This window comes from Nycticebus coucang, chromosome 15, assembly GCF_027406575.1.
Source record: "Nycticebus coucang isolate mNycCou1 chromosome 15, mNycCou1.pri, whole genome shotgun sequence".
Classification (NCBI taxonomy): domain Eukaryota; kingdom Metazoa; phylum Chordata; class Mammalia; order Primates; family Lorisidae; genus Nycticebus; species Nycticebus coucang.
The window spans coordinates 8,136,126-8,208,214 of NC_069794.1; the positions used below are offsets into that span (position 1 = coordinate 8,136,126).

Genomic DNA, 72,089 nt, shown 5'->3' on the forward strand with positions numbered 1-72,089 from the left:
CACTGACTGGCTAGCTGTTCATCACAAGGCTTTCTGAAAAACTGAGCCAGACTCTGTCAATCTGTAACAAAATGACCTGCTAGGCACTATACGCATACAGCTTCTTACATCCTGGATAATTAAAATGCTTTTTACTCCAGACATGTCAATTAACATTGATTTTTGCTCTGAAAGCATTACTAAGTCTTACAACGCCTGAGAAGGGTGTATGTTAGGGTCATAGAAAATGCAATGTATAACAATTCATTAATTGCCTTCCATTTTAATGGGGAAAAAATGGTTAGAAATAAGGCCAATTCAAATCATCTTAGGGAAAATAATCATCCCTTCACTGCTGATCTTGGAAAGGATGAAAACAAAGAAATTCATGAAATCAGAATTTGCTTGAATCTGTTCACTTACTGAAAAATTCCTCCAAATACAGTATTTCTTTTCTCGATACACATCTACACAACCACTCAATCCAAATAATCACTCACAATCAAAGAGTTGTGAAAATAAACCAAGTTTCGGGGCTCAAGCTAAGTATATGTGGAGGGAAAAATGATGTTTAATAAGGACTTCCACAAGGGCGAAATAGTGAGAACAAAGTATTTTCCATTAGAAACTCAGTTCTAAGTGTGTAGATATTATTGATCCTAAGAGGCTTTTTTATTCCCTTTTTAATGGAGTTGCCTTAGGAAGGAATAGAAATGTCATCAATGAATATTGTAATACTTTATTAAAGGTTTTTTTTTTTAAGACATTATCCTTCAAAGGTATTGAGAAAAATAAATAAATAAAGGTATTAATCTGGGTAAATTCTGGTGGAGGAGGAGAGAGGATCTGTGAAGGGAGCTGAGGGCCATGGGCGGGGTCTGCTGAGAGCCTGGGAAAGTGTGTAGTGAAAGTCAGCAGTCGTGGTGATCAGGGGATGTTTGTGTCACAACATTAATTTTTTTTCTTTTCTTTCTTTCTTTCTTTCTTTCTTTCTTTCTTTCTTTCTTTCTTTCTTTCTTTCTTTCTTTCTTTCTTTCTTTCTTTCTTTCTTTCTTTCTTCCTTTCTTTCCTTTCTTTCCTTTCTTTCCTTTCTTTCCTTTCTTTCCTTTCTTTCCTTTCTTTCCTTTCTTTCCTTTCTTTCCTTTCTTTCCTTTCTTTCCTTTCTTTCTTTCTTTCTTTCTTTCTTTCTTTCTTTCTTTCTTTCTTTCTTTCTTTCAGTTTCTGGCTGGGGCCGGGTTTGAACCCACAACCTCCAGCATACGGTGCCGGCACCCTACTCCTTTGAGCCACAGGCGCTGCCCCACAACATCAATTTTTTTTTTTTTATTGTTGGGGATTCATTGAGGGTACAATAAGCCAGGTTACACTGATTGCAATTGTTAGGTAAAGTCCCTCTTACAATCATGTCTTGCCCCCATAAAGTGTGACACACACCAAGGCCCCACCCCCCTCCCTCTGTCCCTCTTTCTGCTTCCCCCCCACATCATTTTTTTTATTTGAAAAATCTCTTCCATAGCTATCTGATCTGACTAAATATTATAAGCAGAATAGCGCAGGCATCGTTTTGCCGCCCTGCTTTGTAAGTAAGTGTTCCCAGAATACAAGCTCTATAAGGAAAGCAACCATCTCTGTCTCGTTGCCTGTGATGTCTCCTCTCCAGGTCACAGAAAGTATCAATGAAAGTTGTGGAATTAATGCAGATGTACTTCTTTCTTTCTGCTCTAAGATGAAAAAGTCTTAGTGACGAAGCCTCCTGTAAAAATCGTCTCTGTCTATGCCAATACCCTGTATAAGGGATGAATAATTGATGGGTCATCATCTACAATAGCGATGCAACTTCGTCTCCACTTAATAGATCTTAAATGAGAAGAGCCAGATCTTCTGTCCAGGTGATGTTTAGATAAAGAAAAATGAATTAATTTCTAATAGTCCATAAAAGAAAAAAAAAAAAAAGTCACTGTCTGCAGAGTTTCTACTTTTGCCTAAAGGCATACTTGGCTCTAAAATCATGACCATTATGCTCTGTTTAGGAATTGTCAGGTTGGCAAATGTGTAGTGAGTCATTTTTTTCAGTGGTGCCACCGGAATGATTTATTTCCCCCAGAGTATGATGATCACACTCTTAATTTACAGGACCTTAGCTTTGCCAACCCATTTTATTCCCTCAATTCCAGTTGGCAGAGAAGAGACTAAGCAAGCTTTTATTATTATTATTATTAATATTAAATAATAGCTGTGTACATTAATGACATCATGGGCACCATACACTGGTTTTATAAACAGTTTGACACATTTTCATCACACTGGTTAACATAGCCTTCCTGGCATTTTCTTAGTTATTGTATTAAGACAATTATATTCTACATTTACTGAGTTTCACATGTACCCTTGTAAGATGCACCACAGGTGTAATGCCACCAATCACCCTCCCTCTGCCCATCCTCCCTCCTCCCTACCCTCCCTCTCCCCTTCCCCCTATTCTTAGGTTATAACTGGGTTATAGCTTTCATATAAAAGCTATAAATTAGTTTCATAGTAGGTCTAAATACATTAGATACTTTTTCTTCCATTCTTGAGATACTTTACTAAGAAGAATATGTTCCAGCTCCATCCATGTAAATATGAAAGAGGTAAAGTCTCCATCTTTCTTTAAGGCTGCATAATATTCCATGTTATACATATACTACAATTTATTAATCCATAAGTGGATCGATGGGCACTTGGGCTTCTTCCATGACATAGCAATTGTGAATTGGGCTGCAATAAACATTCTGGTGCAAATATCTTTGTTATAGTGTGATTTTTGGTCTTCAGGGTATACACCGAGTAGAGGAATTATAGGATTGAATGGCAGATCTATTTTTAGATCTCTAAGTGTTCTCCAAACATCTTTCCAAAAGGAATGTATTAATTTGCATTCCCACCAGCAGTGTAGAAGTGTTCCCTTTTCTCCACGCCAACTTCTCTGGTCTTGGGATTTTGTGATATGGGCTCATCTTACTGGAGTTAGATGGTATCTCAAGGTAGTTTTTATTTGCATTTCTCTAATGTTAAAGATGATGATCATTTCTCATATGCCTGTAGGCTGTGTGCCTGTCTTCTTCAGAGAAGTTTCTCTTCAAGTCCCTTGCCCAGCCTGTGATGGGATCACTTGTTCTCTTCTTCTTATACGTTTGAGTTCTCTGTGGATTCTGGTTATTAAACCTTTGTCGGAGACATAACCTGCAAATATCTTCTCCCATTCTGAGGGCTGTTTGCTTGCTTTACTTACTGTGTTCTTGGCTGTTCAGAAGCTTTTTAGTTTGAGCAGGTCCCAGTAGTGTATTTTTGAAGCTGCTTCAATTGCCCAGGGGGTCCTCCTCATAAAATACTCGCCCAGACCTATTTCTTCAAGGGTTTTCCCTGCACTCTCTTCTAGTATTTTTATAGTTTCATGTCTTAAGTTTAAATATTTAATCCAGTGACAGTCTATCTTAGTTAATGGTGAAAGGTGTGGGTCCAGTTTCAGTCTTCTACAGGTTGCCAGCCAATTCACCCAGCACCATTTATTAAATAGGGAATCTTTTCTCCACTGGATGTTTTTAATTGGCTTGTCAAAGATCAAATAATGGTAAGTAGCTGGGTTCATCTCTTGGTTCTCTATTCTGTTCCAGACATCTACTTCTCTGTTTTTGTGCCAGCACCATGCTGTTTTGATCACTATTGATTTATAGTATGGTCTGAGGTCTGGTAGTGTAATTTCTCCTGCTTTGTTTTTATTTCTGAGTAATGTCTTGGATATTGAAGGTTTTTTCTGATTCCATATAGAACGAAGTATAATTTTTTCAAGATTTTTAAACTATGACAGTGGAGCTTTAATAGGGATTGCATTAATATTGTGTATTGCTTTGGGTAGTATGGACATTTTAACAATGTTGATTCTTCCCAGCCATGACCATGGTATGTTTTTCCATTTGTTAAGGTTTTTAGCTATTACTTTTCTTAGAGTTTCATGGTTGTCTTTATAGCGATCTTTCACGTCCTTTGTTAGATAAACTCCCAAATATTTCATCTTCTTTGGCACTACTGTGAATGGAATAGAGTCCTTAACTGTTTTTTCAGCTTGACTATTGTTGGTATATATAAAGGCTACCGATTTATGAATGTTGATTTTGTAACTTGAGACACTGCTATATTCCTTGATCACTTCTAAGAGTTTTGTAGTAGAATCCCTGGTGTTTTCCAGATATACCATCATATCATCTGCGAAGAGCAAAAGTTTGATCTCTTCTGACCGTATATGGATACCCTTGATCGCCTTTTCTTCCCGAATTGCGATGGCTAAAACTTCCATTACAATGTTAAAGAGTACCGGAGACATTGGGCAACCTTGTCTGGTTCCTGATCTGAGTGGAAATGATTTCAATTTAACTCCATTCAATATGATATTGGCTGTGGCTTTGCTGTAGATGGCCTCTATTAGTTTAAGAAATGTCCCTTCTATACCAATTTTCTTTTTTATTTTTATTTTTATAATATCAGCTTTATTACCTTTGCTTATTCTTAAAAGTTAATTAACCAATGGGAATATTCCAATCATTTGTGTATTAGTCAAGTTTGTTTGTTTTTGTTTTTTTAGGTACAAGTGACAGAAAACCCAATGCAAACTGACTCAGGAAAAAAAAAATGGTGGGGAGAGGAGATTTATTATTCACAAATCCAGAAGGAGTTCTGGGACTCAGCAAATCAGTTAATCAGAGGGCTGAAAGATATCACCAAAGTTTTCTATTTATCAGTTCAGTGTCCCTCTACAGGACTGCTTCCGCTCTGTGGCAGTCCCCTGAAGCTCTGGGTTCAGAACCACCTTTACAAGCTGCAATCTTTGCCTTCCTACCAGAGCCCACCATGGTCCTGGAACTAAGCTTCAACCAGGGTCACAGGCACAGTCCTTTCACGTGGCTGTGGCAGTGGTGCACACTGAATGGTCACACAGATCCTGGATATATACAGACTCTCCAAGACTTAGAGTAGAGGTAGGCTGATGTCTCAGAGGAAAAATTGAGGTTCTGTTATACCAATTTTCTTAAGTGTTCTGATCATGAAGGTATGCTGGATATTATCAAAAGCTTTTTCTGCATCAATTGAGAGTATCAATTGGTCTTTGTTTTTTAATTTGTTTATGTGATGAATTATACTTATAGAATTATGTATATTAAACCAGCCTTGAGACCCTGGGATAAAACCGACTTGGTCATGATGTATAGTTTGTTTGATGTCAGGATCTTGTTGGATTCTGTTAGGATCTTGTTGCTGGATTCTGTTAAGATCTTGTTGAATATTTTTGCATCTATATTCATTAGTGAGATTGATCTATAATATTTTTTTCTTGTTGGGTCTTTTTCTGGTTTGGGGATCAGGGTGATGTTTGCTTCATAGAACATGTTGGGTAGTCTTCCTTCTTTTTCTACATTTTGGAACAGGTTGAATAACATAGGAACTATTTCCTCTTTAAAGGTTTGGTAGAATTCTGACGTGAAGCCTACTGGTCCCAGGGTTTTCTTCTTAGGGAGGTTTTGTATGGTTGATGCTATTTCAGAACTTGATATTGGCCTGTTCAACATTTCCACTTGATTCTGGCTAAGACTTGGAAGGTGACTTGCTTCCAAGTATTGGTCAATTTCCTTCAGATTTTCATATTTCTGAGAATAAAGTTTCTTGTAATATTCATTAAGGAATTTTTGAATTTCTGAAGAGTCTGTTGTTATTTTGTCTTTGTCGTTTCTGATTGATGAAATTAGATATTTTACTCTTTTTTTTCCTGAGTCAAAAAAAAGAGTTAGGTTTTAGGTTATCCAAAAGTTTATCTATTTTATTGACCTTTTCAAAAAACCACGTTTTTGATTTATTAATCTGTTGTATAATTCTTTTGTTCTCAATTTCATTTAATTTTGTTCTAATTTTGGTTATTTCTTTTCTTCCACTGGGTTTGTTTTCCAGTTTCTTGAGATCTCCCCTTAAGTTGTTAACTTCCTCTCTTTCCGTTCTCTTGAAGAAGGCTTGCAGTGCTATAAATTTCCCTCTTAGGACTGCTTTTATGGTATCCCAGAGATTCTGATAATTTGTGTCTTCATTATAATTTTGTTCCAAAAATTTGGCAATTTCCTCCTTGATCTCATCTCTGACCCAGTTATCATTCAGCATAAGAATATTTAACTTCCATGTTTTTGTATGAGTATGCAGGTTCCTGTTGTTACTGAGTTCAACTTTTCTTCCATGGTGGTCTGAGAGGATGTAAGGAATAATTTCTATCCCTTTAAATTTACTGAGTTTAGACTTGTGACCTAAGATGTGATCAATTTTGAAGTATGTTCTGTGAGCTGATGAGAAGTATGTATATTCAGTTTTGTTGGGATTAAATGTTCTGTAGATGTCTGCTAAATCCAAATGTTGGACGGTTAGGTTTAAATCTAAAATTTCTTTGCTCAGCTACCTATTGGAGTATCTATCCAACACTGCCAAAGGAGTGTAAATATCCGACTATTATGGAGCTGGAGGAAATCAAGTTGCTCATGTCTGTTAGAGTTTCTCTTATAAATTGAAGTGCATTCTGGTTGGGTGCATAAATATTCATAATTGAAATCTCATCATATTGAGTATTACCCTTAAAAAATAAGAAGTGACCATTCTTATCCTTCCTTACTTTTGCTGGTTTAAAGCCTATTGTGTCTATAAATAGAATTGCAACACCTGCTTTTTCCTGATTACCATTTGCCTGAAATATGGACAATCATCCTTTCACCCTGAGTCAATATTTATCTTTTAAGGTAAGATATGACTCTTGTAAGCAGCAAAAATCTGGCCTGAGTTTTTGTATTCATTCAGCTAACCTGTGCTTCTTTAGAGTACAGTTTATGCCATTCACATTAATGGAAAATATTGATAAGTCTGGTAAAATTTTGGGTATCGAGTTTTTCAAAAATCCAGTGGACACTTAATCCTTTAATCCTTCCATGTGGACGTTGGAGTTTGATCAAAAGTTTCTTAGTGAGTTTACCTTTGTGGTAGAGGATTGGGCTGGTCAATATGGAGGATAGGTCTGAGAATATCCTGAAGAGCTGGTTTAGTTATGGCAAATTTCTTCAACATATGAATGTCATTAAAGTATTTAATTTCTCCATCGTAAATGAAACTCAGTTTAGCTGGATACAGGATCTGGGGATGAAAGTTATTTTGTTTTAGGAGATTAAAAGTTGATGACCATCCTCTTCTGGCTTGAAAAGTTTCAACAAAGAGATCTGTAGTCATTCTAATATTCTTCCCTTTGTAGGTAATGAATTTCTCATGTCTGGCTGCTTTCAGAATTTTCTCTTCCATATTAACACTAGTGAAGTTAATTATGATAAGCCTGGAGGATGTCTTATTGGGATTGACTCATGCTGGGGTTCTGAAACTGTCTGCTATCTGAATTTCAGAATCTCTTGGCATGTCTGGAAAATTCTCTTTCATAATTTCATGGAGAAGGGCCTCTGTGCCTTGCGAGGCCACTTCATCACTTTCAGGGATTCCAATGAGGCAGATATTAGCCTTCTTCTAATTAACCCAGAGGTCTCTGAGAGAATGATCTGTTTTTGCTTTCCATTTTTCTTCCTCTTTGAGAGTTTGGGAGCATTCAAGTCTTTGTCTTCAATGTCAGAAATCCTTTCTTCTGCTTGCTTCACTCTGTTACTGAGATATTCTACTGTATTTTGCAGATCTTTGAGGGCTGCAAATTCTTGCTTCAGTGCATCAAAATCTTTGGTGGTTTTGTCTTTAAATTCATTAAATTCTTGAGACAACTTTTCAATTTCTCCTCGAATATCTAATTCTGACTTTTGAATTGCTCTTCAAATTTCTACTTCCAAATTTTCCTCCATTCTATTTATCCTGTTTCCAATCCAAATTCTGAATTCGATTTCTGACATCTCAGTCAGCTTTTTGTGAATGGGATCTTCAGTTACATCTGCCATATCTTTCCTCGTGGGGGTTGATCTATTCTGGTTATTCATGTTACCAGAATTTTTATGCTGATTCCACCCCATGATTATTTTAGAGCATTTTACTTTTCTAATGGAGCTTTGTTGAGGGCCTGTACAGTGCTACAGCCTGAGAAACTGGGGAACTATTTGCTTTGGTGGGGCTAAAAGTGGTTCTCTCTTGTTTTCAGCTGGTCTCTGTTCAACCGTAGTGAAACAGTTATTCTGGGTTGATGTCTCAGCTGTGGAGAAATACCAGCAATTAAGTCACCCCACTCCCACAGGCAACAATTGGAAAAGAAAAATCAAACCTTCCTACAACCACACACCCAGGGCACCACTTGAATAGTCCTCGGGCAATTGGCTCAGTTCAAAAGGTCCAAATCAATTGTCTCAGTCAGCACCTGTCTCAGGTATGAGAGTTTCAAAGGTCTCCGGGAACTGGTACACAGGGGTCTGGTGACAACTCAAATATGACTTGGTCCAGTGCTCCATGAAGTCAGGAGGACCCACCCAGCAAATAGTGTAGTCAGGGAAGGTTGATGCTTCCTTCCCCACATTGTACTTCTGTCACACCCGGTCACTGATAGCCCCGCCGGGCTGTGATTTAGTTGCCTCCCTTGAGCAGATACTCCAGGGGTTTGCACCTGCCTGAATCATAAAAATCTGAATCTGCTCAGCCAGACCACTGGTCTCTGCCTCTATCCAGCAAGGCATGTTGAGGCCTAACAACCTCGGGCGCTTGATGGAGGCTGGGAGGTGTTCACTCAGTTCCAGCCCCACCCCTTATGGATGTTCTTGACAGAACAGAACAACTTTGTGGGAATTTGTTTCTGTCCCTGCTAAACTCCTCTGCAGAAGAAAAGCTGTTTTGAGTTCCCAGAACCTGTGCCTCAGTCCCCGTCTTTACTCCTGCAGGTTTGTATTCATAGCACGGTTAGCTGTCAGCTCTAGCCTCCTTCCTTCCTTTATCTACAGGCTGATGATCCCCCTGAGGGCTGGGTGCATCTTAGGCTCAGTAAAACAGTCCTCTGGTTCAGCCCCACCCTGGGAATTTCCTGGCTCTGCACGTGCATCTTCTAGTCCTCGCACTCCACCCAGGTCAGTACCACCACAGGCAAACACTTTACTCACGAGGCCTGTGTTTCAGTCCCAGATCTGTTCCATGGTGGTTGCTATCTGAGAAGATGCCTGGCCTCCTCTGGTTGCCCAGGGAGACAGGGTTTGTGGCTTCGGAATATCTGAGGGTGGGCCATATCATTGCCCAAAATGGCTGCTCTCTGCACCTCAGGGCACTGCTGCTTTGGTGTGGTTCCCTCTCAGCCGACTGTCGTCTCCTCACTTCTGTGCTGCAGATTTGGCACTGATCAGCTGCAGTCAAGGCTCTGTCCACACCCCTCAAGAAATCACCCAATAATCTGGACTCCCAGGGGACAGGCCTCCAGACCTCAGAGTGAGAGTTGAGGGGAGTGCCGGAACTCAGAATTGTGGGTTGAAACACCAAACTCATTGAGAGCAAATGAGCAAATAAACAGATAAAAAGGCTACCAGACACACAATCCCACAGATGCACAATCAGAAACACATAGACATACAGATAACAACAACAACAAAAAAACTACAATAAAAATAATGATAATCATAAAATAATTGAGAAAAAAGGATAAAAAACATATAAACAAAATGAACAAACAAACAAATAACCCTCTATAAATCTGATGTTATAACTCTCAGAAACTATAGGAAGGGAAGAAAAGGAAGACTGAAGGGAGAAAAAATGTGGTGTTCATAAAGAAGTTAAAAAAGAAGAAAGAAAAAATTAAAAATAGAAAAAATAAAAATATATAAAAAATAATAAACATTAACGATAGTTCCTCCAAGAAAATGATGAAAAAAAAAGGCACCAACCACAAAAATATTGTTCTTGTATATATGTTGAAATATACATCTATATATATGACCTAGGGATCACCTTTTGTAGGAATATATTTATAATGCAATATACTTTCTGGACACCAGGTGGCAATGTGAGTGGTTCCCAGGCTTATACCTGATTCACAGTTTATACTGTTACCGCAGTAATTACCCTACCAGACCAATCACTATTTTGGAGTTTCTGTAAAAAATTTTTTACGTAATTGTTGTGCAACCTCAGCTGCTCTGTTCCAGATAGCACTCCTATCCTATCTCCCAACTCAGGGCAGGAGTTCATGCTTCACAAGTCTTTCCACTCTGCTCCCGCAACTCCTGCAAACTGGCAACTGCAATCAGCTGTGGGGGAGGATGCTTGCCCCAGCTGCAGCACGCAAAAACCTTATACTCAGTTTTGTGGCTCAGAGTGTCACTTCTGAGTTTGGAATTTTGAGTTCAGCCACCTGCACGTTCGCCACACAGCCTGAACTGCCAGCCCGCACCAATATTCCCCACCAGGAATGGTCCAGTCTATTTAATCTCTCCTGTTGTTCTGGGGGAAGGTGCCCACCATTTTGGACAATTCAAAATGTCTGTTTCCTGGGCGGGATCTCTTCCTTTCAATTTTCCATCAGGTTGCATAGTTCCTTGTGATTCTGAGTGGCTCCCCTTTTGGGTGCCAAACTCTGCTCAGGAATAAATTTTTGTCAGTTGGGTTTTGCCAGGAATTGCAAACTGCCGTCCTTCGTGAGAGAAGAGCCTGCCATCCAGCACGGCCAAGTAGGGAAAATCTCTACAACAGAGTCTGTGATTTTAAATTACACCTCATATACAGCAATCCACCAATTCGCTGCGCATCTCCAGCTGTCTGTCCACACCGATAATCCACACAGGGAAAAGGTCCAGACCCCACTTCCTCTCACCTGGTGACTTGGGAGATGTGGGCTACACATCCGTCATGTCTGCAATCATGCTCCGCCTCCTGCAAGCTTTTCAATAAATAATAGACCTTTGCTTTCCAAACATGCAGTTGCCAATCTTTAAACTGCCCTTCTGCTGTTCTAGACGCCTCACTGTTGTGTCTCTTTGAAACTCAAGTTTCTCACTAGTAATCAACTCACAGAAAACACCTTCACCCAATGTCCAATAAACAAAATAATTTAATCGACACGGAAATACCTACTTTTGCATATGAAACACAGTACACAAGAGAATGCAAATGATATGCCATAGCAGCAAACTTTCATAACAGCCCCTTTTTCCTCTACTTGAATGTTTTTCATTTTACAACTTCCCCCATAGCTTTTCATTGCCCATTACTCTTCCTGAATTTCTATACCCAGTCCAAGTCTCTCCTTTTTTATTTTCTTTTTCCCACATCTATTCCCCTTCAAGTTCTTTATAACGTTCCTCGATTTAGTTTCTCCACCTGGACCTATCTTGTTTCTTCATCCTCCTAATATTACATCTTAAAAAACCCAAGATACAGACTGGAAAACACAAGGAGGAGTTCAATGAAGAATCTGTTCTTATTCATGAAACTTCACCCCGTCCTGGTAAGAGCCAGCCTGGGCCAGGGTCTTCTAATATTTGTATATATATGATACCATGTAATCATCATAACAATGATAAGAGGAAGGTTTTATTACTATCAGCAATGTCATCATCAAAATTGTAGAGATGTGAAAATTAAGGTACAGCAGTTAAGGGCCTTGCCCAGACATGCAACTTGAAAAGGTGAATTTTGAATCTCGGGAGTCTGCCCATGGCAAGCACATTCCCACCCACTCTCTGGATCTAAGTGGGAGGATGAGCTCAAGGGGCTACTCACTGGGACATCCCAGGCTTCCGATACACAGAAAACACCCACAGCGAATTTGTGGAGTGCGGTGAGCATGCATACCCACTTCCCTTGTTTCTGTAAGGTAAAAGAGATTACAGAGATGGAAATCCTCTGTGCAAAAATAATTCTTAGCTTCTGACAATATTTCATATCATGGTTAAATAAGTTCTGGAAAAATAGTGGAACCAATATAAGGTTGAAAAAGAAGAAAATGAATATAAACGCTGAGAATGCACTCCATAAATGTCTCTGAGATTGGGGTCTTTTTTGTTTGACTTTTTTTATCAGTATTTTAATTTATTTATTTTTCTTCAGATTTATAAAGGGAGAATTGACAAATAAAATTGTGTATATTTATGATTTATTAAAGTATGTGATGTTTCCACATGTTTACCTTTGAAAAGATTAACCTATCTAATTAATGTTTCTATCTCATGACATACAATTTTCTTGTGGTGACAACTGTTTAAGATTTTACTGTCTTAGTGATGTTGAAGTACATGATACACTATTATTATTAGGGTCACGGTGCTGTACAACAGATATCTGGAATTTGTTCATCTAGTGTAACAGGATATGTCCTTTGACCCATATCTCCCCTCTCCCCCCACCCGACAGCCCTGGAACCTTCTATTTGAATCCTGCTGTCACATGTCCAGCTTTGTTAGATGTCACAGATAAGCAATATCAGGCAGCATTTATGTGTCTGGACTAGGTTTATTTCACTTATTATAGCTCTCTGTAGACTAAGGCAGATTCCCAAATGGCAGAATTTCCTTCTTACGGTCAAATAATTACTCCATTATTCTTTTAGGGGTATATCCAAATATTCACAGCTCAGCCCAATCTCAATAAGCTTTTTTCCTAGGTTTATGTTTCCATCTAGTAGTTTTCCAGTTACATTCTTGCAATTGAGTCATTAATCCATTTCAGGCCTTCCTCCATTTTTTACTATGTGTAGTAAGGTGAGAGTCCCATTCATTCCTTTACACCTCAATATCATGTTTCCCCACCACCTGATTGAAGAGTCTGTTCTTTCCCCAGTGTGTGTTTTTGATACTTTTGCTGAAGATCAATTGACCATAAATGCAGAGATTTATTCCTGGACTCTCTATTCAGTTCCACACACACAGACGGTGCCAAAAAAGTGCGAACACCATTTTAAAAATATATTAAAACTGTCATCCTCAGTACTTACTGATAATATGGGTCAGATGGTCTATTGCATCTTGTACCTCTCGTAATTGCAGAAGTCAAAAGTGACGTTTGCATTACAAGTTTAATACCGAGTTTTCTTTTCATAAACTGTGTGCATGTATTTTGGCAACCTCTGTACATAGGTACATGTTTTCATGCCAATACCATGCTGTAGGATAGCTTTGTAGTATAACTAAGGTAGTGTGATGCCTCCAGCTTTGTTCTTTTTGCTTGAGTATTTTAGATCTTTTGTAGTTTCATCCAAATTAAGTTTTTTATATTTTTGTGAAAAGTATCATTGGGATTTCAATAGGAATAGTATTTAATCTGTAGATCGCTTTGGATCGCATAGTTTTTCTAACAATGTTAATTCTTTCAATCCGTGAGCAGAGAATAGCTTTCCATTTCTTTGTGCCTTCTTCCCCTTCCTTCATCAATGTCTTAGTTTTCAGTGTATAGATGTTTCACTCCATTGGTTAAATTTGTCTCTAAGACTGTTTGTTGATGCCAGTGTACATGGGATTTTGTAAAATTTACTTGGAGGTATTTCATTGTTATTGTGTCCTACTGGAAACTAATGTCGTATTGTTTAGAATATAAACAAAATAAGCCTCCTTTTCTCCTTCTTTGAAACACCAAGCATTGATTCTTTGGCTCATAGAGCCTCAACTAATATGTGCAAACTGAACTAGTTTTTTAAGGAGACGGCAAATAAAATGTACACCTGTTGGCAGTCTTATTATCCCTTGTTCGCTTACATTATTAAACAGTCTGTTTACACTAGAGCTTTCCTAGGAGTTCGCCCAGTGTTGATTCAACCAAAAGCAATAGTTGGACAGTTTATTCAAATGACTACTTTGGGAGTAGGGAAACGTTGATTGAATGGACTGTGCTTTTAATTGCTGATTTGACAAATAAAAAGAAAAATTAAGATGTAGCCCTGTGAAGACAACTTATTTAGCAAAATCTTTAACAAAAACAATGTGTGAAACAGCAGTATTATTAAGCTTTCTTCGAAACAAATTATACATTTTATTTTACAGTGTAAGTAATGATAACCAAAATAAATAAAGCAAACCCATTAAAAAAAAGGCTACATGAATAGGGAAAATATTTTCCAACTAATGCGGACAAAACTTTGCCTCACAAATTCTATAACCCAGCTGTAGCTTCTTACCAAATAGTAGCTAGAAAACATTCTGATAAAAGCAAACTGTGAACTCAGACAGCAAGGGCCGCACAGCACCACCAACCACTAACAGCACATTTCAAAAGCAGATGATAATTATTCTTTCCTCACAAGCCTAGCAAAGGTATTGCTGATGTGCTACAACTTCTGAAGTGGGAACCAAATTAATCTTTATTAATCCTGGCCTCTGTGATTGCATCATGTCTGGTCTGCGGGCCTGATGGGCAGCCCTCTTTCCTCTTTCTCTGGCAACTAGAAGTGTGAAAATAAACTTTACACTTAAAAAAAAAATAAAAACTGTTGAGTTTAAGAAAATAAGTATAATCATCTGAACCAAAGTATAATCCTCTGAACCAAAATGAAAAAAAAATTACAGGAGTGAAAAAATATACACTCTGCCCGAGTGGCAGACGTGCTCGTTCATGTCGACATCAGCACTGCCATGTGTCAGCGCCGTGGAAACAGGCGGGGGACAGGAGGCAGGCGGCCATGTGTGTGCAGAGAATTAATACATATACACACATATATATTTGTATGCATGCATTTTTTTTAAGAATCTCTCTTTAGAGCTTAATTAATACCTTTAAAATTAGTTCCTGGAATGATCTGTATGTAGTCAATAGAAATTGCCATTAGTTGTGCATTAGTGGGAAGGTCAAGTTTCATACGAAGTAGATAAATGCAAACGCAAGCAGCCAGGACTTAAGGAGCAACCTGCCAATAAGGACTAGCAGTTCCTGGCATTTCGAATGTTTTCATTTGCTTATGTGGTCAGTCTGGATCATGTCTGTGAAAGTATTCTCTGCCCATAAAAGCCACACACACATCACTATTTAGCGCATTTTATGCTGCAAAATTAGGCCAAATGCCACAGTGTTTTACTTATTCTTGTCTAAAATCTGATTCTAGTCTGATCTCAGCATTCCAGGCCTTCTGCACGCAGTCCATCCCCAGGATCTGGCTGGCCGGCCCTGTCCATGCTGATCTTGCTCCTAAGGACAGGCTCTTGAAGGGCACCATGCACTTTCCTAAAATCATCTTTAAGAATTGTACATCTGATTAATTCCTTATTTTTTCTAAAGAGTGTCTTATTATTTTCTGTCTTACATATTGTCCTTATTATTGAAAAAATACTGTCAATACTTTTTTTTGAGGTTAGAAATTGTAGCTATCTGACAAAAGTAGTAACTTATTGTTTCATATTATTTCCCTACATTCCCAGCCTAACTTAACATTATATAGATCTCTTTCATTATGGTGTTCTGTCCATATTTCTCGTAATTCTTAGGACTAATGTCTTTATAATTATTTACTTGCTATTGTCTAAACCTCCCAATGTACTGATATTTCCTTCTCCATGTGTCACCTTTATCAATAAATGATTATTATGATGAAATATATATTCTTCTCTTTTTTTTACATTCATGTACATATCTCTATCAGTACAATCAAAATAAGGAATAAAATTATTGTCTCGTAAAGCCAAAATAACCCCTCGTTGGCCTCGTGTAATCCATATAAGTAAGAAATAAAACTCGATGACTCTGTGTTCCCCTGGAGGGACCACTGGAAGAGAGAGGAAGGGTATGATGGCCTTTCAGAATGCCCGCCTGGCTCCCACTCCTCGGGAAGCTGAGGCTCACATTTGGTGAGGCTCTAGTTTCACCATCCCACCCATGAATCTTTAGACTTGTTTTCAGAGCTCTGGGGATGGATGGAGAATGAAACACTGACCTCATCTTCTATCCTGAAAGGATCGTATTTGTGGGATAAACCTGAAAGTGACAGTCAGTTTAGGGCTTGGAGGAGGAAGGCCAAGGAAGAGAGGGGGGTGGGTAGACCTGTATGGAGTGAAGACCACGGAAATATGTGGGCAGTGAGAACTTGTAGATGTCAAGGGCATGTAATCGGAGCATCTGTGTTGTGTTGTTTGCCTATAATTTTGGATTTCCTTGAAAGCAGAACCTGAGGCAAAGAGATTTGGGCAGGGTAGTTTACTGAGGAAATTAGCTAAGGGAGTGAGAAAGAGGGGGTCTCTCAAGGACCTGAACTGTCCTTCTGAATTGTTGAATTGATCCTGTTTGTTGCTGGAGGGTAGCCACTGTGGGCTTAAATTCCCTGCTACATCCTACGTGCATCCTGAGTGAGCCCAGGCAAATGCTTCCTATCATTCACGTAGTACAGTAAAATCTTTTCCACCTATTTGTGAATGTTTTTTGGCAAGGTCCTGCACTGATTCAGACATTTGGGGGGAAATATCAAGACATAGGGGCAGCATTCTAAGTCTACATTAGACTGCAGCCATAAGAGCTGCTGTGAGATGTGAAGTGAGATTGAAGTATTGGGGCCAGCCATGAAGTTGGACCCCAAAGTGACTACAAGAACATATGTTCCTAAGGATTTGTGGAAATTTTGGGTTGAGTGTTGAACATTCTTCAGGATAAAGGATAGCCTAGTATGTGTAACATTATTCAGGCAAAAAAAAAAAAAATCGTCTCACTAAAACTACAATATATATAAGAATTATTGTTTTCCTAATAAATACTTTTATCAACTGTAGGTATTTTGCCTTTTTAAATAATACTTTCTTTAGCTAACTATACCTTTTCTTGGGAGGATTTGTGTTCTCCCTTTCTCCAAATAGCAAGAATCAAAATATAATGTGATACGATACGCTACGCTACGATACAATACATGATTGCTATTAATGGTACTCTAAAGGAACTCAATGCATAGAAGTAAATACAGTAACAAGTCTCCAAGGTAGCAGAGGTGTTCTTAGTAGAGTGATCTTTCATGACTGTGACCAGGTTGAAGGAGAGAGAAAACGAGGCTGGCGGTGGAGGACAGGGAGGGTTTACTGGAGGATTTCCGAGTTTGTTCCTGTTTAAAGATGAGCCACTAGGCAGCGTGTTTTCACGCTCATGGGCAGCAGGTGGGCTTGTGTCCATGGGAAACTGGGACAGATTATTATGAATCAGATTATTATGTGGGTCCCGAGGAAAAACATCTACAGAAAAACAGAAATAAATGTGTCAGGAGCCTGGAGGCCCCGGTCTGGTCGGCACGCAGTTCTAGTGAGGAGAGCTGAGCAAGGACTCCGTCTCCCTAGAGGTTAAAACCCTCACAAGTCACACAAGTCAGCAGCAGTGCAGTTCTCAGACTCAGCCAGCACAGAAGCGGCTGGTGTGGCACTGGGCGGCGTGGTCAGGGGCTGGGGCCTGGCAGCGGCGGGATGAAGCTCACAGTCCTTGCTGGGAGTGGGGACTTTGGGAGACTAGGAAGGGAACACGTGTGTTTGGATCACGCTGAGCCAGGTGGGGCTGAGAAGCTGGCTGGGGTGGAGCTGCGCCTGTGGGTGTGCACACAGGGCTGTTAGGGGACATGAGATAACCCCAGATTGCATTATGGCACCAGGCATTTCTGAGCTCAAGAACACCGCTCGCACTAAGGATTTTGGTCAGTGAGCTGAGGACCTCCATCCATCCCACCACCATCCCACTGCCTCCTCTGCCCGAGTCTCTAATTTCCTTCAAACTAGAAATCACTGGATATCTCCCCTTTTTCCAGCTTACTCTCCACGCTCTCTTCCCACACTCTCGTGCTCATCAGACTCCCGCACGGTCACCCAGTCCACAGCGTCCCCGCCGTCTGCTGTAACTCAGGCTGCACGTCACTGGGATGGCCGGCCACCTTCCTGCATCCTCAGGCCCCAGGCCTCCATCTTCTTCCTCTCCCTGTTTCTTTAGGCGATCTCCTAGACCCAGGACTCGAAAATCTGCCTGGCATCTCCCTGACGTAGTGCTCTGTGGCCCAAGGAGCCCCCGCAGACCTGTCTGGCCACCGTCCTCGCCCCACCTCCACGTGCTTCTGGCACCTGCGTTCAGCCCAGCAGAACGCGAGCTCACCCAGCCTGTGCGCGCGTACATGTTTATCTACTGGTTTCGTATTGGTCCTGAGTACATTGGATACTTGCTTATCTGCTTTTTTTTTTTTTTTTTTTTTTTGTAGAGACAGAATCTCACTTTATCGCCCTGGATAGAGTGCCGTGGCATCACACAGCTCACAGCAACCTCCAACTCCTGGGCTTAGGCGACTCTCTTGCCCCAGCCTCCTGAGTAGCTGGGACTACAGGCACCATTGTAGGCACCTGCCACAACGTTTGGCTATATTTTTTTTGTTGTAGTTTGGCCGGGCCGGGGCCGAACCCGCCACTCTTGGTATATGGGGCTGGCCCCCTACTCACTGAGCCACAGGCCCTGCTCACTTTTCCACTCTTGTGATACTTTTCTAAGAAGAATGCACTTCAGCTCCATCCAGGTAAATACAAAAGATGTAAAATCTGCATCTTTTTTACGGCTGAATATTATTCCATGGTATACATACACCACAGTTTATTACTCCATTCATGTGGTTAGCTCTCTCCTAATGGACAATAAGTGTAGACAGCTTACCTTCTGAGTGAAGAGCTCAGCTGTAAGTTGAACTTTACCTAAGAAAAGCAAATAATGCAACCTATTGAGTTGTATGCTCATAATAACATATATACACACACATATGCATACTTTATAAACGAATCCATGATACATACCCACCCACGCACATACCCACACATACACACACACTCTACAACGTGTATCATTCTACTACATAAAATTCTATAAAATTAAGACGAATGTGTCCAGGAGACCAATATGTCACAGACAAACAAGATGCAACTTTGGACAGTTTTGAATATGTTAATTATCTGGATGTTAGTGATATTTTCATGGCAGTACACATATGTCAAATTTCAATCAATAGTAAAATTAAAAAAAAAAAAATTTCAGGCTTGTGCTGTTCTCCCCAAATGGGGGCTCAGTCTGTTCAGCATTTCCCCAGAACGTTCCTATAATCTTCCCAGCTTTACAAGCTACGCATATTTCTGAGCCTTTCCTCTTTCGGTCTCCCACAGTTTACATGTCACTGGTTTGACATTTCCCCATAAAATTGTGAACATCCATCTACTTTACATTGTCCCGGCTACCACCTTGTTAGTAAAAACTGTGCTCATTGAGAGCTGAGGAGGCATCCGGCTTTGTGATAACTGCTTCATGTGAATAATGTCATTTAATGCTCACAGTTCCCTTATAGAACATTATCCATGTCCTCATTATGATCCCCTCCTTACAACAGAGGGGAGGGGCTTAGCAACGGGCAGTCCCCACAGTCGCAGAGCTGAGCAGACACAACTCTCACTTTTTTAAACCCAGAGTGTGCCCCTCCTTAAATCTTAATCTGGGTTTAATTCTTCAGATATGATCCTTACAGGATAGTAGATGAGGTCAGACTGGTCCACACTTACCAGACGCACATATTCCCTGGATAATAGTGTTAACTTCCTCACTGGTGCTCCTGTAATGATCATAGCTTTCATTGTTCCTCTGTTGAGATCTAATACGGTTTTCCTGGGGCTCCCAGGCAGAGTCACAGCCTTGATCAGAGACTTACCAGTTCCTGCCTGGTCTGATCTGGCCCCTCCCCGCTCTACAGAACTGTGACCCACTGATTCCAACCTGTCCCTGCTCCCTGCCTACTGGCCACACACGCCACAGCCTTCTTCTCATTCTGTACCAACCTCAAAACATTAACAGGTTTCTGGATAGTTATTTCTCTGGAGCTAGGATGATTTGATTAACCCTGGGATTCTATACACTCTATAAGATTCATGAGGGCTAAAATACAGTTAGTTTTATTCACCACACATACCAAGGACACTTAATAAATACTTGTTAAAGCAGCGTATCTTCTTTTTAATAGCAATAGAATGCTAATCATATTATGCTGCTATAAATGAATGCCTACCACCAGAGAAAATGTGAGGATGATAAGGGAAAAAAATAAAGACAAAGAAAAATCACCAATTGGTCTTCACAGAAAAAAAATCATATTTTATTTATTATATTATCATGAAAATTGTTTTTGCCATTGATGAGTATATGCCATTATTTGTAATTTTTCCAGACTATTTTATTTAATGTTTTAGTTAAAATGTTTCTCGTCTCACAAACAACTTTAATGGTCACTATTTTAATGGCTACACACTAATGTATTGCTTTTATGTACTATAATTTACCAAATACTCATAACATCATTGGCTAGTTAGAATGTTTCCAAGTCTTGGCAATATAAATGATGACCTAATAAACATCTCTGCAAATAGGTTTTTCTTGTTATTATATTTTTAAGAATAGTGACTGATGGAAAATTAGTGCATAGACCACTACAACGCTCTTTACATATTTTGTGTGGTCATTGTCAACTTGTTTCTGAAGAGGTATATCATTCGACAGGAATGCTATTTTCGCTGTACTTTCTGGCATCAGTTGTCCTCCTTTACATTTCTGCTAAATGATTAGGTACCCAAAATACTACATTAGCCCCTCTTTATCTGCAGAGGAGAGGTTCCAAGACCCCTAATTAATGCCTGAAATTCCAGATAATGTCAAACCCTATACATATAAAGTTTTTTTCACATACATACCTACAATGAAGATTAACTTATAAAATAGACACTGTAAGAGATATCAATAATAAAATATTGACAAATTGACAATATATGACAATATACCATAATAAATGCATGAGAATTAGTCTCTGTCTCTCTCTCAAAATATTACATTGTGCTGTACTTTAGGACTACAATCATAGTCCAAAAATACAGACTGTTTTATAGTTGTAATACCTACTACCAGTAAGTATATACCTATTTTGGGACTATGATGGACTCTGAGGAATTTGACTACAAAATGCAAAAGTACAGGGAAGGATGATCATACATTAAGTTGTTGATAAATTTGTATTTTAAAAAAGAAACTCATTGAGGAGTGCTTTCATTAAATAGCATCACACGTATGCACATATTTTTGTATTTATCATATGTATAAACACATTTACATACATTTAGATATATTTTGCATATTTTTAACATATAGCTATTTATTACAGTGTTGCAATTTTTCATATGGATTACATATAGATCTATATACTCCTATCTCTAGGTAGGATGCATATCTATTGAAACATGGATACAGTTGTAGACATCGACACAGATATAGATAATAGTTTAAATAAAGATTGATTTTCTTTTCCAGATAATGTGCTGGATCCTGAAAACATGAGTGGCTGAAATAGCCTTTTAGATTATAAAGGAAGTAGCTGGTTACAAAAAATGTTGCTCCATATAACATTGCTGTCTTCCCAGAAAGCTCAAATTTTCAGGCATATGAATTCAGAACTCTAATAAAATCCAGCAGTGACTTTTCAAATCCTTTTCTTTCTTACTTAGTGTTTTTTACAATTTTATTGGAGTCGATGTGGTACCGTGGCTAGAGACCACACATGGCATCCACGTCCTCAGGCGTAGCCTGGTCTGTGACACCCGGTACAGCTGGAGGAAGCTGCCAGGCTGCTGCCCCATCTGAAGGTTATTTTGGGGTACTTTTACTCTGTTCTAAAATTCCTTGAATGTGCTTTACCTGAAGTTTATTATTATCTTTGTCAAAAGAATTACATTTTGTGATATGTCTGCTTTAGTATTCTAGGTTGTGGGGAGAACTCATTTCCCAGCATGCATTTTCTAATCTCCTGGCTGACCCTGGAAGACTGCAATCCAGATTAAGATTTTTCCCTTTTATTAAGCTTTTTTCAACAAATTAAATTGAGTAACTTTCCAGCCCAAAAATGTAGTTTTTCCATTTTGCATTAAGTACGAAACAGACATTTTGAATGTGTGTAGGATTTTTTCTGCACTTACTATACTGTAACTGTAGGTGCTTTATTGAGATTTTAATAAGGCTCAGGGTGTTAAAAATCAATGGATTGTTTTCACTATTTTGCTGTCAGTTAAAACAATGCCCTAAGAACAGGCATAAACCATTAATTTCATATTGCTTCATAGTGATGGATCTATTGCTCTTGAACTTTAAACTTTGAATTGTGTGATTGGTGTGATGAATACCACTTGGCCTCAAAATTATGGCCTACAGACAAGTCATTGATCCATCAAAAATGGAAAACTACACTACAGCCCCAGTGTAATTACTCTCTAACTTGTGAGGACTTTCAGAATGTTTTTCATGTTGAAATGAAAAGCTGGAAAAGTATCAAAGAGCATTTCTGGACAGTGTGCACTCGCCAATATCTCAGTCGATTGTACTCTGGTTGAGATAGGAACATGTTAAAGCTTACAGAAATTATTGTTGTCTAAGTGGAATCATGCACATGAATCAACTAAATTAATAGAAAGCAAAGAAGTAAGGTGGATAATTCAAGTTGTCTTACTATTTTTTAGTGTCTTACATCGAAACATTCCTGTTGTGTATTAGTTTGCTATTTGATCTTTTAAGTTTCAGGGAGATTTTATTTAAATATTTAATATAAAGTAATTTTAAACTTAGATAAATCATTTACTTTTTGATCTACAGGAGTTACCTGTTAATTTATACCAAAACATATAACCATTTCTACTTTTTAAAATTTTTTAAATTGTTTAAAAATGAAATTCTAACAAATGCCTCTTCAAATCTTGGAAGTAGATGATTTTCAGGTATTTATTTCACTGTTCTTCACTTTGTGCAAAGTAAGATACGTATGCTATGAAAAGCAAAAATCTTCATGAAAAACACAAGGTTTGCACTGTTTAGTAAATAATAATTTTTAGTTTATTTTTAATTAACCTACATTTTTCTGATCTCATTGCTAAAGTCTGGACATGGAAGGTCCCACATTAAGTCGTCAGTTATTAGCTTTGGAATCATCATCACCTGCTTCTTCTTCATCATCATCATCACCACTATTTCTAGTTCTGTGATGACTTTTAAAAAGACTATAAATATGTACGTATTCATGTAAACATTTTTTTGTCATGACTTATTTTCTCAGAATTGGAAGAAATTAGCATATTTTTTTCTTTCTCATTATGTGCTTGGTCTACTATATGGTTTCATTCCATAGTCTTTATCTGAAACTTTTAGAGAGGAGGTCAAACTATAGGTTTAGAGAATATGAAAGAACAAATGTTGCCAACATGAAATTAGTTGCATTTTTCAGAGCATGGTCATTTAATATGGTTTTTGTGGGGGCCGTTGGTAAAATAATAACCAAAAATCTAAAATCAATATTTCAGTGTTAACCCACCTTTATAGAATTATTGATACAGGTGTTAAGTTCTATTATTCTTTCTCACAGTTCCAGTTCACAGCAAGAATAGATTTCAAATGCATTTTTCCTGCGTGATTTTTTTTTTTATTTTTTAAGAAGTTAATGTAACACAATTAAGAAATAAATTTATTGGGTGGTGCCTGTGGCTCAAAGGGGTAGGGCACCGGCCCCATATGCCAGAGGTGGTGGGTTCAAACCCAGCCCTGGCCAAAAACTGCAAAAAAAAATAAATAAATAAATTTATTAATACCTCATTTGAACATTGTCCATAAAATGTAATAAAAAGATATTAAAAATGTAATAAAATTAAGAGAAGAGAAATAATTTCAACATTTGTTTCTTAAGTTATCTATTTTGTTAAAAGTTCTATTGGGGTCATAATTGTAAATTAATTGTGAATCTAATGAGAAATAAAACTATGATAAGCCCAAATAAATAACATTCCTATCCCCAAATCCCTCTGACTTATATTCTAGTTGGAGAAGATAGTCATGTAAGTAGTTGAAGAAAGAAGTGTAGTGATGCATGCTGTAACAGAGTTACGTACCAAGAATGATTGAGACTTAAGCGTAGTGCAGTTTAATACACCCGAGGTGTTTAAGAGAAAGAAAAAACAAAACTATAGAAGTCATTGAGACTTAGGCTGCATCTTGGAGAATTAATAAAAATGCTGACGGAGTTTTTGGATCAATGAAAAGAAAAGTATAATCTAACCAGATGGAATAAATTGATCCTAATGCTTTCTTGATGTAATGTTATTGGTAAAATGTACTGCGTATTTTTAGCAGTTTTAATTCATTACATATTTTTATAATTATAATTTTACACACACAAAGGTTATTATCAGATACCCATATAGTATGTGATCATGTCTTGCTTATATATAAAATATATAATGAAATTTAAATAAAAGCACTACTCATTCAAGCTCTTGCGAATTCGCTTTTCCTAATGATCTCAGGATAGGGTCAGTATAATATCTGAGTGAAGTTATATTTTTTATTTTTTATTATATCGTATTTACATATAATTCTCATTATATGAGAAAAGAGTTGGTTTAGACTCAGATCCCTAAGTTGAGTTCAACACTGCTTCTCACTAGGGAAGTATACACATGCAAGTGACAATCTCTCTGACCCTTTACCTACTCATTAAAATAGAGATAATAATTAAAACCCCCTTGTAGGAAGTTCTCTGCACACTTCTTGGCCCACATCCCACGTTAAGTCATCCATGACTGTTATTAGCTTTGGAATCCTTGTCATTACCTTCTGCTTCATTATCCCCGCCATCATCACGACCATCACTGGTTTTGTGATGATTCATTCAGCGAGAAATTGTTGTATTAGTATTAAGGAATTGAAAGGGAAAGATAGTGTGAATAATAGTAAAGTGAACTTTATCTTTTAAATCAGACATGAAAAAGTGAAAACGGAATTGATTGTTTTGTGTCTGTTCAAATACAATTTCATTTTCATATGAAAATTCCATACTTCCTGTCTCTTTGTCCTTTCTTTACATTAAAATGCCAATATCGTTCACTTTGTAAGTAAAGAGCTCATTTTTGGAGATTGCTACATTTTTGTTTCTTTCCTTTGCATGATGATTGGAATAAAGTCCATCAGCGTTTTCTGTGACAATGGTTGAGGCCACATTAGTTCTAGGATTTAAAATCGGGGAAGAAAAGGGAATAACATAACATTTTTGTTTTGTAATGACTGCTATCCCTTCTTTTCAACAGCACTGGAACTGAATATTAAATCCAAGCACACAGGATAATATCTTTCCTAGAGGATTTTGGAGGTACATTTGTTCTTAGAGAAAGAATATTGAACTTAGTGCCAGAAGATATATCTTAAATCCCCAAATCTTTCTCTGACTAACTGGAGGATCTCAAATTAATCACTGAATTTCTTTGAAGCTTTTTTTTTCTTCCTTGATTGAAATTGAAATGATAACACCAACCATTTGTTTTTATTGCAGGAATGAATTGAGATAAAATATTTTGCTGACTGCTCCATCATCTACAATCCCACGATATTACTAATTAAAATAGATGCTGTTATTATTTAAACTGATGGAAAAATACCTCCTGTTTAATGGAAGTATGTTTCCTAGCAAACGGAAACTTTCATCTCCCCAGTTTCAGAAACATAACTAATTCAGAATGATTATGTGAAGTGTCTATGTCAAAAGCTTCTGCTTCTAAAAGCTAAACTTGTGTGTGTGTGTGTGTGTACGTGCTCTAAGGGTTTTCATCATGTGACTATTATCTGTGTTTGCTATTAATTATTTTTAAAAGTCAAATACTACAGCTCTTTTTTTCTTAATGCTTTCTTGTGCTTGAAGACTGCCATGCAGTTAGGACTCAGAGTTGGCGGCGCTCAGAATGCACCGGGGGGAGAGCCTCTTTCATCTCCCCTCTCATCTGCAGCGTCTCACCTTCCACCTTCCCAGGCACTGTGTAATTATCATGTCCGCAGAACACTTTTCTTTTCTCCATCAGCTTTGACAAGAAGATGGATCCTCCAGCTACAGAGTGCACGTCATTGTTCATGAAGCGCTTGCCCAACAGGAACTTAAATATTAATTGTGAAAAAACAGCATGGGGTAAGGATCTTTGATGAACTAAAATTGCTGTTGTGCCATGATGTGAAGGGCCTTTAATTTTGCCATCTGGGTCTAATTGACAGAGAATGACTTAGAATTGTAGCTTGGAGAATTGGTGAACTTTGCATATGGACAATTAACTAGAAAAAGAATGAGCCAGTTTGGAAAATAGGAGACATCTCTGAATAAGAAGTGCCTGCCCACCTTTGGATAATGCTGCCATTTTTCCATCTCACAGTGGACAGTAGAGTTTAGACTGTATGTAAGATTAGTGTGGGGCAGTTAGACCATAATATAGCTAACAGCATCCTCCAGAAACAAAAGCTCTCATCACAGGATCACCGGTGTTTCCCAGCTCCATTCCCCCTACACCTCCAGTGACAAAATGACAAAGATGTCATTTTCTAAGATCCACGACAGAGAATGTAAATATCTCATTCACATCACTTAATAGCTATTTCGTCTCTGATAGAAAGTAAACCATAAGTAATTTTGGTTTCATTAAGTTAATTTTTATTTATTTATTTATTTTTGCAGTTTTTGGCCAGGGCTGAGTTTGAACCTGACACCTCCAGAATATGGGGCTGGCGCCCTACTCCTTTGAGCTACAGGTGCCACCCTTAAGTTAATTTTTTTTTCCTGTGTGAGCAGCTTTAGTCTCAGGGGTGGCACCCCATTTCTGGCTGTAACAACAACAGGGAGGCACAGGGGCCTCTGGAATGCAGGAAAGTAGAAAAAAAATCAGTCCAGGGAGCATGAGGATGAATCATTGCTCTTCACGTTCCTCAGCCATGTCAGGGCCTGTGTACCTGGGACCCGGGCTGGCATCACCCACTGGGTAGGGAATAGCCCATCATGGCTGCCATCCTGCCAGCCAGAGAGGACCTGGTGTGCCACGAGTGTGGCTCCTCCTAGTCTCTGGGCCTGCTGGTGTCTGGCATGGGGGTGGCACCTCAGCTCCATCCCAGGGGAAGTAGAGGCTGAGGATGTGGGTGCAGTAGGCACAGAGGTTGTGCAGCCCCCTTCTCTGCAGCTTCCTGCTGGGAAGTTGGGCCTACAGCAGCAGGGCCAAGTAGCTAGAGATAAAGGCATCCAGGAAGGCAGGGCCATCTCGCAAGAAGAACTTCTGAGAGGCCAGGGGCCGAGAGAGAAAGGTCAGGCACTCCCAAGCTTGCTGGTACGGCTCCTTCTCCAGCTCATCCTCATCCTTGGGCCTATGTTCCCCACACAGCAGCTGTAGCCCCTCACTGTACTGGCGCTGCATGTGGCCGGGCGGGAAGAAGACGTTGAGAAGAACATCTTTTCAAACGTTTGTCAGCCATTCGTCTGTCTTCATCACAGAAGGTTCTGTTCATGTCTTTTGCCCAGATGAAAATTGTTTACTCTTTTTCTGTTGATTAATTTGAGTTCTCTGTAGATTCTAGTTATCAACCCTGGTCAGATTGGTACCCTGTGGGTTTCTTTTCCCATTCTGAAGGTTGTCTTTCAGCTTGACTTGGGTCCTTAGCTGTGCAGAAGCTGTTCAGATTAATTAAGTCCCATTTGTTAATTTTTGGTGTTGTTGCGATGGCAGCTGAAGTCTTGGTCATAAAATCTTTGCTTAGTCCAAAATCATCAGGAGTTTTACCCACACATTCTTCTCAGATTTTTATCATTTCATGTCTTAGACTTATTCCTCTCAGTAAAGCATAACAAGAATGGAGAAGCAAGAATCCAATGTACTCAATTCTAATATGAAGGTGGTAGATGAGCTAATGGGGGGAGGAATGAGGGATTGAGGAGAGGAGAGGAGGGTGTGGGGTAAGGGTTACAGTGTATGGCACAGATCTTGGGGGCGGGACACAATCACAAGAAGTACTTTACCTGACAATCGCAGTCAGTGTAACCTAATACTTTACCATACCGTCAATGAATCCCAAACAATAAAAAGAAAAATAATGAACAACTTAAATCTCTGGCAACTGACATTATGTTTCATTGTTATCAGAAAAAATATTTGAATGTAGAGTTGTTTTCTTAAAAAGCCTATGAACATATCTGTTTTCCTCACAAACATTAGCTATATGAAAGTGAACTTTTTTTTTTTTAATCAACTATTGGGGTGGGGGTTGACCATTAAGGTTAGAAAAGAGTATTTGAAGATTATATTTTTTCTTCCTTCAAGATCCTTTTTCTTTTCTTTCTTTTTTTTTTTTTGTGTGTGTGTGTGGTTTGGTATTCAGGACTTTAAATATGAAAGATATGTGTGGGATAATTTTATAGATTTTGTTTTATATTGAATTTACATTGAAATTATAAGCACTGGCTTTTCTAATATTAGTATCATTAGTACCTTAGAAATCACCTAGTTTAATCCTTTATTTGTTAAGATAAGGCAGCTGTGACCCAGAGGGTTCTGCGACTTCCCTAGGCAGTGACATTGCTGCCTCTGACTTCAGTCTAGCACTCAGCCTATTACAACAATTCAGGAGGAATTACAAGTTCAATCCCAACACATTATTTAAAGCTCCAAGATCAAGAGCAAGGGTAATTTATGGACAAAATAATTACAGGAGGATTATAGAAAAAGCTCAATTCAGAACCTCCATATAAGTTAATACTAAAGGATAATACTAAAAGAATCTTGAATCGGATCTTGAATATTGCAAATTGCTAGGACGTTGGAAAAAAAGGAAGCAATTTTCCAGAAGAAAAGATATCTATGTTTCTTATTTAAAATATATCTGGATAGGAGGAAAATGACAGTGAAGCCAATCACTTTCATTAATTATTTAGGGTTTCCACATAATATGATTGAGCAAATTTGGGTTTTGTGAGCCTTTCTATAGCTGAAGAACGATTTTAGTCTTCATCCACTTCCCTTGGCGTCCTGTGGTCACTGTTGTCATATGTTAGCAAAATATATGTTTCTGTTATCTATTTTATAATCTCTGCATTTCCACTCAACACTTGAGGTGTTGGCATTGATCTTTAGAAACAAAATAAGCTTTTAAGAAAATCATAATTATGATGTCTCCCTTGTTTCTAGCTGTAATCATGGCTTACATGTGTTGAAAATTGTCATTTCAAAATTAATTAATGGTCTTTTTTAATATTTTCAGGTGAAAAAATATTTACAGGTTGCCTAAATATTATGCCAAAACTCATTTCCTTTTTATCACGTCCAGATAAGCAAATCAGACACTTTCAGAACATCACCCTACTTCAGAGTGCTAAAATACCTGAGGTTGCTGAACTTTCCTTTGCTGATGAACCAGTCGGTATGATCAAAATGAGCATGTCAAAATCCCTTTGTCTTAATCACAAGTATTTAATTAGGATGATGTATGTCTTGGAAAAAGAGCATTCTGTGCTTTCCATAAACTATGCTTCCAGCCCCTTGAAAAGCCGTCAGAGTTAATACAATCCGTGGAGCACTTACACTAATAATTGCTTTTCCAATCTTATTTTTGCTGTGTTTAAAAAAATAAGAATATTTCTTGTGAGTCAAATGCTGCTCCCCATGTGTCTTCTGTACACTGCTATTAAGCAGTAATGAGATATTCCATACACTGATATCAGCCTTATATTTCTCCTCCTGCCTGCCAAAACACTCCTACTTAATAACACCCTAAAACAAATCTTTCTGTCCTTTCCCATCTATAAATGTAGTCTTGTTCCTGTGTTTTATTAACATCACCAGTGCTGTCTCCTAGGTAAAAGATTAATTACTTGGCTGTGTACTCCACAGAAGTAGGGTAGCAACTAAATTACTGAGAGAATATATCAGAAAATCAGTTATTGTCATGTCACAGGTAAGACTCTTTAAATGAGGAAATAAAGAAACAGCCATATTAATATGCCCATCTTTTAGGACAAAGTGCCTGTAATCTTTTTATAAGTGGACAGGTAAGAAAAATAACAGCAATATGCCAATAACAACGCCTACTTACCGCTGATAAATGGGTTCTGACTTGATCATCCTGCCGCCCCCCCTTAGTCAATGTCTCTTTGTTGCTCATTAATTAAATTTGGGTGAGCTGTATTTCTGCGAACCCTCAATAACTGGGTGAGTGCTAGGGGAGAATCAAAACCTCACTTCTAATGAAAGTCATAATTGTGATTTGTAGTCTTTGAAGGTATTTTTTTTTTCCCAAAATGCTGTTCTTGAGATGATGTTTTATTTCCTAACTTCTTTTAAGCAATTGAACTCTCAAATCCATTATGCAGCGAAGACATATCAAAAAATTAAAGAGAAACACAGCCTTGTATAAAACAAAATCCTATGTCATTATATTGACTTCTAATACCAGAGAATTATTTGGAATTCACTGACTAATTCTTACCAATGTATAAGAATATATTTGAAAGTGAATGTAGTAGGGAGAGCCATTTCGGTCCTCATATCTGGGAAGTCACTGAAGAACGGTCAAACATGATCCATGGGCGGTGCCTGCGGCTCAAAGGAGTAGGGGACTGGCCCCATATACTGGAGGTGGCAGGTTCAAACCCAGCCCCGGAAGGAAAAAAAAAACTGTGAAAGTTTTGGGGTGCTGCCTGTGGCTCAAAGGAGTAGGGCGCTGGCCCCATATACCGAAGGTGGCCGGTTCAAACCTGGCCCCAGCCAAAAAAAAAAAAAAAAAAAAAAAAAAAAAAAAATATATATATATATATATATATATATATATATGATCCTGAGGAAGGCGTGGGAGTTCATCGTGGAAGTGTCTGGGAAAGAGTATGAGGTTGGAGAATATTAGGTAAAAAGCCGTCTCCTCTGACTTACCTTCATCCTTTACACTACTTTATTTTTCATAAATAACTACTACTAAATTCACACACACACACAAACACACACTAACCCACTGAAGTGGACAGGGAAATATTCCCTTTCACCCTCTGAACGTTCACTGAGGAATTAACTTACCACGGTATGAGGGCAGGAGAAACAACATTCAAATTTGTAAACATACATGAGGAAGAGTTGGGGTACAGACGGTCATAAGCCTTTCTTCTTAAGGAAAAGGGATGGCAAAGTGCCCAACTTTAGGGAAGTAGTAAATGATTCGGGGGACATTAAATGGACTTGGAAACGTGCAACAGCCTGGGCTGACGTCTGTTGGGCCCACAGAGCAGACCACGGTTTGTGACCAGCCTGTCCACGGGCATGACGGACTCCAGTCTTCCTCCCTGCAGTGTGAGTTGAGTTTTGAGAGCAAAGGAGAGGACCAGGGCCATTGTTTTCTTCTTTGGTGAGTCCAGACTTTAGGCAGATGAACAAACTTCAGAATGTAACTGCATCCTGTTCTGTGCGAGGGACAGAGAACTGAGGTGAGGGGGTGAGAGAGACCTGAGGCTTCTTCCTCAGGTCAGCACTGAGGTCTGACAACACACACAGCCACGTTCACACAGACACGTGCTGTCTCTCCCTCCCAGAAAGAAACTCCACAAAGAAGGGAACCTTGCTGGACCCACCTCTATTTCTCCAGTACTAAAATGGTGCTCAAGAAATACATACGTGGTATACTTTTGAGTGAGCGAAAGACCTGATAGTGGGAACTCATCATTTCTGAACATCACACAAAGAATAAACAAACCCCAAACTATGGTTTAATTTTTGCGACACTTGCCACTAAATGATTTGTTATATTACATTATCTATAGTGGGTGACTACACTTATTTTAAATGGTTTGAGAAATGGAAAAGGTGGATGGAGAAATTCTAAACATGGAGGTCAGGATCTATAACTAAAAATTAATGAAAGCAATACAATTTTTATAATTAGAAAGTTAATAAATATTTTACAATTTCTGAAAAATATCAAGGTACAAAGAACCCAATCTAGTGAATAACATTTTTGTTCTTATTACCCAGGGATATGGTGATAATTTTCTCATGTTAAATTTTAGGTTCAATATTTTATTAAGGTTCTCAAATATCCTGTGAGTTTATAAAAATGCATTAAACCTATGTTTAAGTTCTGTATTTAATTTAATTCGTGTTTAAAAGTGAATTTGAATTTCTTGATAAAATATTTTTAAGTAATTTGTGGAAAGTTACATTATGCCTCTTATTTCTAGGCAAGTTCTCAAATAATTTAAATTAGAGCAGGTATTTAATTATTAAGTACATGCAAGTTGCATCCTCTTGGCCAAAATCATAAATGAATACAAACAAAATGGCTCATTAATCCTGGGTCAATATGAAGGTTAAACCTGGTAAATATGATTTTAAATACACAGACATAACTGTTTATAAGAGAACATTATTAACCACAAGTGAGAATAATAAAAAAAGTCTCAGAAACTCAAGTCTCTGTGGTAAATATAAAACTATACACTAAGCTATTGTGAGTTTATAATAATTTTATACTCGATAGAGTAGCAAAAATTGTGACAAAAATAATGTTGGCAAGGAAGTGGATCAACAGGCAGCACATTGTACCCCATAAATGCATTAATGTATACATGATCTATGCATTTATGGGTTTAATAAAAAAAATCAGTGGACAATGAATCCCCAACAATAAAAAAAAAAAAAAAAATCAGTGGAAAAAAAAAGAGTGAGAACTGACTTTTATATTATCATACATAGTTCTTTTCTATACCCATTTTATCCCACCATAACCCTAGAGTGTGCAGTCAAAAGATGACTTTGCACAGGTGATGAACAGAGACATGTCTAAGAATTTTCACTGCACCTCTACCCTGTTTCCCCAAAAATATGACAAGGTGTGCTCCCAAACATGCGCTAGGTCTTATTTTCAGGGGACGTCCTATCTTTCCTGTGAGTAGGTCTTATTTTCGGAGGATGTCTTATTTTCGGGAAAATGGGGTAATAGCAAAAACTGAGAAGCATGTGCTCTCTGATGAAAGAATGGACACTAGAAGGCAGCTTACTCACTGGGGGTATGGAGCATTATTTGAGGCAAATGAATGAGTTGCAAGTACAAGCAGTAATAGGAGGAAAATGTCTTTTTGTCCAGTGGAAAAACCCAAGAATAGAAGTCTTCACCCAGTAAGATATGTTTGAAAAAAAATAAAACTCAAAAGCAAGTGTCACTAACCATATATATTTTACTCACAACTCTATATGCTGTGACACTGTAAACATGAAAATCCAGATGTGTGCATATTTCAAGGCAGCATTTTCCTCTGTATAAGGCAGAGATGCCAGATCCTGGCTGAGCACTCGAGTAGTCATCAGTTACGAGTGATGGTTTTAGCTCCTGAGTTGTGAGGCATGTCCAGGAGGCCTTGTATTTGTAATTACATTAGAGGACCAGGATGGGCCATCAATAATGATTTTGAATTGAGGATTATGATTAATCCAAATGGTTGTGCATCAGAGTCACAGTACAACTTCATCACCATGAAGATAAAACAGGAGACTGTTCCCGTAAACAGGGATCACCTCTCTGTGACTTTTTCAGGATAAACATTTTCCCCCTCTCAGCTCTGTCTCTCTCCCCCTTTTGCTATTTCTCCCTTGACTCAACCCCTCTTCCTACGTTTGGTCCTGTCCACTATTTGGTTATGGCCCCCATGAAACTTGCTGTGAGCTTTTCTGCAGCTCACAGCAAGTTTCATTCTATAAATATTGTATTAGTGTCTTCTAATTTTGTTCAGTTGAACTTCATCAGATGTGGGGATAGCCAGAAATGCCAATCATAAAAGCACAAGGGTGTGGCATTCAAAGAATTACGGGTTTGAATTTGAGAGGAATTTATATGTCTACTCATTGTTTTTCAAGGTAAGGATCTATTGCCCTCAAAATACGTCAAGCAATCAGTCAGTCAGAAAGTTATCTCTTCCAATAATATATTTAATCGCATTTTTAAAAGATAGAGATAATTCATTGTGATATAAGAAAACCTAGCATCATCCTAAAATTTCTAAGATTCATTGTTGAATACACCAGGACATTATATTAATAATCTCCAGTAAGCCAGGACAGGCACTGATGCTATCCTCATTAGTAACAATTTAGTGTTACAGGAGACCTGGGGAGCTCATCCTTATGCATTTTTTCATGAAAAACTTATGCTGAAGCTTTCAATTTTATTCCTTTTATTAAAGAGTTTTGGGTTTTAAAAATAATCATCAGAAGATTATTCACCATTATGGTGAATTTAGTTTTAATTCTAAGAGAAGTAGAAATGTTCTATATTGTTCATATTTAAAGGATATACCATAATTTAAAACAAAGAAAATAACCAATACAACTGCTAAACATGGCAGAATATTTATTGCTATGGTTTGAACGCGTCCCTTTTGAAGTTTGGGTGTTGTGAATATGACAGCGTTAGAGGTAGGGCAGGTAACAGGTGATTAGATCACAAGGCTCTTTCCCCAGGCCTGGGGCCAGTGGCTCTCACAGAAGAGGCTTCCTGCAGCGTCCAGCTTGCTTGCCTTTTACCTCCTGCTGGGTAGGACCTAGTGGTGCTCCCCTGGACGCTGCAGAAACAGGTGCACCTCCAGAGCAGAGAGCAGCCAGTACCAGGAAACCAGTTCCGTTAGTTCCTCAACCTTGGAATTCTCATCAGCCAGAACTGGGAGAGTATCTATTTCTGTTCTTCATAAATTATCCAGTCTCGGGTATCTTATTATGGCAGCATGAAAAGACTCAGACAAAAATTGGCAACAGAGGAAGGAATGTTGCTTTAACAAATACCTAAAAATGTGGCAGTGGCTTTGGAGCTGGATAAGGGGTAGAAGTTGGATTCGTTTTGAAGGAAAAACAGGAAAAAACACAGATTGCCTTGACCAGACGGGTAAAGGCAATTCTGGTGAGGGATCAGAAGAGGAGGAGGACTGTAGGAAAAGTCTGTCTCCCTAGTGATCACCTAAGCGGTCGTGACCAGAATTCTGGTGGAAATATGGACAGTAAGGGTAATTCTATAGTCTTAGGTGGAATCATGATGGCCCTATTGGAAACTGAATGAATAGCCGTCTTTATTACAAGGTGGCAAATAACTTGGCTTAGTTGTATCTGTGACCCAGGATTTTATGGACAGCAGAACTTAAAAGCAAAAATCTGGGAAAAGGAACCAACAAAGGGTTCAGCACACTGCACAGCTTCTCCTCGCTGCTTATAGTAAAATGGGAAAAGAGAAAAACGGTGTGAAGATGGAAGTTATAATGAAAGTGGAGCTGGATGCCAAGATTTACAAAATTCATAGTCTACCTGTGTTAAGAATAAAAACCCTTGATTAGGAGAAGATGTGCCCGAAGGACCATTTGATAAGGAGAAAAGTGCAAGAAGGAAGCCAGGTGCTGCCCATGGAGACAGTGGGAGATGGACACATTTTAGAGATCTTTAAGTGGGATTAGTTTTGAAGAAAAAATAGGGAAAAATCTAGATTGCCAAGCCTAACACAGCCCCTGTGCCAGGGCCTTGTGAAGGGCCCGCAGGAGGGCAATACCGAGTGGGGACATGGGCGGGGGCAATTTAATTGATTTTTTTCCTTTATCTTTTAACATATCTACACAGATAAATTTTCCTCATCGACTACCCAATGATTCTGTTGTACATATAGCTCACTAAAAAGATTGCATAAATGCATAAGTATTTCCCTAAAAAGACTGAATCAATGTTTTAAGTATTTCAGTAGAAATACTGAATAAATATTTAAGTATTTTCCTTTATTTCCAGGTTTTAGAGTTAGTTTATAACCTAGGGTTTTAGGACAGGTATGTCTCCAGCCGTCAGCCAAAATTCTCAAACTTGCATTTGAACACTTATAGTAAGCATTGTTGTTTGAAATTCTGTGTCTGATGACGTCACATATACAAGCTCGTGTTTCTACTTCCATTTGCATACGTGTACGTACATATCCCGTGTGTATATATGTGCATATACATGTAAATGTATACACTTCTATAGTATCTATACACAGGGTACCAAAAGTGTATACACATTTTAAACAAGGAAGAAAACCGTATTAAAATTGTAGTACAAGTCACATTTTACTTCTGTAATTACAAGAGGTGCTCTACTTGCTATCTTTTGTCATCAGTGCATATATATTTTTTAACCTTTCTTACAAAGGGTATTCTCTTCTTGACATGCTCCGTACATAAAATTGATTAAACTGCTGGGCACTGCATAATGAAAAATTTCCAAAATAATTTAATGTTTGGCTGTTTATATTATCTTTCTCCATAAATGATTTCCAATGATTCCGACATATGTCTGCACTGTGGGACCAGAATCCCCAACTACCCTCAACTGATCAGGAATGACTATGTGTATAGTTTCACTTCAGTTTCATATTAACTTTGGCCCTTCCAGTTCACTATTCTTCCAAAACTATAGGTAAATTATAAGCAAACATTTACCAAAAATCTGTACCTGATTGGTCCTGAGTTCTGCGTTCAGAGCTCCACTGTCTTGGGGTTCCCTGTTTGACATGTCAGCTGTGCATTTCCTCATTATGTGTGGTCTCGCCTTCACTGCTACAATCGTGTCCTAATCTGCCTAGGCTGACAGCATGGCTGGCTTAACCAGCACAAATTTATTTTCATATGCGGGAAGGCGTAGGAGGCGAGAAGTCCAAGATCAAGGTGTTAGCAGGACTGTCTGGGTGGGCCTCTCTCTTTGGCTTGTGGACACCTGGCTTCTCACTGTATCCTCTGCCCTGTGCACACACATTCCTGGGGCCTCCTCTTCAAATAACAACACAAGCCTTACTGGATTAGGCTGCCCTCATGTCCTCATCAATCCTAATCCTCCCCCCAAAAAACCCCTCTTCTTCAAATACAGTCCCATTGTGGGTTTGGACAACAATACTGTATATAGATTTAGGGGGACACAACTGAGTTTATAACAAACAGGGAAAACTCTGGAGACATATCTGGGTTCAGGAAGAATGACCTCCCTGGTGCAGGAGAATTGACTGTGTACATTTTATGCACGGCAGAGCCTCTGTAAATTGACCACCCAAGGAATTATAACAAACTCGCCAACACACAGAGATGGCCGACATAAGGAATGAGGCCTATTGTACTGACACAGACGTGGTGCATGAACAGTCTATGAAATTAGGTCAAGTTAAAGAAGTGGTAAGTGTAGGGAAGTGGTCCACTATGGAAGTTCTACTGTATTTCCTTATATGTTCTATTTATTCTTTACAGCAATTGCTTCTTCATGGAAGGACTTAAAGGTTCTTTTTCTTTGCAACAAAGTTATTGGTAAATATTCTTAGTCAATAGGATCTTCTGTAATGAAATTTTTCCATCATTGACAAGGTTCAGGGTATGTCAGTATACGCAAACAAATAATGTCTCTGTTACTATTGCTCAGTATCTGATAGGCTATACAGAGAAGTGAGATCTTAGGAAAAAACTGAATTTGAGTTTTAAAAACATTACCACCTTAGAGGTCAAGCTAGCAATTTTAAACTTTCAAAATTGGAAGTTTAATAAGATATCATACCAATGTGTTATACTAAGTTCATGTTATCAAGTTGACATAAACTGATTACTCTATTTAAAAATGACCAATAGAAATGAATTATTGTCAGGGTGACCATCTGTATAGTAACTCACCCCAACCTACCTCTTCATGTGGCAACTTTAAATTTTGCCAGAGTCTTGAAAGTCTGGAGACGTATTACCCTTAAGAGTTATATGTTTCAAAGAATTTATGTATTTCAAACAAATAGAAACAAAAATGAATGACTTGCCATTGGCATCAACATTTACTTCTAAGATGGTACATTCCCTGAATTCCCCAGATGTGGTTATTGAGTCATACTCGGTGTTCCCTGCAGCTCGTAACTACATAATGCTCACATAAAATATTGCATAAAATATTGCATAAGCAGAACACTCAACATGTAGGCTATAAATAATTATAAAGCTGCTAATTTAATACAATTCAAAGTTATTATTTATTTGTATTTGTGTGTGTGGTCTGAACTACTGACTCTACTAGGATAAATGCTATGTTTTCCAAATTGTATTGAAAAGATGACATAAAAATCAGGAAAAATGAAGCTTTAGAAATATACAATAAAAATGACAGAAAGTTTCTGGAGCAGGTGTCATAAAATGACTCTGAGAAGTTAAATCTGGCCGGCCACCTGTGTTTTATACGACTTACTGGAGCACAGCGATGCCCTTTCCCCAGGTTTATTCCACTTGTTGCTACTTTCATGTTATAATAACAGGGTTGAGCATTTGTGGATCTTCCCAACCCCCAAACAGAAAGTATTCATCTGGATCTTTATGGAAATAGTCTCTGACCCCTGCAGAGTGTGACTTGTCGATATCCGGAAAATGGCAGAGAGCGTATGCCAATATAATGTGTTTCTAAATTGGTGTGGTTCATAGATCTACTGATTCTTTTAAATTCCTGTAACAGATTTGAATTTCACAGGCATTTGTAGGATATATATTCTTTTCACATATTTTATACATAAAATTCCTATTTTTTTCACAACATGGTGACATAACAATCTGTGCAGATCCTTTTTTTCCTGCATTTTGAAACTTTAGAAAAGTGCCTTTTAGTGTCTCTCTCTTAGCTCTTTTGAATAATTAGCTCAAATTAAGACTGCGGTTTTAGGGACAACTAGTTAACACCAATCCCCTTTCTTTGTGCCAAGATTAATCAATCTGTGTGTTTTCATTTTTATTTTGTCTATTTATATTGAACTAGTTCTCCAGAACCCTCAAATTCTTTTACACTTCAATTCCCTTTATTTTTTCTTCCCCTTTTGTTTTCCTCTAACAGCACATATTTTACGAGCATATATTAAACTTGATGTTAACGGCCAAAAAATTGAGTAGAATTTCATTTGACAACAAAGTGTCAAATAAAATTAATTAAGGAGGAAAATGTGTTTATTTGAGTATGTGGAAAGCTCAATACCTATCAGGACAGGGAAGAACACTGTGGCCATTGCCAGGCAACTTTTCAGGGTTGTGATCTGGACCTTTGGAAATAAATTTTATGTAACAAAGAGCCCAAGTCAAAGAGAAATGACAGGAAGGAAGAAATGAATGCACTTGGCAATAAAACATATAACATAGTCCTAGTGAGAGGGTGAAGCCACAACATAGAAAGAAAAGCGAGGTTCTAACATTGCTCTTACATCTGCTGAGGCTACTGCTGCCTGGGAGTCTGTGCAGAAATGTCAGCGGCCCCATTCTTCAGTCACCGTGTCCTCAGTCTTTATAAATGTCACTCCAGCTCTCATCTGTGACACAGATTGATTTTAACTAATTCTTCCATTACTACATAAATATTTATTTATAAAAATAAATGTTTAATCAAAGCTTGGTTACTCTGGACATTTCTATGACTTCCTAAATGAAGAGCAGAGAGAGGGAAGGAGGGAGGGGGTGGGGCCTTGATGTGTCCACACCTTTGGGGGGCAAGACACGATTGCAAGAGGGAATTTACCTAACAAATGCAATCAGTGTAACCTGGTTTCTTGTACCCTCAGTGAATCCCCAACAATTAAAAATAATAAGAAGAATAAATAAATAATAAAATTTAAAAATTTTCTATGACTTATTTTTTTTATTTCTCATTCCATTAAATGTTTACATTTTGCTTTTATGTAGTAAATGCTATTTTCCTACAGCTTTATTTATATATTTCTCCACATCACAGTTTTATAATTTTTGAATTAGAATGTAGTTGAATCTCTGTGGTCTGTTCTTTATCAATACATTGAGAAAGTCTTGCACCAAGATTCCCAGAATCGAATCTATGATTAATAGTGTCAGCACCAAATAAAACTGTTTAAAATAATGAAAGAATCTATATAATATATGCATATTTATAACTTTGTAAAACCACATGTATTATTATAGAATCAAGTACAAAAGCTTACACAAATGTGGGAAACAAATAGAAATGAGATTTTTTTTTCCCCCAACCATCTGGAGAACAACTCAATTAATGTATATAGGATCTTTTTTATACTGACAGCATTTATATATTTTATTACAAAAATAAATTGTTTTATTAATGACTTTTTCAAAATCAAAGAACTATACATTTATTTTCAATCTTTCTTACCTTATTTAAACCAAGATCAAAATTTAAGCCTTTGAGTTTCAAAAGACACCCTCAAGATAGTAAAAAAGCCCACAGAATGGGAGAAAATATTTAGAAATTGTATATCTGTTAAGGCCCTGTATCCAAAAATATAAAGAACTCTTAAAACTCAAAAATTAAAACACACAAGTCACCCCATTAAGAAACAGATAAAAGATTTGAAAAAAATGTTTTTCTAAAAAAGGGAGACAAATGGCCAATAAGCACACAGAAAAATGAATGATGTCATGAGTTACTAGGAAAATTCAAATCAATACCTCAGTAAGATATCAATCTATTCTCATCTGCACACCTATAATAAAAGCAACGAATGATTATGAATGTTAGTGAGGATATGAAGAATCATAATACGACTAGATTGATAGTGAATATGAAGAATGGTGTGAAAGTGGCTTTGGAAAACAGTTTAGCCTTTCCTCAAACATTCAAACACAGATTAACCATCAACACTATTCACGTGATGGGCACATTTATAGCCCTAACATAAGCAGTTCACAAAAACATTTGTACCCCCTTAATATTTTGAAATAAATGAAGAGAGACTTTGGGACTAGGCATGGTGGCTCATGCAAAAAAAAAAAAAATATATATATATATATAATATATATACACACACATATATATTTTTTACACACACATATATATGTAAAAATAATAAACATTGATAAGATTTCACCATTTCATTCTGAAGTATTTACCAAAGAAAATTAAAAATACATATCTACACAAAATCTTGCCCATGAATGTTTATTGCAGCATGTTTCACAATTGGCAAACATGAAAATAACCCCTGTGCTCACAGGGAGATGACTAGGTGAACAAATGCAGTATCTACATACAATGAAATATTATTTAGCCATAAATGGAATGGAATACTTCTACATGCAACAGTGGAGATAAATTCGCAAATTTTATGCTAAGTGAAAGAGGAGAGACATATAAAGCTGCCTGTTAGTGATCCCAGTCATATAAAATGCCCCAAATAGGCAACTCCACAGACAGAGAATGTAGACTGGTAACTCTCAGGCTGTGGCTGTGGAATGGTGAATGCCCGCTAACGGGATGGTCAGAGAGATTACGCCATCATCTAATTGTATTATTCTGTGAATATACTAAACGCCAATGAGTACTACACTTTAAAATAAAGGTTTTATTATATAAAATTTATATTTCAAAAATGCTGTTATTAAAAATACAATTATGAAAGTAGTTTGAAATTTATCTAAGTAAATCTGCATTAAGTAAAAAAAAAAATATTTTTTAAATCATTTTACACTTTATTACCATATTTTTCTTCGCATTTATTTTGTACCAGTTGTGCTATAAAACTCTAACTGGATTCTCTTTCTGCAGTTGAGCAAATTTTTCCAGCTGTCATTCCACTTTCCTGCGGAAGGATTTCTTTTCCAAATTTCAAGTTCAAATCTAGCCCAGGGTCTCTTTAACTTCTATTTATTGCCTTTCATTTTATATCTGTAATGATTTACCTACGTGCCATGTTGTGCTAGTTTTGTTTTCTAGGATGTTTTAATAGATGATAGGGCATGAAGTCCTTATCTTTTCAAATGTTTCTCGAATATTATCACAACCAATCTTAAAAAGCACTCAAAATGGAACAGCACCTACAAGGGACTGTGGATTTTGAAAGACGCAAGATCAGTAGAAATATAAGCAGATCGCTGGGGCCATTGCAGAGCAATGAAAGCTTCTGCTCACAGCCCACCCTTGCCCTGTTCTGAATTCCGGGTGACACAGAGCCTGCTGTCCTCTGCAGTCTCTTTGCACCCGGCCCTGCTGCCAGGAACATCTTCATCTTCATCTTCTCTTTCTCTTGTGTCTCCAACCAACCCCCCCAGTCCTAAAGTGAGGCATAACGCTGAACTGTCCTTACCACTGTCCCTTGTCTGGCTGCTGAAGCTGGTGACCCTTATACGCATGGTTGAATATCGAACGACAAACTTTCTTCAGAGCAAAGTTCATTTGTAATTGTTGATGTTACGACTAAGGAAAAGTTTATTATTTAAAATTTTCATTGAGGTATACTGTATGATGCCGCACCCTCGGCACCAAGCCGCAGCGAGGTGGCGCTGTCTGCGTTGTAAAACGACGGAAAGGAGGTCTGTGCTCCCCGGAGCGAAGCCCCCAGCACCCCCAGTGTGCGCAGTGACAGAGATGTTGCCCAGCATGCTGTTTTTTGTCGCATTAACCTAAGGGTATGGCTTTCTGTTACAGTGTACGTGTATGTTAAGCTGAATGTCTGTTTGTCCTGATAAGTAAGCAATAAGTCTTGTCAGAATGAACACAATGATAGTTGATCCAGAAACAGCACTAGAAGTATGACTGTGCCAGTACACCATCACCACCCACAGTAAAACTTTCCTTAAAAAACATCTTACTTCACTTACTTTTTAGTCAATCAACGCACAATGGAATAATTACATATGATTAATAATAAACACAAAATAAAAACATATATATAATCAACATGAAATTAACATTTATATACCATAGAAGAACTAGTTATACCTTTACTATTACTTAAGTTTAAATATAAGAAGTTGCAGTAAGTTAACATTCCTCAGATAAGAGGAAGCAAGCAGGTTTCACTGATAACTACTAACCTTTGTTCCCCTTAAGGACAGAACATTGAGAAGTAGTAATGGATAACTACCCACGTTTGCAAACTTAAAATATAACTTGTAAAGGTCAGCAAGTTGTAAAATTACTTTGTGTAACCTGTAATGCTTTGTGGAAACTGTATAAAAACCGTACTTAAAACTCAGTAAAACGCAGCAGCTGCATACTTCACCCGTAGTGTGCCAGACTGTCATTTTCCTGCGTCGACCTTTCAACCAACCTGACTCCGTTTCCCTGCTTTCCCTCGGACTGAAGCCCACCGACGGGGTGGTCCGCGGCAGTATGAATTTTTAAACTTTCTTATTTTTTAATTTAGAAACATAGAAAAACAACGTATTTCAGGAGAAAACTCCTGAGCCTTGCGGATCTGAAAAGCAAGAGTCTTCTCCACAGACGAGCAGATTACTCACCAAGAAAGGGACTAACATCGTACCTCGTCTTTTATTAGTGCATAATGAAAGGCAATTGAAGCTCTTTGCGGTGATTTGGAAGTTTAGAAATTTACTTACAACCACTTAAGAATATTTATATCTGGATTATACATCAGAAGAGTGCTTATTCAGAAGAGATTTGCATGTAAGCCATATAAAAATAAAGGTAATTAAAACCAAGCTGAATCATTTCATGTTTTCTCTTAATGATAATCTTTTGCTTCACTTGTTTTTTCCTTGCATACCCATTCCTTGATCCTTCGGATTTATTTCCTTGCACGGTATAAACCTGGCAAATGCTATGAATTTTAAAATGCCATATTTTATCAAATATGAGATGTATACATTTTCACATTTTAATCCGCCTGAACTCAGAATGTGTCTTAAAATTATCATCAACCAGGCCATAGGCAGGATATACTTTTTACTTCTTTCCACGGATAAACATAGGGTAGAGCTTGTTAGAATGTCTTCACTTTTAACTGAATTGTGTATTTTTGATTCTACATGAGGAGATTTAATTGCCAATGAAAATATATTCACAACGATTACACCATGAGTCAGCATTAAAACAAAAAGTTCTTGTTTCTACAGAAAAGCATGAAACTCTAGGAGCAGGGATTAAATGTGGTATCAGTGAAGGAAATGTTTGTCATTTGAGAAATGATTACAATGTCACATTTTCTAGCAAAGAAGCAAGGAAGTGTTTTATGAGACCAAAGGAAGTGAGATATCCAAAAGTTGGTAAAACTCTGCTGAGTTTTTCTCTAGTCAAGATCACATGCAGCCCAACAAACAGAGGAGTGATGTCAGGATAAACTGTCACATAGCTAGGAATAGTTGAAAAAATCCAAAGCAGTAAGAAGCTGGTGTAACAGACGTAGGGGTCAAAAAGGACTACTGTTAGCCCAGGCGTGGTGGCTCACGCCTTTAATCCTAGCACTCTGGGAGGCCGAGGCCGGTGGATTGTCCTGAGCTCACAGGTTCAAGACCAGCCTGAACAAGAGCAAGACGCTGTCTCTAAAAATAGCCAGGCCTGTGGCAGGTGCCTATAGTCCCAGCTACTTGAGAGGCTGAGGCAAGAGAATTGCTTGTGCCCAAGAGTCTGAGGTTGCTGTGAGCTGTAATAAAACACTATGATTCTAAGAAAGGTCTTCCATTAACGATCCAGTTTATAAACATTCTATGTGATGCAGAGATGCACACACAGAGAAGCTGTCCCTATGCGACTTATAAGGTCAAATAACTATAGTTGTGAGTGCCAACTATTTATAGAGCTTAGGACAGGTGAAGGCTGAATGGAGTTAAATAGATCCAAGGTACAAAAGCCTGCTGGGCACAGGGAACAGATTATAGAGTACCTCTGAGGAAGGTGCAAAGGGACGTGATGCGGAGGTGGAGGAAGAGAGTTTCATGAAATGATGGTGGAAGGCTTGTCAGAGACATGAGCAATTCTGGCCTTGAAAACTACATTAAGATTTTTACATTGCTGTTATTTAATGAGCTATGAACTCTTCTGTAAGCTCTGATATTTTATTAGGGCTGGGTTTTTAACAGATCACATTGTGAGGAGATAAAAGTTGGCAGGAAAGGATCCAGCAGAAACTCTTTGGAACCAAGTAGAGGTATTCTAGGTAATGGATATTAGAAGCTTAAATCAGGGGATTGGCCATGGATGTGGAAAGAAGAGGGTACATTGGAAAGACGTGAAGTGGAGCAGAAAAGAACATGACAACATAGGGAAGGAATTAGAGGAGGTGTCAGGAGTGACTCTGAGGTTACTGGCTTTGATCACCGAGACAGGAAAGCCGTGTGTGTGTGTGTGTGTGTGTGTGTGTATGTGTGTGTAGAAGGTTCAGATTTGAGAAAAAGGGAAGAGTGAATTGGGCCTTATCAGAGCTAAAGTGTTTCAGACTCTATAGTAGGGACTAATAAACACTTGGTTACATAAGACTGGAGCTCAAATTAGAGGTTTTGTACAGTGATAAAAATTGTGGAAAATAATCTAGATTGATTGTGTACTTTTGAAGCTGCCCGTACCCTCCAATGTAGTAATTCATTCATAGATATCTATATTAGAAAAGTCTGTGCAAAGATAGACTGGGATATTATACAGAAATATTTATAATGGCGTGGCTCATAATAGCCAAATATTGGAAGCTACATAAATGCTCTCCCCCAAAGCTGTGGTATATTCTACTGGGCTCTGTGTCCACAGACACTGTTTCCTCCTTGGGCATCAGTCATCCAGGTTTTCACTACTTAATCGTTCATTAAACTGTATGACTTTGTTTTATACAATTTCAGTGTATATGATACATTTTACATTAAATACATGAGTATATATTAATTATACATGAGTGATATTCACATAAATAAATGCATATAAATACAAATGCAAATGAATATGTATATTAATATAAAACAGCTAGGTAGTACAGTCTAAGAATTGCCTAAAGTAAATTTGTAATGCTTTTATTGGCACAAGACATAACTTAAACAAGAGAAATCATATAGTGAGATGTTGAATCAGAATATATTCAACATCATGAAATAATTACTTCCTTAGATAATTCATACGTTCAGCAATGTCTTGGTAAAAATATCAAACAAAGATTTTTTTTTTTAACCACACTACTTGTGTTTTCCTTGTGTGGAAGAAAATAAACAAATATGAACACCTAGAAAAACTCTGGGAAAAAGGAATAGTGAGTAGTTACTGCAACTAGCATATATGGAAACTTATTGTACAAACTAAAAACATGAGCTGTTTTAATTCTGGTATGGCAAAGTCATAGAATTCCGGAACCAAGGAAATTGCTGGTAGTTTTGAGATAGACCCCACTGGAAGCAGGGAGAATGGGACAATTCCACAAATGGTCACACATTGTTGTACAGGCTTCAGAGAAAAAATAAATGTGCATCCATGTTTCCTACTATGAATGAAGATAATTGTTAGTGGATTAAAAATGTAAATGTTAAAACATTATCAAAATACTAAGTAGGTAAATTATTGTAAGTATATAAAATAGAGAAGGCTATTTTCTTCTGTGAGTCAGCTGAAAAATCATGGAATGAAGATGAACGTTTACTTCTGTTGCTAACATCAAAAGAGTTGATGCAACTAAATATATATAGTTATTATTGATGCATAATAAAAGATCAACTACCCAATAGAATCAGTAGTAAGTTTTGTCAATTCACAAATAAACAAAAAGAATAAAAAGAAAAAATCCCCTTAGGAATTTGAAAAGCTGATAGGCATACTTAGAAATAAAATATAAGGCTCGGCTCCTGTAGCTCAGCAGCTACGGCGCCAGCCACATACACCAGAGCTGATGGGTTAGAATCCAGCCTGGGCTTGCCAAACAACAATGACAACTACAACCCAAAAAAAAAAGAAAAATGGCCAAGCATTGTGGCAGGTGCCTATAGTCCCAGCTACTTGAAAGGCTGAGGCAAGAGAATCACTTAAGCACAAGAATTTGAGATTGCTATGAGCTGAGACACCACAGCACTCTACCCAGGGTGAAAAAGTCAGACTCTGCCTCAAAAAAAAAAAAAGGAAAGAAAGAAAATACAAATAAAAACTACAAAGATAGACAATTTCTGTCATTACATTGGAAAAAATATAAAAATTTAATAATACAGTGTCTTCAAGCTAGAATTTGGCTAAATTATCCTCCACAGAAGCTGTTTAGTGACATGTATGAAAATTGTGATATGTGCGGGTAACTTCTATGAAGTAATTAGAATTATGGACATTTAACAGTTATGTGAAAATATGTGCAAGTTTATTCATTTCAACATTATTTTTACTATATTGCAAAAAGTAGAAATGAAACAGTTTTAACAAAGTATGTTAAAAATTGTGTACTAATTCATATACTATGACATGGAAAAGCATGATAACCTTCAAGTTCAAGAGTGGGAAGGAATATCTATGTATGTGTTGAATAGAAAGAGTCCTCATATTGTACCCATTTTTAAATATAGCTTGATGTTTGACCCATCCAAATATATTATCCATTCAACATCAAAGACATAATTATAAAAATGATTATCCTATTTTCTTTTCTCATAAAAAATCCTCACTGAGAAAATTCAGCTGCAGATTCCATATTTCCCATAGGCGGCGTGCACCTGGCCCTTGCTGACCCTCTGGGCCTTGAGCACTGGTCGAGCCCAGGCTCTGTGCTGGGCACTTCACGCAGATGTCCACAGCTACGGGTCCCGTGGCTGCCGGCAGAAGCCCTGCCTTCTCTTCCCTCACTGCTGGGCTTTCTGGGCCTCTGATGAAGCACAGCATGAACTCAGGCTGCCAGCCTGTGATTGTACCTGGAAATGCTTCCTCTGGTCAAGCTGTCACAGACTCTCCAAGCCCAAATCACAGCTACACTGAGAGTTTTCAGCAGCTGGGCAGATGTAGGAAAGTGCTGTTTGTATACTCGCAGATGAAGATGGCAAAGGAGGACTCCAGCTTCTCAAGAAATGGATCTGTCCAGGAAACCCGGGAGGCATCCAACTTCCAACAGACAAAAATACACTTATCCCTCCCAATTCCTGCCTCCTGCAGTCTCTCCCCTTCTCCTCTCTTTTCCAACTCTCATCTCTTAGCAATTTTGGAACTCTTTTTCTGGAGTGGCCATCAGAGCTCCCATCATATGAGGCCTGACAATTAAATTAATGAACTCATCTAGAAAAATTGCTTTGCAGGTGGACTAAGTGCTGGACTTCGTCATAGCTTCCTAAGGGGAGTGCTTCCAAAGTGGCCGCAGTGACATCCAACAGGGAGGTGTGCATCGCTTTTTCTAGGACGAGTTCTCAAACGTGCTTGCCTGGCCTTGTATGGGGTACCGTTATAGAATTGGTTTTCCAATAAATCCAATTTCTTATTTGAGTTAAGGAACAATAAGTACTTCAGTTGTATATTTTTTTCAAAGTCCGTTAGTGATGTAATACTGACAGATTTTCTGAACTATCTTGAGATACTAAATATCAAGATACTCAGCAAAAAGGATGCTATGACTGAAATTTCCCCCTCGATAAATCGATAAATTCCCAATTCATATGTTGAAGCTCTAACTTCTAGTATCATGGTATTTGGAGATGGGATTAGAGGAGGTAATTAGAATTGAAAGAGGTCATTAAGATAGGACTGCAATCCAATTGGAGTGTGTGTGTGTGTGTGTGTGTGTGTGTGTGTGTGTGTGTGTGTGTGTGTGTTTTAAGAAGAGGGAGAGACAAATGTCCTTGTCTTTTTTGCCGAGGGACGACACAGTGAGAAGGAAGCTGTCTGCAGGCTAGCCCCCATCAGGGATGAAAGTGGTCAGCATGACCAGTCTCTAGAACCATGAGAATATATGTTTTTTATGGTTTAAGCCACAAAGTGGATAATATTTTGTCATGGCAGTCAAAACTAAGACAAATAGCTTCCTTGACAAGAAAGATTAGAAAATGCTGAACTAATCCAAGTCAAGAAGAGTATGGATGGTGTGTGCAAGTGTGGCGCTGGGGATGGCGAGGTGACTTTTCAGAGATGTGTAGTATGAGATGAAAAGTCTGAAATTCTTTTTATAATTATTTCAATACCATGGCTAACCAGAATATATATTATTATCTTCCTCCAGGAGGCTTCCAGGGAACATACTTTGATAAACAGAGTAGCTTGGTTCTTAATGTTAGAAGAATGGGGCTAATACTGACACAAAAGTTTAGCCTTGTGAACAAGAACATTCAAATAATCTACTCCTAAAGTCACATAGCTATAACAATAAACGGTGAATAGCCGTTTATTAAAACAATGATAAGAAAATACTATAAATTGTACCTAATAATGAATTTTGAGGTAATACAATGTGCATACATTCACAGATTATTTTACAGTTTTTAGCCAGGACTGGGTTTGAACCCACCACCTCCAGTATATGGGGCCAGCTCCCTACTCCTTTGAGTCACAGGCGCTGCCCTTTACACAGAATATTTTAACATGTAGACAAAAATTGTACCCCAAACCCTACTGAATGTAGAGAATTTAAATTAATAATATCGTTTTTCTTGGCTTAACAGAAGTGGACAGACACACTGGAGCAGAGGAGGTTTCCTGCAGTCCTTTTGCTGCGGGAGTAGAGCTCCCCGGGAGTTTACGATGGACTTTGTTCTATCTTTTTTTATCAAACAAATGAACAAATAAACTCCATAGTTCTAACACTAATGTATTTATCTACATTTTAAGGCCCCAAAGTCAATAATTTATCACAGAGAAAATAATTCTTGAAAGGCATCCTATTCATTACTCTAAAAGGTGCTGCCATTATAAATTATAAATGGTTAATTGGCAAAGAGAAAATTCCACATTGCAAGTGCTAATTATATTTCTTTCCTCAGAAGTTGTAAAATATACACGCTGCATGTGCAAAATGTAAAATGTGCTATTTTCACAGTATTTAAGAGAAAAATACAGAATTTACCTCCTCAATAAAATGACATCCAAACTGATAATCTATAACCGTTTTCTTAAAAGGGAAGGAGAATATCAAACATCTTATTTTAAAATACAAATGTTGGCATATTATAAAATCATCTCAAAGCTTTTACCATTCTGTTATCATAATTAAAAAAGTTTTATGGCTTATTACGGGGTCTAAGTAATATAATAGGAGGTCACTGACCCCTCACCTCCTGTTTCCTCATTAACTGGCCTATCCTAAAGCTAATTAGAAATTCATAGTATTGAAGTAACTAATTGGAAATTAAAATTAATATAAAGAATTAGTGATTATTCAAAGGACTACAATCTAGTATCAATTGCCGCTGACCCTTTGATACATTGGCTTCTAGTCATTTTACATGTGTGTGCTCATGTTCCGAAGTGTGGGCCTTTTTCATTTTATATCTTACTAGGACACCACAGATAAACTTGAAACTCCTTTTGACCACCAACCCCATACAAATACGGTTTCCCTCTCCAGCTACTTACTATATAGTCTCTTTTCTGCACGGCTGCTGTTATTTACCTGGTAATTCTCATCACAGAATCTCTGAGCACTGAAATCACTTTCTATATTTCCAGTAGCTGATCTTCTCATTTATTTGATATTTACTTCGTATTTTCCTCAAGAAATTGCATTCAAGCTATTTCTGGGATTTGACAACAGCATTAAAGTTTGGTCATGAGAAGTCGTCTCTACTGTTTTTTTAGAAATTTGACTCTAACAATTTTTTCCCAGACACGTGAGTTTCTAGCCCCCAGCTGACTGGGGTCGTGATCTTGGTCGAGACCTCACAGATGCACCATAGAGAGACTGACACACTCATACTACTGAGGACAACAGTTACGGCACATGCATTCGGTTAGTGGAGGTTTTCTTTGATATCTTAAGAAGTGTGGGCTTGTAATTTTAACCATTACTCTGAGAGTTATTATAATTTGACTATTTTATGCATTTTATTATAATTTGCCATAATGTATCAAAATTGCTCATTGAAATATCAGTAGTAATATTATCAATTTCATAATAGATCATTTAATATATCTATTCTCTTTTCCTCTCTTATTATTATCACAGAATTTCAATTATTATTTTTCTTTACATCAGTTTAACCACAGGCACAAACTCTGAATTATTCTTGCTCTTTGATGGTTAGTAGATGATGCATTTGTTATTTTAAAACTGCCTCAATGAATTCAATCACATTGGAATTCACGGTGGTTTTGAGTATTTCTTTAAATGTTGGTACATTTCAGCTTTCAAAGGACTCCAGTGTGAACACATGCGTGGTTTTAGCAGATAGAAATAATGGGATCGAATTAGAAAATCAATTGATTTTGTTATCAAATGTCTATTAGGTAATCAGAGTAAGAAGAGATTTGGTTCTGCAAATTCATCAAAATGTAGTAGGTTGAAGTTACAAGCACATGTTAAAAATATTTCAGACATGAGTGAGAAAAGAAGTGAGTAACTGCAATTGACTTCAGAGGGGACGTGAAACTGGAATAACACCGGTCTGAGTAGGAGACTCCGACTTAGTCAGAGGTCAGAGAAAATTAGTAGATGCAGGAAAGGGCCAGGGATCAATGGAGATGATGTGTCATCAGCCCTGGGCTCTGAGCGTTTCATCTCTACCGAAAAACACATTTGATTATTACGTCCGACCTTAAGGTGATACAGTGCCAATTATTTCCATTTGTCTATTTTATCAGCTTTGTTGTGATTGACAATGTAAAACAAAAGTTTAAGTGTTTAACCATGAATTCGTAAGTATTTTTTCAATAAATTATGAAATATTTGAAATATTTTTAAAATGATTAAATTTGTGATAAATAAATGAAAACCCCACATTTTGCATAAATACGATGTAGTGCCCTTATGCAAAAATAAATACACTACATACGAGTGTCATTTCTCAGTACTGTCTAAAAGTTGTTGCTGTAGTTTATTTCTCATTGTCTGAAGCTTCACATGTGAAAATACGACATCCGTATTCGATGGACATGGAGGGTAGCTTTAGTCACTAATAACTGATCACCTTGCTTCATTCATTGCAGCCATCTGGATTTGCAGATGTCTGTGACAATTATGGAATTCCTTATGCTAAAAGGAAGTTCATAGAGCAAATAGCAAGTTAAAGTTTCCCTAAGTTTAAAGGTGCAAGACAACTTATGTCTTAAGAAACCCTACGATTACATCTGATGTCAGCTTTAAAAATAACCAGACTTTAATGGACTAATTGTGAAAGATTAGCCCATTTATCTGAGCTTGTTAAACACTGCAGTAGACTGGAACCAATTAAATAAATAACTCTAATTCTATATTATTAACTTCAAAAGTCCCCCGTTCCCAACCCTGTAGTGCTATGATAGGTGACTTTTTTTTTTTTTTTTTTCCAAAGCACAGCTCTTCTTGTACACAAGGGGAAGTGCAATTTGGCACATTTTGATGGAGTCAAAATAAATCAGACTGAATATGGTCAATTGAATTTGCAACTTTAGTCCTACACATAAATGTAATAAAATATCAAATTAAGGTTTTGCTCTTTAAAGGTAAGAAAAACTGAGCTCAGATAAACAGAAATATTCATGTTCTTCATTCACTGTGTTCAGATAAATAAATTCTATTTTGGGGTTTTAAAGATGACCCACTGTCTAATAATTTCATTTAAAATGTGTATACAAACTTAGCACCACAAAATCCAATATCAACTCAAAAGTTTCATGATAAGGCAGAAAAACAAAAAATAGAAGGGGAACATAGTTCAGAGACTCCCTACCCCTCTGTGGTATACGAGCATTTGAGATGAACGTGGTGCTTATTTCTTAATATTCGATGTTGCCTAACCAGGAACACAAAATTAAGTAGCTTTATCTCAGAATTTAACAGTAATTCAGAGCTTAAATTCCTTACTTACACTTTCATTGTTCAGTGAAGTGTAAACTAGAAAAAAGTGCAAGTAAATGTGAAATTAATACATTAAAATAAAGATTCAAAATAAGATGATCTTCAAAGAAAAGTATTTATTGATTTTTAATGGCTTTATTGGAAACTAAATATTAACCTCAGCACCCTTTACAGGTAAGTAAATATGATGGTAACTGAGATGTTTCAAGTACTGAATTAGAAAGTAAATTACTCGTTACCTAGATTTGCTTTCAAGGAGCTGGGACTTCTCCGTTTTTGCTCTCTCATCTATTTGTCTATTAATTTATTAACTATCTATCTACGATCCACATATATATACATCTCACAAACGCGGGTTGTACAGCTGCAATTCCACAAACTACTGGAAGTGTTGATAAATATATTGGGTTGAAACTCTTAAGAATAGTTTATAAATCTCAAAGTTAAAGAACAATTTGGGAACATTGGTGCTAAAATCAGGGGCACTGTCTAATATTTCACCTCTATTTATCAGCATGATTTCAAGTCCAAGTCAGACTGTTATAATAATTAATTTTTCCACTCATGTGCCAGATGCTAACAGGAATTCATAGAAAAAATGTATCAAGCACCATCCACTATTGAATACAGGAAAGCTCATGATGGGGGGGGGAACAGAATAAAAGACTGGCTGCTAAATTGTTCTTCTGTCAAAGACTAATGAGATGCTAGAACACTCAAGGAAATTACCTAAGCCCTGGTAACTCAATTCCTGTTCCCAAAAGCTACCTAGCCAAGGAAATTCCCCACCTGCAGAAAGCAGGCAGAAGGATACTGCTGTAGAGCCTGGCAGAAATCTATATCTGGATTGCAATAGTTTTATTCTGCCAAGTACTGAGCACCTAAGAGGAGGAAAATAATATCTATGGAGCATGAGTGAGGCCATTTGCTGGCCAGAAGTTCAATACTTTTATCACGGAACAGGATATACTCTCACGCATCGGCAACTTGGAGGAAAACAGTAGCAAATCTGTTTGCCAAATGGAAGGCCATTGTCCTCTTCTGCAATATTAGATGAGAAGAAAAATGGAAAGACAAAGAAGAAAGCAAAGAGATTGAGAAATGGATTATGCAAAAGCACTACATTTTAAAAGAACAAGCTAAGCTCAGAAGGTGAAAACGAATGGACAGCGTGGGTAGACTTCGTCAGAAGAAGCCCGGTTTTACTTTTGTTTACGTCCTCACGTTTGCTTTGACCAGAAGACCAGTAACATGAACACAATGCCAGCTCTTTTATCACAAATGATAGACTCAAGGTATTCACTATTTCTTGGTCGTCTCATTGGCTCCACTCATTTCCCAGACAGTGCATCCCACACCTGGGAAAGAGGCAATGAAATGACTTACTTGCAATCAATGGTTGCTGAGACTGTGGAAATTGTGGGGTCTCAGCTCTCAGTCGAAAGTATAAAATTCTTTATTTTCAAGGCTAATTACTGTTAGAACTGTTGTGGTTGGGCCATTGTTACTGCATTATTAGACCAACATTGTGAAATAAAACACTAGGGAAATATCTCATAAATTTAATAATTTACACTGTAAAACTTGCTTTAATTTAATAGATTTTGATTTCCCTCTGAAACCATGAGTCTGTATTTAGAATCCATAGCTAAATTTGTTAGTAGATACTTTAATATGTACTCTATATTTAATTTCTATTCAACTTTCTTGTAAATAGGTCAATTTTCATCATACTTTCCCCCTCATCTTAATATAAAAATGCTTAATAAAACTCCTGATAAAACTTTTTCTTAAACTTTTCAGTCTCGTGTTTTGAAACGGAATTTCAAGGCCAGTGTTGGCCTTTAGTGCCTCTGACCTCATCCAAATAGCTGTCAATTCTTCATGATGGAGAGATGCCTGATTTAATGTGGGACATGCACAACGCTCAGAAGATTCTCAGGCTTCTCATTTCAAATGATCCTGTGATTCTCACTTTTTGTTCTGTAAAATAAATTCACTTTTAATCTGGGTACTTGGAGACAATGAGATTCTAATACTATAGTATTCCTGAGAAAATCATTTTGAAACTTTAATAAATACTAACAAAGTTTGCTTAATGAGAAATATACAAAGTAATACATATTTCATCTACAAAGTAAAATTATCACATAATCATGTGCTTATAAATATTAAATTGTCAAATAAATGAATGTTTATACATTAACTTCTATCTCATATTCTTCATTATTCTTTCTCTATTAAGTTCATCAATGATATGTATAATGTAATCTGATCTGAGTTGTACAGAACATATGATAATTTTTTACATTTACTTCCTTGAAATAAAGTGCTTTTATTGGTTCAGTGCCCTTGACTTTAGATTATTACCAGCAATTTTACATATTACGATTAGGACCACGGATAATACTAACTATAATCTAAATTAATCTTATTTTTCTTAATTTATATTTATTATCTCCACCATTTTTTCTTATTCAAGTGTTGTGCTCTAAAAAAAAAAAAAAAAAATCCACGTTCTATTAAATGTTAAACTTACTTTCAGGGAGGAAGTCTTAGGCAAATATTTAATCAGTGATATCCTCTGGATTTGTTTTCACTCCTATAAAGTGTGCATACTCATTCCCACTAACTATTTAAAGACTGGTATGTAACACCATGCATAAAATTGAATATAAATCACAAAGAAGAAAGACATTGTTCTGCTTTGAGTGTTTTCTGATTGGTGAATGGACTACGGAGTTCCTGGAATATAAGTATCTCTCCTTTCATTCCTGGATTCAACTGTTGGTAGACAATCATTGCAAGACCGATGTTAACAACCTTTGCATCACTCTTCTTTCCAAAATATCTTGCCAGAATTTTCTTTTAAGAATATCTCATACCACTTGATGATATTGTTTGTGAGATTGCTGCTTAAATTCGCAAGTTAACTGAAATTCACGTGTGCACTTACTTTTTGGAGAAAGGGAAAGAAGAGAAACGAATAACTATAACAACATGTTCTTACCACTGTTCACTTTCCCTGGAGGCTTAAAGTGGGTAACGTAAGCTTGAAGTATCAGGAGGGAAAGAGACACCTGAGATAATAGCAGGAGAGGTGAAAATAAAAGTTCCAGCATATAAATCCACAAGGTCAATGCATATGTGTAGACTGTGTATCCATCCATCTAAATTAAGAGTTCCACTTCCTAAATGTAATAAGAGCACATTCCATTATGTGATTTACCAGTAAACAATTATCACTTGTTGTAATGAATCATCATGACAAAATGTATAAACTTTTCTCTTGAGATATAAGGTCTGGCAAAATATATTTGTCATAGCAACATTTAATAAAATGTTGGCCTGAGCACAATGACTTATGCCTGTAATCCCATCACTTTGGGAGGCCAAGGCAGGAGAATTTGCTTGAGGCCAGGAATTTGAGACTATCTTGAGCAAGAGAGGGACCCTATCTCTACAAAAAATAGAAAAAAAAGTTACGGGGCATAGTTGCACATATGTGTAGACCCAGGTACTCTGAAGACTGACACAGGAAAGCAGCTTTATCCCAGCAGTCTGAGGTTGCAGTGAGCTATGATGATGTGGTGATGCCTTGAACTTGAACCAGGGTGGCAAAGGGAGACTTTGTCTCAAAAGAAAAAAAAAAAAAAAAGAAAGAAAGAAAGAGGAAAGGAAGGAAGGAAGGAAGGGGAAGGGTAGAAGGAAAGAAAAGAAAAAAAAAAGTAAGATTTAGTTACTTGGGAAGAATAATTGAAATAAGCTACCAATAATTTTCTCTTCATACACTGTTCTAATACACGGTATGTTTCATCTGTCTCTCACAAGCCTAAGAAGTTAAGTATTATCATTCACATTAAAATGAGAAGGAAACTAAGGCATAAGAAGCTTCAATACATTTCTGTTCCTTAAGAAACAGATTAAAAAAATAATCAGACTGAGTTACTTTAACTTCATTTAGATTTTACAAAATAGAATACTAAACAAATGAGCTCTTAATAGATTATAATGGCAAAATTTTCCTTTTAATGTAAGTTCTTAGGAAGAAAAAAATGCTTGAGTGAAATGTATTTTAGATTTTTGCATGTCAAGAAAAATTATACTTTTAGAAGTCCAGATAGTTTAGTTATATGTGTCCATTTTCAAAAAAATGACCAAGGGATCTGCAGGAGAGATTCTCCATAAGAATAAAATATTATCCTTAAAGTCTCCTTTCAATTGTATTTGACATCTTCTGTAAGTGACATTTGTGATGAAGGAATTAGAGTATTTATAAAAGTTTTGAGTAGATAATTGTCTTTGGCCGACAGATAACAAGGAAATTATTATGATCAGAATTATCATCTTTATAAAAATCTTTGGTGGAATAGTGGCGGGTAATTCAAAGAATATGAAAGGAGATAGTAACTGTCCAGTAGCAATTTACACACTAAAGTTCATATTATTTTTTCTGGATACATATAAATCGTATGAAGGCATTAAGGCACTATCAAGTTAAAGCAGGCTGGAAACAGGAAACTAATGAAAATTCTCTAGTAAAATTTTGAGGAGCAAATATACTAATGCATTTTCCCCAAATACTTAAAAACAGAATCCAGACTCTTATGCTGGCTGGTGACAAGAATGGTGTTTATTTTTTATACATCTCAGTGAAAGCTGCTAATTGCTTCCAATTTTCTCCTTACTGAGACAGAACTCTCACTAACTTATTTATTCTTCAGACATATTCTGAAAATTTATCAACTTTCCCACAAATAAAATCTCCTTTTTTTTTCTGTATAGAAAGTTGAGCATACTACAAACTTGACTCCCTATCTTGCTGTTTTTATTCCTAATATACAGTGAAGATCGTTCTAACTCAGCACCTATCGAGCAGAATTTGTTCTAAAACCTGAATATAATAGTGTAGATGTATTATGATTTAAAAGTCTAAAATGAAAAACCATCTGGATGTTTTTAATCTCCTACTGTTTTATACTATTTCCATGAAGAGTCCACAATTATTTAGCAAAAGTTTTGGAATACAGATTTAGGAAAATTTATATAAAGAAATAGAATTTCTTGGTCTAGGATTGAGTACCTTGAAACATATATATGTAAATGTATAGACAAATAGATGCTAATATATGTTAATGTTTATTTAAATTTCCCCCATGGCTATGCCAGGTGACTACCCATCAGTTATATATGAGAATGCCTTACCAACACAAGGTAGCTCTATTTTGTTTTCATTCTTGCCAATCTTTGCCAAATTTAATTTACATTAATCTCATGATGAATGAAACAGAATATCTTTGCATATAATTAAAGCATGTTTACCTTCTGAAAACTGCCTATTCATATCATTTGTTAATTTTTCTTTTGCATTCCAATTTCATTCTAATGGATTTGTAAAAGCTTTTTTATATACGAAAAAATCCTTTTTTATTTAGTATGAATTGCAAATTCTCCCTCACTGTTGAAAATCAAATCAGTTCCAAGTTTTTGCTTCTCTTTTTTAGCAGTACAGGTGAAAATCCTGGACATCACTACATCACGAGAGAGTGCACTTCTTCACCCTCTGGCTTTGTCTTTATCACTGTGACCTGTTTTGGTCAAAGAGGAGTGAGGAATTAAAATGCATTTACAAGACTGGTCTTCAATAGTGACATTTTGTGATCCACACTTAGAAAAAGATTCCTCTCCACTGTTGCCCTTTTAGCCTGGTCACCACAATGAAGACCAGAGCCCACCAACTGCCAGACTCCAGAGCCAGCTGTGGCTGCAGGAGGAAGCAGAGCCCCCCAGCAGAACTATCTGCACTAGGTCATCCTGATGCAAGCAGAGGACGCACGTGCATTGGAAAGAATCTTTCTACAGTGCGCCTCGGAGATGATGTGGTATTTTCTACATAGCAACAACTGACCTAGACACTAAATGCTCAACTCTCTCTAAGTGTTGGGCTCCAACCAAAGTTTTGCGTTTTTAAGAATAATCTATTTAATTTGACTTGTTAATCATTTTCATGTATACTGTCTGGAATTTGTATGATGTTAAGAAAAGCTTACCCACTGACGTAGTAAATTAAAATTTGACACACCATGTTTGTTTCACTGAACTGTAACGGCATTTATCTTTCATTTAATTATTCAGTAATTCTAGAATTTCTTTTAATATAAATTGTAATGTATGAATTCAAATGTACTTTTCAATTCAAATGCTCTCATTCTATTTATTTAACAAGTGACTTTTCTCTACGACTTCAAACACCTCTCTGAACTATACAGAATTATACAGTGTATTCTTGTGTTACTGCACAGCTCTCAAACTTCTGTCCTTCTCCATCTTTCTCTACGTCCCTCCACATGCTTAGTTCTTATCATGAGACATACTGTTATTTGTTTTTCTAAAAGAATCCACAACCACATACAATTTTTTAAAAAATATTTCAATTGGCATTTTTGTTGTAATTAATAATATATAAAATGCATAAATTAATTTAAAGAAAAGACAATTTTTAGGAGATAATGAGATTTCACTTTTCAGAGCACTAGCATCCTTTCATTTATTTTGTTTTGTGTCTTTCTAGAGTATTTTAAAATTTCTTGATTATATCCACTGTCTCACTGCTATTTATCTACATAAAAGATACACAACTTTTGTATCCAGCAATTAAATGAGTTAAATTTTTAATCTGCAATTAATATTTACCTGTTTTTGATTTTTATTATTTAAATGTTATAATTTAAAATAATCACAAGGTTTGTTTAATAGCACTCTCCTTATAACTTTTCAAAAAACGTTTACTAGGAAACAATTGTTGATTCAATTATAACTGTAAGAAATAATACAGAGAGATCCTATGAACTCTTTACTCAGAGTCTCCAAATGGTAATTTCATAACCAGAAAATTGACATTTTTACAATCAAAATACAAAACTTTCACGTCATAATATTTTCCTGCCATCCTTCTGTGGCCACCCTCAGTCACCTCCCTCCTCCACCCCATCCTTAATTGCACTGGAACAAGTGATCTGTGTTCCTGTTCTGTACTTTGTCATGTTAAGAATCTTATATAAATAGAAGCACGTTTTAAAGAAAAGTTTAAAGGTTAGTTGTTTTCTTTTTTTTCCCTCTCTCTCTAATTCGTGGCGTTTTATTCAATCTGTTGTGTGTATGAATAACCATTCCTTTATCTTGCTGAGAAAATGGCCTGGTACAGGGATACTGCAGTTCCCTTAATCATTTCCCCAATGAAGAATATCTGAATTGTCCCAGGTCTTTGTTTTTAATGATAAATGAAATTGTTATAAACATTGGTGAATGACATTGTGTATGAACACCTTCATTTTTCTAGGATATGCACAGGAACACAACTGTTCAGTCGTATTTTAAGTGTTTTAAGAAAGTGACACTGTTTAAGAGAGTGGTTGTATGAGTTCACATTACCACCACCGATGAATGGTGAATCAGTTTCTCTCCATCCTCGGCATGAGTTGATATCACCGATATTCTGTTTGCATTACTCATTCTATTATAATAGGTGTGTAGTGACCTATATGTGTGGTTTCAGTTCACATTTCACTAATGGTTAGTGATGCTGAACGTCTTACACAACTCTCAACTCTCCCTCTTTCTCCCCCAGGTCTCTCCCTCTCCCTCATTCTCTCTCTTTCCCTCTCTCCCTCTCTCTCCTCCACTTATTTCTTCCATTCTTTCTCTCTTGTCTTCAGGCTACAGATGTACAAAAGGAATGCAGGCGCCCAGGGACTTCCTCTACCAGGACCCCATCCCTCAGGCATTCTCCTGGGACTCTTCCCCATGAGAGAAAAGCAGATCAAGAAACACCATGGGCTTTAATTCTACAAAACCCCAATGATTCTATAGCACTACTTTTATCTTTCAATCTCTAGACATTTATTAGTCTCTACACTGTACATTTTGAGCATATGTGTATGTGTGTCCATGGGCTATGGCTTTTTTTTTTTTTTTTTTTTTTTGCAGTTTTTGGCCAGGGCTGGGTTTGAACCCGCCACCTCCAGCATATGGGGCCAGAGCCCTACTCCTTTGAGCCACAGGCACCACTCTGGGCTTTTTGCAGTAAATCCTGCTGAGAGATATTTAACTACTCTAATCTTAGAGGACCTTCTCACCCACTGTCCTTATCATTTGGGTTTAATACAGACTCTATGCCAACAGTAGAAGCTTCCTATGCTTCTATTCTAAGACTGAATTCCCTGTAAATTTTGCAATGCATAGTAAGTCACTCTGTTAGCAACTTTAGAGAAAGTAGGTATTTAAACACATTTCTTTAATTTTAAGAACAACCGGGCAGTTTTTAAACATAACTGCACCATCCTTCAATGATACATTTTGTGGTTTCCTTAAACAGATGCAGAAGTAAGAAAACAATTGATGGAAGAGGTATAAAAAAACTTAATAAGGAAAAAGCTGGAAAACCAGAAAGAAATTGATGGGATAACGATAATTAAGAAGAAATTATTTAGGCTTGGTGCCCATAGTTCAGCGAGTAGGGCGCTAGCCAATAAACTGAGGCTGGTGGGTTCAAGCCCAGCCTGGGATCAGCTGAACAACAAAGACAACTGCAACAACAACCAAAAAACAGCCGGGCATTGTGGTGGGTGCCAGGAGTCCCAGCTACTTGGGAGGCTGAGGCAAAAGAATCACCTAAGCCCAAAAATTGGAAGTTGCTGTGAGCTTTGACACCACAGCACTCTATCAAGGGCGACATAATGAGACTCTATCTTAAAAAAAAATGATTTAAAGTGACAAGGACTTTTTAAATGTAAAAATTGGAAGATGGCAACAATAAGAGCAAAAATATGAACATCAGCATGAGAAAAATAGTGAAGTGGAAAAACCCCCACTAGAAACAGCAGCTAACACAGGCCTGGGAGCTAGCAGAAATTCAGCAAACGCTTTCTGAATATAGGTGAAATGAATTCCATACTAGATACATTGCGTTTGATGTGGAAATGTTCAGCAATACTGTAACCTCAACTCTGTACAGTGCTTTAAATTTACAAAGCACTTTCATATGTTGCCCCATTAATCCCCACAATGAACCCATAGAGTAAACGATCACAATGGCCTTCTTATAGCTGAGGAAATGAGGCTTAGGAAGATTAAATTCCTTTCTAAAAGTTATATATTTAGTGTGAGCCAGAGATGAGGTTTAAGCCTAAGTGTTTTAAAACCAAAACCTGGACTCTCTCTGAGTGCAGAAGGTTCTATGTGGAAACAGTTTGGGCTGACACTGGCAGGTTATTTGAGCCATGCTGTAGGCGTAAGTAGTAAAGAGCAGAGGGAGACTTCTGCTTCTAATGACGAATCTCCACGGTCCAGTGAGGGAGCTGGAAAGGCAACATACACAACTCTGAGCATGTGACTAATAATGTTAGAATAAAATAATCATAAATAAATATTTAAAATTTGTCTTTATGTAATCAGAACAAAATGAAAACATCATGAGCTTAGAGAATAATAATCATTAGTTATATGGTGAAAGAAAAAGTATAAAAGGAAACTACATTCAAAGTATGGAAACAATAAAGAGAGAAACAAATGATATCCTTGAACATAAAGGTTGACTTATATTAATAATTGGATCATTAATTTTATGAAATACCAACAAAAGTTATCTGTAGGTTTGAAGGAAGAGGTGTTTTTACTACACCTGTGTGTGTGTGCTCACAGTCAGAAATGTTTTGAACTTTATGAGAATGGTAACTGGGGAATGATAATCAAGACACTTTTTGTATTAAAAGCAATGACAAGGAAGTTCCTGTACCCCTTACCACATGCTCACAAACTGTGCCCTTTAACTATTTTAATTACAATTATCAGACCATTTGCCAAGCATAAACCCAGGTGTTATTTTAGACTTGCTCCCTTTAAGCTTCTCTCTCTCGGCTCAATTCATGCCCGGCTCCTGCCATTGCAATGTCTTCATTATTGCTTAAATCTTCCTGCTCTTTTTCATCACCCTTCTTTTATTATTATTATTATTATTATTAAATCATAGCTGTGTACATTAATGCGATCATGAGGCACCATACACTGGTTTTATAGACCGTTTGACACATTTTCATCACACTGGTTAACATAGCCTTCCTGACATTCTCTTAGTTATTGTGTTAAGACATTTATATTCTACATTTACTAAGTTTCACATGTACCCTTGTAAGATGCACTGCAGGTGTAATCCCACCAATCACCCTCCCTCAGCCCACCTCCCCCCTCCCTCCACTCCCTCTTCCCCTTCCCCCTATTCTTAGGTTATAACTAGGTTATAGCTTTCATATGAAAGCCACAAATTAGTTTCATAGTAGTCTCCAACAAAGGTTTAATAACCAGAATCCACAGAGAACTCCAACGTATAAGCAAGAAAAAAACAAGTGATCCCATCACAGGCTGGGCAAGGGACTTGAAGAGAAACTTCATCACCCTGTTTAATAGCTGTGTGAAATATTCTCAAATTCTACATGAATTATAACACCATTTTAGAGCTCAGAAAACAATATTCCAAAACAAAGGCCTTGGAAACAGTCTGAGATGCAAACATTTCTCTGATCCTTCTTACCTTGCGGCTCCATCCTCCCCCAAAGGGAGAGTTTCTATTGTAGCCATAAAATGTGGAATCCCTCTTCCCTAAAGTGAAGAAACCAGAGCATTTTCCTTGAAAATCAGCTGTGTAAAAACTGGCCATAGAGAAATTACCTGATCTACTTTGTTTGACTGTAGGTCATAAGATCCGGCCCCCATTCCAAAGAGGGTGGCGGTTTCTACACAGAAGGAAGCAGCACTGCTCAGAGGTGCTGAGAAGAGTCCAGACACGCGGACCTTGCTGGGTCCTCTGCTGAATCTGCAAGCATTAGACCAGAGCCATTTTTCTAATCTCATTTCTACATGGGTTTATACTTTATTGGACCTAAGCTTAAAAATGGGAAATGTCCCCTCTATCCTTGAGTCTTCATTCTGAAGCCTTCTTTATGTACCTGTGGATACATTCGGTTGCCTTTCTTGAATTCATCAGCTTTTTGACTTATCCCCATAACTGCTCCCCTGCTGCTCTCCTGTCCCCTTCAGTAAATTTTCTCTCATTCTTTACCTCAACTGCTAAGCTTACTAGGTTCACAGCGAACTTGGAAACTGCTAAATGAAAGTCTGCCTAATGAAAGGCTTTCCTTGCACTGTGCTTCCCTGAACATAATGTGCCTGGGTTGCCCATGTTGGACCTTGGTTATCTACCAAGTTTCCGGTTTTCCTACTTCCCACCCACACGCCTTGCTTGATAAATAAAAGCGTGTGTCTCATGCTGTCCACCAATACACTCTCATGAGTTGCTCTTTATGCTCTCTAGGAGCCACAACAATTCACAACCAGCCCATCCGGGCTGGTTAGATGCCTGATTCCCGTAGCTCCCATGTTTCATAAATACATTACCTTCCCTTTCCCTTCTATTACATTGCAAACATCTGAAAGCCAAAATCATAACCTTGACCACTTATTCCTTTTGTACAGTGTCTCAATTAACAACTATTTGAAAATTAAAGAACACTAAAATAATTTATAAATTCACAACAGTGTGCCTAAAAGGCAGAAAGAAACATCCACAGCTCAGTGATGTTTTAGTTTATGATATGGGATTATTCAAATCTAAAGGAAGTGATAAATTTTTAAATCAAAGCCGCTTGGCCAGTTGGATAACTATTGGAAACTAATGAATTGAAAAGGCTACTTCTCACCAGAAATCCAGAGTAAATTAAAGGTTGAAAGACAAATAGATATAAACATGGGAGGCTGCTTGCTTTGTTGAAGGGCTGTATCTTTTTTGGGCGTAATAAGAGAGGAAAAATCTAAAAACTAAAAGGAAAAGGGGAAAAGAAAAATTCATATATTTAACAAAATATAAAACACTCTTTATTATGGAATATATTAAAAAATAAAATATGTTTGATAAATGCTGATAGGAATATTTGACATATGTAGGAAATAAAAGTTTGTAAACATGCTTAGAAAGGTGCTTGAAAGAATAAATTTTAAAAAATAATTCTCTTTGCCCTTCCCCAGTGGGCGAAATATGTGAGAATTGTTGAAACACAATTCTCTGTGGACCTCTTGGGGCATAACTGGGGTTGTTCTGAGCTATGGTTTTAAATGAGTTGGACAAATAACTTTGTAAGATAGAGATAGTGCCTCTCTCTAATGCAAAGGAAAGATATAGCTTTCTGTTTAAAGTAATAAAGACAATGTTTGACTGTGAACAGAGGTGGGATAGGTTTACTCTCCTTTGTAAAGTATTTGAGTTCCGTTAGCAGTGTCTCCCCCGTAACACGACCCACTGCACTTGCATGTTAAGCACTTCCTCCCGTCTCTAGGTATTTACTCCTATGGCTGTGAGTACAGAAATTCTTTGTCTTTGACTCAGGATTCTCTTGTCCAGCAAACTAAGACGAGCTCCCACGTTACTTTGCAGGTACGGTAAACTCCAAGAATGCGTCAGAGTTCTTGAATATTGGGCATTTCAAAAAACTAAACATGGCATACCAATATAGATTTAAAAAACCTTTAAGTTTAATAATTACTCAACAACAAGGTAATTTCAATTTTTAACTGCTAAAAGTACCAATATTTTTATATAAATTTTGTATGGTATGTGATAATGTATATATTTTCATGACAGTTCAATAAGTTGAAATGTCTTTAAAACTATACAGTCTACTAAATTAAAACTCTTCTACGAGTCATCAGTTTATTTTCTAAGAATTTATGAGTCACAGGTCTTGTCACAAGTACCTTACTTGCAACTTTGATTATAATACTGTAATACTGATGACACTTTGCATACAGTGTCTAAAAGTAACAGTTGTAGATGAACCAAATAAGAGATAATGACATAAAATATTTCGTAGCTATTTATAATGTGTTTTCAGAGGATTTCTTTGTGGACATGGGAAATTACAATGTAGTTCAGTTAAATACACATCACATAAGACAGGATTTTTATAATTAAAGATAATGTATTTATTTTCATTAAAGAAAACATGAAATATACACTGTTATCATAGACTAGTGGATACCTTGGCTATGCCAGGCAGTTCATGAGAAAGGGCCAGGTTGGATATACAAATTTTAGAATTTTCACCAGACACCGTGGCTCATGCCTATAATCCCAGCCCTTGGGAGGCCACGGAGGGTGGATTACCTGAGTTTACAGGTTTGAGATCAGCCTGAGCCAGAGTGAGATCTCGTCTCTGAAAATAGCTGGGCCTTGTGGTGGGCGCCTGTTGTCCCAGCTACTCGGGAGAGGGAGGCAAGAGAATCACTTAAGCCCAGGAGTTTGAGTTTGCTTAAGCTATGATTCCACAGCCCTCTACCAAGGGTGACAAAGTGAGACTCCGTCTAAATAAATAAATAAATTTGGAATTTTCAGCATCTAAATGAGCTGAAATATTTACCAAGGAGGGTGGATAGAACATGTAATGAATCCAGTGACTGTATCCCATGCCTAGTAAGAATAAATGAGCAATAGATAAAGGTAAAGTGACTACCCCATTTTCCCGAAAATAAGACATCCTCCAAAAATAAGACCTACTTACAGGAAAGATAAGACGTCCCCTGAAAATAAGACCTAGCACATCTTTGGAAGCACACCTTAAAATAAGACACTGCCTTATTTTTCAGGGAAACAGGGTAGTTAAGCAAGAAGAAGTTGATGGAAAAGGTAACTCAGAAGCCAAGTGAGGACAAGTGTGACCAAAAGGAAAAACTACTTAACAGTGTTCACAGGTAAGATGAAGACTCAAACTGACCTTAAACATGAACAGATCAATGTTCCAGTAGAGTCATTTAGGAAATAGAGTCAGCTCACTTGCTTGAGGTGAAAGAAACAACCTCACTTAAAAACACAATTTTTAAAATCTTGAGTAAAATAGTAACGAAAGTATCAAGTTCTATATTAAAATAAAAATACACCATTAGCAAACATGATTTGGCACAAGAGAGTTTTCATGCCCAGAAAACACAGTAACTTTACTTATTACATTAGAAATTCAAGCAAGAAAAACTTTATCATCCTTTTGAAGGAATCTAAAAAACATCATGAAATTCTTCACTAGTTATATGGGAAAAAGCTATCACCTGACCTAAGAAATGATGTGAGGACATGGCTGCCCTTGAGAAGGATTATGTGGAGGGTGGTGTGGATTCTGTTGAAGGAGAGGGAGAGGAAGAAGGAGAGGAATGCTAAAGTTAAAATGTCACAAAGGTGCTGCTTTTACAGGGAAGTTTATTCTGTTTTAAACATTGAAAAGTTGTGGTCTGATCAGTTAATTCGTATGTAGCAGTATATGCTGTCATATACAATTACCAACCTATGCTTTAAAACACGAATGCTTTGTTACAGACCCAAGCTGTCCATTTCTCTGGTCGGTTTTGAATAAAGTATTCCCTGTCAAAAAAAAAAAAAAAATGATGTGTCTGGCTAGAGGTCCTGGGAGTGACTGTAATTTTCACTTTACACTTTTGGTTTGAATTCTCAACGAATTCAGAAGACTTAAACAACACATACATGCTACATCAGAGAACACCTGTTGTTTCTATTTGTTTTGCAAACAAGTCCTCAGAAGCCATACCTGGTGTTGGATGCCTTCCCTGAGCCGTGTGGTTGTGTCAGAAGCAGGCTTGCTATCACATTTTGAGCTTACCTTCCACTCTCCAGGGGGTGGGTGCACAGGAGGCCATCTACATGGGCTGAGCTATTTCAAATGTGTACCTCGGATTTTGGAAAAGTATGTTTCTGAAAGAATTTAAAGTTAGACTGCCACTGGGGGAAAAAAAAGATTAAAAAAAGAAAGAAAGGAAGGAAAGCACAGATAAGAGTTAAATTGAGAGAACTGGCCAGATTCCCCACAATGTATCAATCTTCTCATTCTAATCAAAGTCCAATGCCCCTGGCCTACGTCCAGCGTTGTGAGACACACCCACAACATGCACCTACCGTCTCTCTTGGTACCAACACTTGTCATATAAACAAAGAAGGAGAAATGTTCTATGTAGATTCGTTCTCTCCTTGCTTATTTCCTATTTGGAAGATCTGTCAAGCTCTGCCAGGGGGGTGTTGAAGTCCCTGCTGCTTATCATTTTGTTTAGTTTGGATAAAGTTTGCTTTAAGAATCAAGGCACTCCTTAGTTGGGTGCATCGGCAGTTATGAGCATGAAGTCTTCTTGTTGAATTGTTTCCTTCACTATTGTATAGGGACCAGTGACTGTCTTTGTCTTTCTTTACTTGTGTAGGTTTAAGTCTCTGCTATTGATAGAATGGCCACGCCAGCTCTCTTTGGCTTCCATTTACATAGAATCTTGTCTTCCAGCCTCTCACCTGAATGATTCCTTGTGTGCTACCTGTGTTTGCTGGAAACAGAAGATACTTCATGTGAATTTTCTTATCCATTGAGCCACCCTCTGTCTCTTTAGTGTTTCTTCTCTTAGCATAAATTCCAATCATTCACATTTATTGAAAGTATCGATGTATGTGGTGGGTTTCTGTGCATCCTGGTGGTGATACCCTATGACTTTGTGCTACCTCTAGAGCCACTGTGTTATCCTGGCTTAGAAATTAAGCTCTGGGTGATTTTACACTGGTGGGTGTCTGTTAGTGCATAAGGCAGGTCTGAGTACGTCCTGCAGGGAAGGTTATAAATTCTCTCAGCAATTCCTTGTCAGTGAAAATTTTTCTTTCTCCCTTATGTAGAAAGCTTACTTTTATAAGATACGAGATTCTAGGATGGCTATTACTGCATTTTAGAAAGCTGAGCACTGGTCCCCATTCCTTTCTGACTTGTAGGACTTCAGTTGAGAAGTCTGCAGTTAGTCTAGTCCTTTGTAAGTCACCTGCTGTTTTCATCTCATTGCAGGAAAGCATCGTTGATGCTTCCTTTAGCCAGTTGTTCTCTTGACCCAGTGGTCCCCACGAGCCCCCAGCCAGATGTGCACAGGTCTCATCTCTCCACACCTCACCAAAGACCTGCCTAAGCAGTCACAAAGGTTCTTTCAGAACAGAGCCCTCCGTGTTGCTGCTGATCCCCATGTTCAGGGTCTGCTGCACTGGAGGGCTGAAGTACCTAGTTTTAGGGTCCAGTACATAGCTCAGAAAAGCCATGAGACAGTCGCTCCTGCTCTGCCTGGAATGGGCCCGGTGTGGTACTGTGTCATTCCAGCTAGGCCTGTTGTCCAGGGAGACATCTTTGCCCAGGCTTTGGCAGGACCCCAGCTGTGGAGCTGGGAGGTCTTTGGGGTTGCTGAGGGCCATCCTGTAATTCCACAAACACTGGGCCATGTATGGTAACCAGGCACTTAAATTCTGTCCACCCTCACTCCCTTTGTTCCCCTCATGTTCACTAATATTGTTATATGTGTCACCCCATAATCTTCTTTTTGCACACTGGGAGTCCCCGTTGCTTCTCTAGGACTTCCCAATGCTGCTTCAGAGGCAAGGGTCCCTGTGGAGACTGCTGCCAGCAACTTGCACTCCCCGGCACTGACGTGGCACTTGGAGGCTGCCTCTGGTCTGACGCCTTTCTTCTCCCCACAAATATATATATTTCTAAAGCACTGAAAAACTTGATAGTGTACAGGAGCATTTTATACTGTAATTCAGCATCTTGTTTACATTACTTGATAACAGTATTTTCCTTTTTTGTAACTAATTTTTTTTGTAGTTTTCAAAATTTTATATAATTTTTAAATCATTACGGGTATGTAATAATTGTATGTCCTTATAAGGTGCATATGATGTGTTTTCATACAGGAATACAATGTGAATTAATCACATCAGGGTAGATGGGGCATCTATCACCTCAGGCATTTATCATTTCTCTGTGTTAAGAAGAGCAAGATTTTCCAATGTCACTTTTTGAGTGCTGACTGCTCTAACAAATCATGACTCAAAACAAATTCAGCATTGCTCAGGGTCTTTTCAACATGGAGACCTCTTAAACTGTAAAATTCAAGACCGTGCAGTGTGCGCACCTACTTGGTAGTTAACAAGTTAGTGCCGACTTTACTGTGCATAATCACATGGGTGACTGCAAATGGCATCACCACAGTGCTGAAAATCAGAGCAAATTTGTAAGTGATGAAAATAATTAAAGTTCTAGAATCATTGTGATATGAAATTACAGTGTGGAATTAGACACTTAAAATCATTGCAATGTGAGTCAAGTATATTTCTTAGCATAAAATGCCTTTCATGTACTTTAAAATGTTTTCCAATTTTTTTCCATGGAATAAACCGTGAAGATCTGTGCTATTTTTCATGGGTAGTCAGTCCACATAGTCCAATCCCAATCTATTGTGTTATTAAAATGCTCAGGGCTTTTTTCTCATAAAAATAAATGTAATCCATATTAAAGCAGTTTGGGAAAACCAAAACAAATAAAACTCCAGTATTTCACTATAAGAACTCTGATGCTGCCAGGGGCCTTCCAGGCTTTTCTTCCATGTTTTTATATGACAGACATTAGGTTACATATCAAATTCTGTTATTGGGTCTTTTCTGCATGAATTCAGATGCCAATAATACAACATAGATAATGATTTATAACAAAAGATAACAAAATAATTTCAGAAACAGTGTTAAAAATTAAAGATTTTATGTTAACTTTGCATTTAAGTTCATTTTTATAATGCAACACTCTATTTTTATATAGGTGTACCAGGGAACGGTTGTCCACAGACCAAACTGGCTACTTGTCTTTGTAAGCGTAGATGTTAATGTTAGTGAACTACTTCCGGGCTCGTTTGGGTAAATATTGGCTGGGCACTAAAATGCAGGGTATAGTAGCAGTATTACTTATCCTGTTATAGAAAACAGTTTGCCTACACTTGCTTTATAGATCATCAAATAAAAATAATATTTGGTTTCTGCATCCAAAAGTTCACAATCTAGTTGAGTAAGAAAAAATATACACATCAAATAAATAACCTAGAATTTGTTTCTGTTTGTCTAATTAGCTCCACAAGCCACAATCTTTCCACTTGGGAGATAACCCAGTTTGGATTCATCTTTATCTTTGGTGATTTAGCCAAACTTATCCTCTTGGATAGGCCAGGGTCAATTAAGAACCTATAATTTGGCGGCGCCTGTGGCTCAGTCGGTAAGGCGCCGGCCCCATATACCGAGGGTGGCGGGTTCAAACCTGGCCCCAGCCGAACTGCAACCAAAAAATAGCCGGGCGTTGTGGCGGGCGCCTGTAGTCCCAGCTGCTCGGGAGGCTGAGGCAAGAGAATCGCTTAAGCCCAGGAGTTGGAGGTTGCTGTGAGCTGTGTGATGCCACGGCACTCTACCGAGGGCCATAGAGTGAGACTCTGTCTCTACAAAAAAAAAAAAAAAAAAAGAACCTATAATTTCAAATTTTGAATTGAAAACAAGTGAAAAAGCAATTTTATTCAAGCTAATTCAATTTTTTAAAGGTAACATTTAACTTGTATTGACTTATACTTTGTTCTTGATATAGAGACCATATCTGTAATTCCCTTTGAAGTTAAAAAATACATCCGTCTGGTTGGGAATATAAATATGACTTCAGAATATAAATGTCTCCACGTCCACGTATGTTTTATGCTTTGATAAATGGCATCTATAAAGGAAAATAAAGCCATAGGAAAAAAATTGTTGAGGATGATGGATTCTCTGAGGTAGGAATTTTGAAGAATGATGGCATTTAATTGAGTGACTGGTTGAATCTCTTGAGGTATGTAGATAATTAATATTTTGCAGGAAAAACTCTGTTTTGAAAAAAATATGTGATATTGAAAAAATATTAAGAAAACAGTGCTAGAATATTATTTAAGCTGTTTATGCCATTTTTCTACCTCAGAAATTATATTTATGGGTATGTGTGGGATAATTATAAAAAGACTTTACCAGAACAAAGCATTTTTCTTAGCATGGATTCATCCCTATATGATGTAAGAGTCAATGGGTCATTTCAATATAATAATGGGTATTTCATAAATTGAAAAATGATTTCTTTTTCCACATAAAACAGATTTCAAACACTTTCAATTAGGACTGGCAGAACTAAAATTGATAATCTTTAAAAAAATAAATAAAATAAAATAAAATAAAATTGATAATCTTTTTATTTAACTCCAAATAGCAAATTCCAGACTCTGTCCTGGATTTCCAATGTTTAAGGCTCATGTTAGTTCTAAATATGTTACATAGGAGTTTTAGTATTTTGAGGTAAATGCAATCTTAAAGATTATATCTCTAGCTCATCAGATTTAGGCTGAGAAAATGAGAATTGAGGAAGATGTAATAAATAGGCTAGACAGTTACTTATTTTTCAAGCTAAAATAAATCTTTATGTTTTCATAAAACATAATAGATTTTTTCCCAAAGAGTATTAAGTGATTGGTTATTAATGCAGTACAAAAAAAATGTTAAATAATAGAAGTAAAACATTGGAGACACTCATTAGGTTAAAGCTGGTGTGTGTTAGTGTTACTGGACAAATTCACTTAGCAAGCATTGTTTTCATTACTGAGGAAATATTCCCCAACGCTAATGCCAGTTATATATGTAAATCCTCTGTTCAATGATGACAGAATAACCCCAAAGTGTTCGAATTAATTAATCT

The 72,089-nt window shown here is 37.4% G+C and overlaps 1 pseudogene; it reads right to left on the reverse strand.

Annotated features, from left to right (window-relative positions):
• Positions 1 to 26,687: 26,687 nt before the first annotated feature.
• LOC128566408 (metaxin-1-like) lies at positions 26,688 to 41,911 on the reverse strand (annotated as a pseudogene).
• Positions 41,912 to 72,089: the final 30,178 nt, after the last annotated feature.